The following is a 71,511-nucleotide window of genomic DNA, read 5'->3' as shown; positions in this document are numbered from 1 at the left end:
GGCACCTGTGGGTGACCCACAGGATGTAGCCAAGGCTCCCCAGGCTGTCAGGTGCCCAGGGCAGGGCATGCAAAGCAGAGGGGCTAGGCATAGCTTCCTGTGGGCATACCCGCACATGCATGGATGCTGATCCTTACTTCCCAGCCTCCTGGCACTGCCTGGAGGAGGGCGGTTCAGAGAGGATCAGATCCTATGCCAGGGGTCGGGGATGACAGGAAACCTGCTGGGGACTCCCGGTCTTCAGAGATCCCTGGAGCAGAGGCCCCTGACCCTGACCCCAGCCTGGCTCATCAGTGGGTGTGTCTGTGGGGGTTAGTCCTTCGGGCACTGGGACCCAGCGGCCTCTGCTGGCCACTTAAGGAATTTACACAGCTTGACCTCTCGCCCACACTCCCTGGAGAACAGTCAACTCTGTGAACAGTGCTCCACCAGTCAGCTGGGGTGTGATAGGTAGGCCCTGAGAAGCCAAAGTCAGGATGTGGGCTATCTGGATAGGGAGCGACAGCCTCACGATGGGTTTAAGCTGGGGAGGTACCATGCATTTCAGGGAGATTGCATTGGCTACCGAGTGGAGACTGGATGGCCATGGTGGGTGAGAGGTTGGCTGGGAGCAGGGAGGCCAGCAGGGTGGTGATGGGAGACACACTCAGGAGCAGTGTAGTCAAGATGGCTTTGAGGGGAAGGCCTGGGTAGATGCAGTCTGGATTGGGGGACATGCGGCCAGAAGTTGCCCGGGAGGGTAGGCAGAGGCCTGAGATAGAGCCCTCGAGTCCCCCCCAAAAATGCCCACCCTCAGTCAAGTACCAGTCTAGCAAAGACACACAGGTGCTCTTTGCTGCTGGCATCCATGGGCACAGGACACTGGGCTATACCCTCCCACCCTGCTCACCTTCCTCACCTCACAGCGTTCCAGCCTCTGTGCTGCCTGCCCCTCGCTCTCCTCTCTTGAGCCACTGTTGGGACGCCCGCTGCACAACCTCCCAGCCAACGTGGCAGCTGGAAGGGAAGGACAAAATGTCAGGTGAGTGGCCGGGAGGTGCTGTGGGTAGCCTGTGGCAGGGCACAGGGCGGGGCCAGAGCAGGGCACATACCCTCAATCTCCTGGGCCCTTATGCGGCGGATGGCAGCTCGGATCAGCTTGCGTTCTTCATACTCACCGGCACCTCGCAGCTGTGGATGAGAAACAGGCCACCGGTGCTGGACTGTGGCGTCCGGCTCTTCACCTGCCCTGCCCCATCCCCTGGCCTGGCCTGGGCCTCACCAGTGCAGTCAGCTCTTCCACATCATTCATGGACTCCAGCCGCCCCGCCAGCCGCGCCAGAGCTGCTCGCTGCTCTGCCTCTTGCTGCTGAGAGCTGCAGGGACAGCATGACTATAACCCCCACTGCCATTGCCAAGTCATGGAGGGTGTGAGCTGAGGGGAGGGGCCAGGACGGGGCACCCAGAACCTTGGCAGAGGGGCGGGTAGTGGTGCACACCCTCTGGCTCCACGCTGGCACACGCATGCCCACGTGCGTGAGCACTAGAACCACAGGCTCGGACGTGCTATCAACATGCGTGTGTCTGGGACTCCAGGCCCGGCAAGTGGTCCGGACCCACAGACATGCCGGTGTATTCCAAATGCCTGCCTGTGCTGCCGTTTGCACACCCAGATAGGCAGCAAGCACACCTGTGCTCACGCCTGCCTGCACAACAGCAGCCGAGCCCTGGCACGTCTTCCTCCCACCTGCATGACCAACCCCCTGGCCACTCACTGCAGCCAGTTCTCCTTGTTGTCCTGCCGCTCAGCACGGAAGCGCTTGGATGCCAGGGCCTCCTCCTCACGCTGCAGCTCCTGCCGCTGCAGCTCCCGGATGGCGGAGCGGATGCGCCGCCGCTCTGCCAGATCCGCTGTGACCTCCAACTGTGGGGCAGGCGGGGGTGAGGGGCAAGGCATTTCAGCTGCCGGGGCAGAGGGCGGGTACCAGCTGCCCACAGCTTGGCCTGGGCCACAATGAGTGGTCTGTCTCTACTCTCTCTGCCACATGCCTGTCACGAGCCTGCCCTCCCACCCACCCAGGGTCTCAGAGAGACCGGCCCATGGAACCAGAGCTCCTGGACAGCCCACTGTGCACTATGGTTTACAGAATGGGTGGCCAGCAACTGCCCACCTCGGCCAGTTGCGGGGCCAGGCACTGCTTTCTGAGATTTGACTCCTGTCTCAGGGTCCTTCGTCAAACCCCCAAGAGCCTGGGAGCCAGGAGGAGGGAGGCCACCCCACGGGCTCCTAACAGGGTCCCCGAAAGGGTGATTAGGGCAGCTGGAGTCCACCCTGTGAGCAAGGAAGATTCCCATGTTCTTATCCCAAAGCACTACAGCCTTGCTAGGGGGTGGCAGCCCCATCCACACTGGACTCATGGGAAAACTGAGGCAGGGACAGGTGCTCAGGAGTTCTAGTTTCTTGCCTGGCTGGGGGCTATTTTTTTCTCCTGTACTGACCCAGTCCTAACCACCATCAAAGGGGCCAGGGCCCAGAGTAGGAGGGTTAGTTCCCCAGATAGATAATGCAGCTGCACGAGGGTCTACCCAGGGCCCTAGAGAGGGTATCAAAGGGGGGGACAGGTGCTCCCACCTGCTTCTGAGCCCCTCAACCCCTGGGAAATTAGGGGTGGCTGGTCTAACGAGGTTCAGGAAAGAGTCAGCCAATTGCGATGCCTCCCCCACACCTCTCCTGCCTACAGCCTCTGTGGCTCAAGAGAGAGAGGACTGGTCTGGGGAAATCATTCAGGGGTAGGGTCAAGGAACCCTCTACCTCTTTCCTCTATAGCCTTCCTCCCCCATCATTCCTTCCTACTCCAGGATAGGGGGCCAGTGGTGGTGGGGATAGGTTTCAGCAAGGTGTATGGGCTGGCCCACGTCTGCCATCAGGTCACTTGTCCTAGTCTGAAAAGAGTAGGGAGAGGTCTGGGGCACAGATCCCTCCATGGTTCCTTCAGTCTCCACATTTCTGAGGAGCAATGGGAAGGTCCCCTGAGGCTCAGGCCAGAACCCCAGCTTGTTCCAGCCTCAGTCTACACCTGGCTGGGTGGTCGGGAACATATCCTTAAGTTCTCTGTTTCTTGGTTTTCTCATTTGCCAAACAATGGCTTCCACCTCAGGGCAGTGGGTGGGGATGGGGGAGGTGACTTGTGGTCCCCCTGCATAGCTGTGCATGCAGTAAACATCACCCCCTCCTTGGTTCCAGCCACTTAGGAGGAGAGAAAGGCAAATGAGTACATGATACGAGGCATCAGTAACATTTATCGAGAACCTATATGACAGATCCTGCACTGAGAACCCAGTTTGTTCTAATCTCACAGAAACCCAGTCACTTTATTACTCCTATTTGACAGATGAGGAAACTGTGGTTCAAGGGGGAGAAGTCATTTGTTCACAGCCAAATGACCTGAGCCAGGTTTGAACCCATGTCTCTCTGACTCCAGGGTCGGTCTTGAGCTGAAGATAGCTCTGTTGCTGGGGTCTGTCTGCCATGGTGGGTACCTCAAGGACCTTGGCACCACTGTGGAAGGAACCCTCTCTAGCCTGGACTAGAGTGAACTATAAAGGCCAAAGGGGGCCTATTATAGCAGAGGGAGGGAGAATGAGGCTCACCTTCCCACCCTGCAGTCCTGGCCTCAGAACTAGAACCTTCTGTGGTACACTTGGAGATTGTGGGCCTGAGGGGTCAATTGGTTCAGTCCCCCTGTACAGAGGGTAGAGACCAAGAGATGCGATGACCAGCCCTCTGTCTCCTGGGTACCCATTCTGAATGCCCTGGGTTCCACAGATGGGGTTCTTATCTCTGAAAACAGCCTGATGTAGAACCTTGGCTACCTCTGTGTTCCCTAGAAGCCTCACTGTCCCCATCTGGAAAATAGGATCCTCCATCTGATCCCCCCACCAAATGAGTGTGGTGGGGCTGGGGGAAGGACAACCTCATTCCACTGGTCATCCCCCAGCATGACCCTAACCTTTGGGCCTAGATACTGTTTGCCCACAGTACCCCTGCTGTGTGGCCTATGTTCCCCGCCCTCTCAGGCCCCACCGTTTTGTGTGGAGGGGACTGTGGGAGGGAGGGAAGGAAGTACAAAGCGCCATTGTCCACCAGAAGGAAGGGGAAGGGGATAGGGCGGTTTCCGAAACTGCCCAGTGAAATTCTCCCGGGAGGAAAGAGGGCACTTCCTCCTCCTGGGGGGCCGGGTCTCCCGGCCTTTCTGTCCTCGCTAGTGGGGAGTGGGGGGTGGGGTCTGACAGGCCCCGGCGTCTTTCTGGGACTCAGCACCCCCACCCGCACAACACAGAAGACTTTCCAAGCATTTTCTCAGTCCCAGCTCCTCCAGCCACCCTGGGAGACGGGCCGGCAGCGGGGCGAGGCCTCGCCAGGGGGCGCTGAAGGCCCGCAGGCTCCGGAACCGCCCGCCCGCCCAGGGCACCGCCCACGCCTCTCCCGGGCCGCCCCGAACTGGGCGCCCGGTGGGGAGCCAGACAGGAAGCCCCCCGCCACCGCCTGCTTTAATGTCTCCGGCTACCGAGAGGAAATCAAAGTTCACAGCACTTAAGCAGCTTCCCTAGGTCACCCAGCTAGTGAGCGTCGGAGCTTGAACTCGAACCCCGGACCGAGGCGGAGGGCGTCTGGGTATATGGCGGAGGGACACGCGGCGTGCCTGTCCCCAAGTGCCCCCATCCCGCGCAGGCACCCCACCCCCGTCCTCAGGAATGTGCGGGAGCATAGGCCGGAAGCGGCTGCCCGGGTCCCCGAATCGGCCCGAAGCTGGGGCGCGGGCCAGCTTTCCCTTATAAGGCCCGGCCCCGCAGGGAGGAGCCCGGCTTGGGACGCCCCCGTTCTTGCCACGAGGCCGGCGGGAGCCAGGCGGGCGCTCGGGGCGGGGACCCTCGGCAGCGCCGGGGCGAAGTAATGGCGGGCGCCGGCCGTGGAGGAACCGGTCTGGGGGTGGGAAAGACCTTGGGCGGCTTCGCGGTCCCGAGACGAGGGGCAGCGTCTAGTGAGTCCTTTCCCAGGGAGGGGGCGGGGCTGGGGCGACAGCAGCCGCAGCTTTGGCTGCTTCTCTGAAATCCCACATGGGGGTGGGAGTTGGCGACTGGAGAACCCTGAGCCTCCGAGTGGACCCCTAGAGACGGAGATGCGCGGGGACCTGGCTTTCTTTCTGGCATGTCCTGACTCTACTACCCCCAGCTGACTTCCTGAGGGGAGGTCGAGCTGACGTGGTGGGAACTTTTGGAAAACCAATCCGGTACATAGCCGGAGAGTCTAGGGGCTGGTTCGAGGGCACACAGGCTGATTGCCTTGGGTAGGTCATGGCAGCACCGGCCACTGCCCAGTGACCCCTGCCTCCAGAAGAGTGGTATGCAGGTAAAGGTAAATCTTTAATCCCCGCCCCTCCACTGCCCACCCTCACCGAGGTTACGGGCTGGATGGGGGCGGGGCTCTGGCCCCTCCTCCAGTTCAGTAGCTCCCTGCCCTTGATAGTGGGCGCATGCCTGCCCTGTTGTGTTGCCCTACAGCGTTTCTGTGCATGGGGGTGGGTGGGCTATGGTTAGATAGAAGCTGGGAAAAGAGTGGGCCTATTCTTCTTCCACTCTAAGATCTGGGCCCATGCCTCATCCTATCCCCATGCCAACTCTAGGACCTAGATATATGTTTGCACAGATCTCTCCCTCCCATTTTACAGGGAAAGAAACTGAGGCTGAGAGAGGGAAAATGACACACTAGAAGTCAGAGCTTAGAAGGGCCCCCAAGGGCCCCCATCCCTCTTTGTGGGCTCTTCTGGCTTTGACTTACCCAAGACTTGGTCCCCCATGGCCCTCTTTGGGGTTTGTTTGGATCCTGGCACACCCTCTTTGTAGCTGGGTGCCCTCGGGGAGGTGATTTCACCTCTCTGAGCCACAGTGCCCTCCTGGCTTTTGGAGCTACTGTGGTCACAGCTTCTGTGAGATGGTCTTGCACCTGGCCTGACCCCTGCTGTGCCCTGGCATTTTTTAAAAGATTTATTTATTTATTTTAGAGAGAGAGTGCGGGAGCAGGGGGAGGGGCAGAGGGAGAGAGAGAATCCTCAAGCAGACATCCTGCTGAGTTGGGGGGGGGCAGATGCTGGGCTCGATCCCAACACCCTGAGATCATGACCTGAGCGGAAACCAGGAGTCTGAGCCACCCAGGAGCCCCTGTGCCCTGGCATTTTTAATCATTGCTGCTACTGTTAACATTGGGCTAGCCTCCAGGGCCAGGCACTGCCCAGGCTGTTGCTTGGGAGAGCAAATCTAGCCTCCCCACACCTGTAGCTGCACATGGGCGAGTCCTCAGCAGTTACTGTTTAAACAGGTGGTGGCAGTGGGGAGCTGGGAGGCACCAGGCCTTAGCACCTGGCATGGACAGGCACATGCTACTGGGTCCTGCATCAGCCATGCATAACAGGCTTAGTCCTGTTCCCCTGAGCCCTCCTCCTGCCCCCTCCTTCCACCCCTCCTCTTGTCAGCTGAGAGGTAGCCTGGACAGGCCCTGCCTCTGACCTGGCTTGCCTGTCATCAGAGCGGGGATGAACGGGCCACTTACCAGCTTTCGCAAGGCTCCCTCGTCCAGCCCGGCTAAGGCCTCATCTGCCATCTCGCTGGCCCCTACCTCTGTCCGTCCCCTCCTAGTGAGGTCTCCAGTGCCTGTGGCACCTGACACCAGCTCACAGAATTCTGCAGGAGACAGACATGAATTAGGCCTGCTGGGGCCTCTAGAAATCACAGGCACTTGGGCTCTGTGCCTCAGTTTCCCTTTCAACCCATGATCATCTGTTAGTGTCTGATCCTTGCTACCTGTGGCTCCCGGCTGGGAGTTCCCTTCTGTCCTAGCTGGTATGTTGAAAACTTAACAAACCAAGGGTGGGAGTCCCTGGTTCCAGCCCAGCTAACTTGATGCCAGCCTGCTCTGTGGCCTAAACTGGGCTCTCACCCCGTTTTAAGCATCGAACAGGGAGTAGAGACCTGGATTAAGAAGGCCAACTACAGCCTGCTCACCACCAGGGGGTGCCCGCCAGACTCCAGTTTCCTGCCCCACCCACCTATCCCCAGGGCCTGCCCAGCCCCCTCCCGGACCAAAAGCTCAGTCTCTGGCTGTGGGCTGTGCGCATATCCAAATCCATGCTGCCGCTGCCCCGCATTTCCCCAGGTGATTTAATCCATTGGCGGAAACATCCTGTCTTCCAGTCCTTGACAGCAGCCTTCTCTCTGTACACACTCCTCTCTTCTCCCCTCCTGCCCTGTCTGATGCCAATTGCCTAGACCTCATGAAGCCAGGTGTCCAGGCACCCAGCTCCTCCTGCCAATTTACACACTTAGAATTGAATTCCCCAGCTAAAATAGCCTTCAGAACCTGATCCGTCCAACCTCTGGATAGGCAAAGTGAGGATTGTCGAGGGCCAGGGATTTGTCACAGGGGGAAGGAGGATCCCAAAGACCCAGAGGGCAGGGATGGATTTAATCAAAACCTTGGCCACCTCTAGCTCCTAAAGCCCCCCCCCCCCCCAAGTGCCCCTAGGGGCTCAGGACACTCCCTCTTGTCCTGTCACTGCCCATCATGGCCCCCTAAATCCTGGCCCAAACTTCCAGTTCCTTCCTTCCTTTCTTCAGCCCTCATGTCTTTGTGGAATTTGAGGGCCCACAGCCTGACACACCATAGGTGCTTAGTTAATGTATGGTGACTGAAATGGCCCCAGGATTGCCCCCACCCCACGTTGATTCATCCCTCAGTCATGCCTTCCCCCTCCCCAGAACAGTCACTTGTCGAGTCACCCCATCCGGTGAAGGGGTCTGGTGGGGGGGGGGGGTCCTAATCCACACAGTTGGGGTTCTTCGGGCCCTGCCTATACAAGTGGCTGCTTGCCTTTCCCATCCCCTTAGGCTTGGATGGGTGTCAACCACCCATCTTCCCTCTGTTGGGGTTCTTACCTCTTATCCACTTACTTTGGGGGTAATCCCCCCAAAGTGCCACTCAGCAATCACCAGACTTAGGCTCTGTGGACACTCTGAGTTCCCCCATGTCTCCTGAGGAGCAGGGGTCCCTGATGCGTAAGCCATGACACCCAGGGGACTATAGGAAGTGTCTTTCTCCTTAGGGACTCCCGCCTCTGCCCCACTTCAGTTCCAGGGCTCCCTGTCACACACACACAATCTTCAGTCCCCGGGGATTGAGAAAAGCCTTAGAGTAATGTGGGACCTTCCCCAAGGTGTCTGTCCCCACAGACCAGGGTCCCTCAGGGTCGTGGAGCCTCCTGGAGGTCCGTGGGTGGTATCCTCTTTCCCGCAGTCTAGAACCTTATCCCATGGCTAAGAGCCCCCGTGGATGGTTGGGAGCACCCAGGTCTGGGAGTCCCAGAACCCCTGTCTAGATATCCGGGTTCCACCCCCAGGACCCGTCGGGGGTCCCGGTGCCTCCTAGAGGCCTGCACACCCACCTCTCAGTCCGGCCCACCCGTTCGGCGCGGGCTCAGGTTAGGTCGCTCGGGATCCGACAGAGACTAGGAACGGTCAGGGGGAAGGCGCCGCGACCGGGATCCCAGTCCCCCTCAGCAACCGTCCCCGAGCTTCTGGAAGCGCCGCCCGTCCAGCCGCGCCAGCAGCCCTGCCAGCCCCGCCCCGAGCCACCGCGCCAGCCAATCATTGGGAGGGTTCCGCCCATTCTCTTGCCCCATTGGGGAAATTCAATTTGGAGGCCGCGCCCCCAGGGCAGGTCCCGCCCCATGCGGTCCGGGTTGTAGGGGATTGTAGTCTTGGGGCCACTGCCGCCGCGACCTTGGCTGGTTGGGCAGGGGACAGCAGGAGGACAGAGCTTCGCACCAAAGTCGCGAAGGGTTGTGGATGAAGCCAGGGTAAGTGGCCCGGGCTCGTCCGACTCGTGGAGTCTTCAGAACAACCCCTCTCCGCCCTCCTCTTTGTTCGTGAAACCTTGTCCCTTCCCCCGACTCCGCCCCCTTCTCGCGTTAGCGTTTGGGCTTGGCTGCCGCCCAGGCTGCTTTTGGGACACCTGGTCCCGGCCACCTCCGAGCGGGGACTGTGACCGGCAGCACGTCGACCCTACGTTGGTGCATCTCACGGAGCATCTCAGGTGGAGCAGGATCAATCACAACAACCCTTCCCCAGTCGACACACCTTTGGACAGAGGTTGCCTTCGTCTATCATGCTTTTCCCTGCCGAGCCCCCTCAGGGTCCGCCTAAGGTTGCGCTCATTCGATAAATGGGGAAAAGCCCAGAGAGAGAGCCAACATGCCCAAGACAACACCAGGAATCAGCCAGGGGACCCAAGAGCTCAGATCCACTGGAGAGGGCGGCCCCCAGTATCTCGAGATGGATGCCCAGGACCCTCCCCCGACCCACACATCCAGAGTCATTGGACCCTACCTGTTACAGGAGCCTGGGAGGTGGGGTCTGGAGTCCTGTCTGTCAAATAAAAACGATACCAACTCTATATTGAACTTGCCGTGTGCCAGGTATATAATCCCTATAACGACCGTTTGAGCCCAGGGTTACGGTCCCATTTTACAGTCGAGGACAACAGCTGATAGGTAGTGGAACTGTGATTCATCCCAGCACCTTTTGAGCCCAGAATTTGCTTTTACTGACTGTGATGTGGGGTTTTGGGGAAGTGGTTTCAGCCTATTGCCCCAGCAGAGCCCCACACCCCGCCGTCCAGATCATCTGTGACCACCCACCCACCCCACCTCTCCCCCATCTAGGGAGAGGGCCAGTACACTCCCAGGCTCTTTTAAAAGGTGTCATCTTATTTCACCCCCACATCCCTGAGGAGTGGTTCCACTTTACACAGGAGAAAACCAAGGCACAGAGAGGGAACAGACTTGTGAAGGTCACACAGGAGGAGGAGCAAACAGAGCCCAATTTGGAGGCCATGGTTCGAAGTCCCCTTCTTCTAGGCGGGCCCCATCTAGGCCCTCTCTACTTGACCTAGATGCCATCTTATTCACCAGAACGAGGGGCAGCGCCCTCCAAGGCTAACTTGGTCCTACTTCAAAGCTCCTGCGGCCCTGGGAAGGTCGATTGGCGTGGGGCACGCCTGGGTTACCTGGGATTCTCTGGGCCTGCCTGTGTGGCGGCTGGCGGCTCCAATAAATGGCTTGCTTCGTGCTAGCCCCGCCCCCCCTCCCGTCCCGCAGGCTGGGAGGAACCACACAGGTGTGCTGTGCCTGCGGATTTAATTTGTCGCGCACGCGCTCCCCAGGTCTTGGCAGTACGGAAAAGGTGCTTGGGTCTCTCCCCACCGTCAAACGCTCGGGGCTGGGGTCCTCCTCCAGACCTACCGGCCTGACTCTTTCCTCCTCCCTGCAGAGGGTGGGGCGGGATGACGGTGGTGGCAAAACAAGGATCAAAGCATAGCCGGTATAGTGCCGGGAAGCTTTCAGCCACAGCCCAGGAAGAAGTAAACATCCCACAAGGAGGGCCTGCCATTAACTGAGCACCCGTTGCATGTCAGACACAGGGTTTGACCTATTGCAAGTTGAGCACTGTGCAAGATAAGTATTACCTGATTTTACAGAGGAGGAAGTTTAGGGAAGTGAAGGCACCTTGGGCTGGTAATGGCATTCAAACTTGAGTGGAATTCTGCCCGATGCCTAAGGCCCTTTCCTCCATTTTGCTGCCTCTAGGATGGGGGAATCCTGGAAGACTTTTCAGAGGAGGTGATTTGCAAAGGAAGGGTGCCAAGAAATCCATCACACAGAGGAGATGGGGAAAGGCATGGAAGGGTATTTGTGGCAGGGGAATAGTGTGAGTTAAGGCTGGGAGGTTTGTTAAGTAGGAAAAAGAGGAGAGATGGGTTGTGGATGAAGCAGGAAATGGAGATGGGGGTGGGCCCTGAATCCTAGGTGAGCAAAATGCACATATCTTGGAGGCACTGGGGAGGCCAAGCCTCGGTATCCAACTGTAAAATGAGAGGAATTTACTGGCATGCCTCAGGCCTTCCCGACGCAAGGGGCTGTAACAGAAAGGGTCCAGATTCCTCCAGGTCCAGTCCCGGACTGGCAGAGCCGGGGAGTGGCTGGAGCAGTTCAGGGGCCAAGGGTAATATTTTGCTCCAGTGCCTGCGTCTGAGAATAAATATTTTACCAAGCTGGAAGGGCCAAATCCCTGAATCACCCTGGCTTCCCCTACCCCCAGCTAGGGTCCTGCAGAAGGCAAGAGAGGTGATGGGTCTTAGCACTGGCTCTGCCCCAAGCAAACTTTTGGTCCCTCCAAAGCCTCAGTTTCCTTATCTGCACAATGGAGGAATTATGACCTGAGCTCCATAAGCCCTTTCCTCCTAGACTACACAATATAAAATCCCAAGACTTTCAGGGAGAACCCACCTTGGGATATGCTCGCAAGTGGCTGTGAGGCCAGCCAAGGCCAGAACCTTGGGTCTATGGGGACTTCAGGGGCTGCTGGACACGAGGCAGAATGGAGGGTTAGACATGGGTTGGAGTTGGGCCTGCTGTTGGGGTCTCACATCCTAGTCAGAGTAGGCAGAGACACAGTATCTGGACTCTAAAAGTTGTACAGAACGAAGCCCTCATTTGCTGTTTGGCATGCTGAGGGGTTGGGAAAGGGCAATCTGGAGAAGGGAACAGCATCGACAAAGGAGGGGTGGTAAGACTGTGAGGATTTTGTTGGGAAAAAGTCAAGCAGGTGAAGCTGGAGCATGAGGTCGTTGATGAGAACTGGTCCTTACTGGGGTTGGTGGGATCCAGGGCTGTAGCCTTCTTCCTCATGGGTAGAACTGGAGGCTCCCATGGCCATGGCCAGCAGCCCCAGGAATAGGATTGGGGACCTGTTTGGCAAACCAGTTTGGCAAGGCCGTTTCCTCTGTGATGTCATCCAGCTGCTGTGTTCTCTGAGTGACAGTGCCAGATAAACTTCCGGCCTTGGAGGAGAAGGGGGCCCGGCCTTAAGTGCTGAAGGATGGGAAAGGAGTGACTCTTCCTTGGAAGCTTGGAGGCAAGTGGGCTCTGGAAAGGAGAAAGGGGCCTGAGATGCCCAGGAACGCTAACAACCCAGCCTCATGGAAGAAGGAGAGGATTCGGGATGGGCTAGCCTGGACCTCTTGTGACTTCTGGGGGGTTCCCTGATGGCTGACATCCATCGAAGTTCATGACAGGGGCCCTGTGGAATTACTGCTCAATGAGTTGGAGCCAGGCTCCAGATCACCCTTATAATACATGAGTGGCAGTTTTGTTATTACCAAGACCCTCACAGCTCTCTAGCCCTGTGAGGTAGGACCATCATTACACAGAAGAGGAGACAGGCTCAGTGAGGCCAGGCCATGCCCACACCTCACACAGGCTTTGAACCTAGAATCCTTATTCTTTTTTTTTTTTAAGATTTTATTTATTTATTCGACAGAGACAGAGACAGCCAGCGAGAGAGGGAACACAAGCAGGGGGAGTGGGAGAGGAAGAAGCAGGCTCCCAGTGGAGGAGCCTGATGTGGGGCTCGATCCCAGGACTTTGGGATCATGCCCTGAGCCGAAGGCAGACGCTTAACGACTGAGCCACCCCGGTGCCCGTCGAATCCTTATTCTTAACCACAGTACCCTGCCGTCTGCCATTTGGGATCTGTCATGTGCCTATATGGGCTCTTGTCCTACTTCTTAACTGTTGCTGAATCTGGGCATCGTAGAGTTCTGGATGCTCACCTTGTGATCCCAGTAGGTAATCTGAGTCCCAGAGAGGGCAAGGAGCGGGCTTCAGGTCATGCGGCAACTTGGAGGTGGAGCCACTCTGCACCCCAGAACCCCAGCCTCCCGAATCCCTTGTTTCCCCCTTGGCCTGGCACACCCAGGCATGAAATAGCACTTGGCACTTACTGAGTGCCCATTATGTGCCAGTCACTCATTTAATCCTCACCACAGCCCTGTGAGGTAGATGCTCAGATTATGTCCACTTGATAGATAAGACGCTGAAGCTCAGAGAGGGAATGTCACTGAGTCGAGTTGACACAGCATGTTGGTGGTACGACTGGGATCTGAACCCAGGTGTGTGGCCCTTTCCCCTTGGGGGACCCAATAGCCCTCATGGGAGGCCCGGAAGACCTCTAGGCAGGAGGGGAGATGGCCCCTTTGCAGGCTCCAGAGGCAAGCAGGGTCCAGGTGGTAGTTTCCACGCAGTCCTGGCCTCTCCGGGCCGGGTAGAAAAGTGCTGAGGCTGTGGAAATGCTCTGAACCTTCCCAGAGGAGGCGGCCACGGTGGGAGGGAGTGCTCGGTGCAGACCTCAGAGCCAAGCGGAGACGTGGCGGCTGGACCCGCTGCAGGCGAGGGAGGGCAGGCGGGGTGGGGCCCAAACCCAAACCGGCCTCCGGAGCAGCTTTCCCAGCCGTCCGCCCACCAGGCCCGGCCCTGCCCGCCCTTCTAGCTCCCCATCTGGATTTGAGATGAGGACTCTGGGCCTAATAATAGCTGAGTGGCAGCAAAGGCAATGGCTGGAGCTGCAGCCCGTGGAGGGCTGGGGTCCCCCATTGTCTCGTGCTGGCCTGGAACAGGTTTCAGAACTTTAAAAATAATAGCAAGTATTTATGAAGGGTGTGCAGGTGCCAAGCTTTGTGCTAAGGCTTAGCCCACAGTAACTCATTTATTCCTCACAGCCACCCCAATGAGATAAGACTGTTATTGGCCCTATTTGAGGGATAGAGAAACTGAGGCACAGAGAGTTAAGCAACTTGCTTCTGATGATTAGGGCAGCCTCCAACTGCTGAGCACATACCTGTCCATCCCAGACGCTGTGCTAAGCACTTTCGTGTATTTTCCCATTTGAGGAAACTACATGAGGCGCTATGGGCAGATTGTCATTTACTGAGATGAGGAAATAAAGACCCAGAAAGAAAAGGGACTTGCCCAGGGTCACATGGCTCAAGAGACAGAGTTGAGACTCAAACCCAGGACTCCCCTCCCAAACTCTAGGGAAGTTAGGAGCTTGGCCTCTGGAATCAGACAAACCTGAGTAAGTGGGGACATCACTGCTCCTTAGCTGTGTGGCCTCAGCAAATTGCATCACCTGCCCAAGCCTCTGTTTTCTCCTCTTAAAATGGGGTTTTGGCTAAGATGACACTATACCACTTGCCGGATGGTAAGCCCACCCCGGGGGTAGTAGGTCGTTTATATTGTGCATTTACATGATGCATTCACTCATTCAATTCTCACAACAGCCCCCAAGGTGGGGACCCCTCTCGTACCCGTTTTACAGAAGAGAGAAATAGGGAGCTTGGAGAGGGAAAGGGCACGTGAGTCAGGATTGGAACCCAGTGCTGTGATTCCAGAGGCTGAGCTCTTATCTCTTTACACTTTGCCCTCTGACAGCAAGGCACAGAGGGGCTGTGGGCTACGCCTGGGTCACACAGCAAGGTAGGTCTTTAGGGACATCTGATGTGCGAAGACCAGGAGGGGAACACCTGTCAGCCCGCCCCGTTCACTGAAGTCACAGCTTCTTCAGGTTTGGAGCTCAGGATGTTCCCTAGCCTCAAATTTCTGTGAAGATGCCTGTTCTTCCAAAGGCTAGAGCAAGATCCAGATTTGGGGGCCTCTTCCCCAGGAGGCTAGGGTGCTGGATTGTGGGTTCGGCTAGCAGAGGTGGAGAGGTTCCTTCTAACCAAAGAGGACTGGTCCTCAGAGTCACCAGTGAAGCTTATGGCATGAAGAGAACTTCGGGTTTTGCTTAAATCCTGAATCTTCCATTTACTCTCTACTTTAATCTTCCTGGGCCTCAGTTTCCTCGTTTTTCAGATGGGGGCCACTAATACCTCCTGTGGTGGACTGTTTGCAAAAATAACTGCAATGCTGTGCTCCCTGTAAGCAAGACCCTTAGCAATGGGACATTGAAACCCCTCCCATCAGGAGATAGAATCCGTTTCCTCACCCTCTGAATCAGCGCTCAGCCATGTGACTTATTTTGGCCAACAAAATGCAGGGGAGGTGACACTGCCAGTTCTGAGCCTGGACCTTAAGAGATCTTTAGCTTCTGGTTTGTTCTCTTGGAAGCTTCTCAGCGGGCACGTGAACAAACCTGGGTCTCCTCCATGAGGATGACAGACCACCGGAACAGGAACGAGTTGTCCTAGCGGAGGCTGTCCTCATCAGTCACCAGCTGATCCCACAGCTGACCACAGATGAATGCCTAAGCCCTACTGAGACCAGAAGAACCTCTCGCTGAGCCCAGCCCAAATTGCCCATCTGTGAAGTCATGAGCTAAATAAATGGTTGCCGTTTTGAGGCACTAAGTTTGGGGTGATCTGTTATGCAGCATTGCTGTGGCAATTAATAACTGGTATACAGGGTTTTTAAAATTTTTTTTTTCGTTTATTTAAGTAACCTCTACACCCAACGTGGGGCTTGAACTCATGACCCCGAGATCAAGAGTCACATGCTTTTCCAACTGAGTCAACCAGGGCACCCCTGGTATACAGCTTTATTTAGTGTCATTAATGTAACAAACCAAAAACCTCAGTGGCTTAACCCAATCGGAATTTAGTTTATTTCTCACTCACACAAAGTCTGATAAAGGGCAGGGCTCTCCTAACCCATCTCTCTTGGAAGGCACCTCTCTTCCAAGCAATGACTCTCTCGGGCCCTCCCTGGAATCCATTTTTGAGTCTTTTGCATGTGTAAAGGGAGCCTAGAAATCAAAAGAGGCTCACCCACTCTTAATTGCTTTGCCCAGGGGTGATGTGTACTTTCTTTTTTTTTTTTTTTTTAAAGATTTTATTTATTTATTTGACAGAGATAGAGACAGCCAGCGAGAGAGGGAACACAGGCAGGGGGAGTGGGAGAGGAAGAAGCAGGCTCATAGCGGAGGAGCCGGACGTGGGGCTCGATCCCAGAACGCCGGGATCACGCCCTGAGCCGAAGGCAGACGCTTAACCACTGTGCCACCCAGGCGCCCCTGATGTGTACTTTCATTGGCCACATGACTCTGCTAACTACAAGTGAGGTTGAGGCTGTGCCCTTCTCGTGTGCCCAGGAAGAGGGAACAGGTTGGAGAACACATAGCATTGTTTCTGCCACATGCTCTCCCTCACCAGGCTGTCACGAGGGGCAAGCAGAGAATTAACATCTATAAAGAACTCGTTCTAGCACCTAGCACAGGGTGGTTTGAATAAGGGACAATTTATAGGTGAAGAATCTAAGGCTCAGAGAGGTCGAGGAATTTGCCTCAAATCACACAACGAGCCAGTTGAGTAGCTGTTTTGTGAAGGGCTCAGGACAGATCTGGAGTTGGACAGGTCTGGGTATATAAGTCTCAACTCTGTCACTTCCTCACTGTGTGACATTAGGCGAGTTACTTAGTTTCTCTGGGCTTCAGTTTCCTCATCCACAAAATGGGGAGAGGAATAGTTCCAAGGTCATAAGGTGGGGTGAGCGTTCAGGACCTCGTGCGTGTCAAGAGCTGAGCTTACATCCTGGTACGTGGGCACTGCTTAGTAAACATGAGCCCCCTGCTCAGATGTGATGCTGTTTCTGATCTTACCTTCCCACGGTCAACAAATTTATTATGTTTTGCGCAAATTCTGTCCCTTCCCTCTACCTCTCGTGGTGTGAATGGTCTTATTTACTTGGTTGAGAGAAGAAAACTTTTCCTCGGTTGGATATTAGTCACTCAACGAACTTTTATAAGCACAAAGCCCCCAAGCACCCATGGCTGTTCTGCAGATAGAGGTCTGAAATGCCCTCATTATTGCTTCCTGTAGACTAAAGCATGGCCCTGGGAAATGCATCCCCTTCCCAATCCACCCCTAGGATGGTCCCATCGCTGAGAAAGGGGCAGGGCGAGAGGGTCTGGAGCTAATGGGCTCCAGCTGGGGAAAGGCCAGAGACAGAGCAGACCCCGCTGAGTGTGTGGTCCGGGCCTTCTGCAAATGTCTGCCCACAGAGGAGGAAAGGTCCAAGATGGGTAAGAAGTGGCTTCCCCTCCTTTTTTCCCCCCACATAAGCCATCTCTGAGCCTCCCTTTGCAGCCTGCCAGACAGAGGTTCATGAACATATGCTGAAACTTGGCAGGTCTCATGGAGCTGACAGTCTGGATGGGGAGACAGACTCGGCAAACAGAGCACCATATAAAGTTATTACAGATTCGGGTGAGCTCGGTGGAGGAGGGGCCACATGACACCATGGGAGCATGTCCTGGGGGCCTACTTTACATGATTTGTAAAGTTGTGTTTTGAATGGATAATCCTAGGAGGTCAGAGAAGGTGTCTCTCAGCAGATAATTATGCTCAGATCTGGAGGATAAGAAGAAATTTGTTGAACAAAGAACTGAGTTGGTGTTGGGGTGAGGGGTGGTGTTCCAGGCAGGGGGAACAGGCTGTGCAAATGCAGGAACAGCCTCCAGGAACTGAAGGAGGCCCCATGTGAGTGCAGTTGGAAGGGTAAGGGAGGAGTGGGGTGGGAATGAAGGGAGGGGGAGCAGGAGCCCAGGCCAAAGGGTCCCTGTAGGTGGTACTGGCTATATAATTTGTGGGATCTGGTGCAAAATGAAAACAGGAAGCCCCTCATTCAAAAATTATTCAGAATTTCAAGATGGTGACTGGAGAGCATTAAACCAAGCATGGTGCCCTGTGGAACTGCACAGATCATACACCTGTGAAGTTGGTCCTGCCTATGGACCATAGTAAGAAGGAAGGACTTCATGGTGAGGGCTGGAGGGAGCCACTGAAGGCTTTTGAGCCAGGGCTGATAAGCTCTGATTTGCATAGGCTTTAGTTGCTCTCTCACTACACCACACCTGGGTGGTATGTGACCCTCTTCTCTGCACAGGTGACCTGATTCCTTTTCCTGAAATACTTAAAAGGTCATTCTCCTGCTCAAGAACCTGCAATGGCTTTCACCCCCCTAATCAGATCCAGCCCAAACTCCCTACACAAACACTCAAGGTCCTTCATAATGTGCCCTCACATGATTTGGTTAACCTGTTGCCAACACAGGCTGTGTGCTGAATCCCAGAGATGATGAACTAACTCGAGGACACAAAGCAATTACAGGAGGGCAAGCCAGGACTAGAACCCAGGTCTCCTGATGTTTTCCCACCCTGCCTTGGAGGAGTGTGAAGCCTCCCAGTGTGCTTTGTACTGCACCCCCCCACCCCCCAGCACAGAACCTTGCACCTAGTAACTGCTCAGTACATGCCTGGAGCACATCTTTGCCAAGGTCATGGTGTTCCAGGGTCCAGGATGCAGTTAGCGTCCTTCCTGACTCCTCCTCTCATCCCCCTACCTCTAGCCATTCACCAAGCCCCACCGCACGCTGGGGTGCCTGATGGGCCAGGTCCTGCCCGCAGACATGTGTCTGGCCCACACAACTTTTTATTTTATTTTATTTTTAAAGATTTTATTTATTTATTTGACACAGAGAGAGAGAGCACAAGCAGGGGGAAGAGCAGAAGGAGAAAGAAAAGCTGGCTCCCCGCTGAGCAAGGAGCCCAATGCAGGCTGGATCCCAGGACCCCGGGATCATGACCTGAGTTGAAGGCAGACCCTTAACCGACTGAGCCACCCAGGTGCCCCGACACAGCTTTTTAAAAGTTTCTTTTTTTAATTTGTCATTGACATTTAAAAAATCAGGAAATTTCACAGGGAAATCTGCATTTCTGTTTCTCTGTAGTCTCCAGCCTGGGTGTGGATTCCCCCAGGGTAGCTGCTCCCTTCTGAAGTGAAGTCAATCCTCCAAAGGGATTCGGCCTTAAGCCCCCACTGGGCCTGTGGAATTTTGGACCTTGAAGAAAGAATGCCCTACTTTCCACCAAGGAGCAATCAGGATTCTGGAATATGACCAATCAGGTGAATAACTTCTCCTTCTGGGGGGCGGGACCAGGAAAGGTAAACCCCGCCTCCACTCTGACTACAGGAAGAGGGAGGGATGCCCATGACCCCGTGTTGCTGGTGTGGGTGAAAGCCCGTACATAATGGGCAAACTGGTTTGCAATTAGGGAGTAATTAGTTACCAGCCAATTGATGCACAATACAGCTGAGGGGCTGGGAGAGCAAGGGACTGAAGCTCTGAAAGGAACCTCAGTTCTCTTTCAGGAAAAAAATTAAGAGAGGGCAATGAGGAATCCCCAGGGTAATGTTTGAAAACCTCTTTTATGTTGCTGAAGGAGATGTTAATGTTCAGAAGCCCCCCCAGCAAAGGATTTGGTCCCTCTGAGAAGCAGGTGGGTCTAACAAGGCTGTGGTGGTTGGGGCTGGAGGGTATGGAGTGGGACTGAGGAAGAATAACCCTTTCTTACTTTGAGGGGCACAATGCTTTTGGGTACTAGGAAAGGTTCTTTGCAAAAGCTAGAAACCTCCCTGGATCACCCTGAGCAAAAGGGGACTCTATTAGAAGGCCATCAGAAGTGGTATTAAGATTATAGAAAAGGTAGAAACAACAAACTCATTGTTTTAGTCCAAATTGTTTTCTGGGTTCCAGACTTCCTTGTGATTAGCCTGTTGGTGAGAAGTACACACTTCTTGCATTTGGGAGCTGTGGTCCGTGGACCAGCCAATTTGGCATCTCCTAGGAACTTGTTAGAAATGCTGAGTCTGGGCCCCCCCAGACCCACTGAACCAGAATCTGTATTTCAACAAGATTTTCAGGGGAATTCATGTGCACATTGTAGTTTGGGTTTGTGGCCACACGAATCAACTGGGTGCTGAGAAGGAGGATGTTTCATAAACCCGAAGCTTCCTAGGCCTTCGAGAAGAGCTGTTGCCTTGGTGGTCTACAGGAGATGAGTGTTTTCCGGGGGCCACTGGGAAGAGGTCAATAAAATAGGCAGATAGTCTTGAGCTACTGCCACCAATTCCTACCCAGGTGCTAGTGGGGCAGGAGTCTGGCCTACAGCAGCTGGCTCCTCAGGAGGGAGATGGGCCGGAGAAACCCAGGCGTGTGACTTGTCAAGGAGGACACTGCTCCGGACCCTGGAGAGAATGCCCTGTATGCTTCTGAGTCTCTACTTAGGGGGCTCTATTTTGAGGCCCTCATCTGCTTGGTTGAAGGAAGGCAGAGGGTGGCCTGGGCTGATGTTGGAGCTGGGGACCTTCAACCTCCCTGCTTTGCTCTGGGCAAGCAGTTCCTAAAAGCTGCTCTTGGGGCACAGAATGGGAGTAACAATATTGACTTGGCTATAGGGAGTTTCAGAGCCCCTTCACCCTTTATCATATTTGATCTTCATAACGATCTCGTACAAAGGACCAAAAAGAAACAGCCAAGCATGGATGGCTTCTGCCTCTAAAAAGGGTTGAATTCAACCCCAGGAGTGACTGTAACAGCTAAGTTTAGTGAGAGCTGCTACTTAACTTGTCCCTCCCTCTTGGTTTGTTAAAGTCTTGTTCTCAAATTAGAAGTGCTGTTGAGTTAGGAGGTTGGGTCAGGGGTGAGCTCATCCTTTCACTTTATGAAGTTGTTCATTTGACGTATGCCCATGTTAGAGCTCTCTGTAAGAGACAAGTATCCATCCAAGCTTGTTCAATACTTGGTGGGGTGTGAGAGTTTCCTTTTCAGAGCCAGCACGTTGTTGGAGGAAGGCAATTCCTACTTCTCCCACTTATTGCTGTCATGGGAGAAAGGATCTCCCACCTGCCACCCACAGGTTCCAGGTGTCACTCAGCAGCTGGAGGCAGCTCCCAAAATTACAGACAGAGAGATTCCAGAAGGAAATTGTCAGTCTCTATGGGGCTCACCTTATGTCTCCAAAACTTATTAAATGACATCACAAGTAAGGCTTGGCAAATAGGATGAGGGAGTCTGGCCGGTGAGGACAGACAGAAGCCCGCGGGCATGGATGTACACGGGAACGGAAATGGAGACCTGACAACAGGTGACGGTGATGACAGAGCTGAGATCCCTGGAAGGAGAATGAACAATCCCAGTTAACATTGCAGAGCACTTCCGCGAGCATGGTCCTCCTTTATCCTTGGCAGCCCTGAGAGGTAAGATAGAATGATACCCATTTTACAGATAAGGATCCTAAGGTCTAACAAGTCACGGAGCAACACATAACTAAGCCAGTGCTTAGTGGGTGCACAGCTGATGTTTGTGGAATACAAGCAGAGAGTGTGCATTTGATAGCACTTTTTAAATGATGAGAAATTTATATTTTTGTGTAGCCTTAAGGATCTCCCCACAAGATGCTTGCTAACTGTTGTAGAGAAACTTGGCTGCAGCCTCCTTAACTAAGTGATCGACATTAACATCACCAGTAATAATCATGTTGACAGAATGTAGCCCCGGAATGATGCAGTAAGAGGGGTACAACATCGCTTGGGGGTATTCTTGCCAAAAATGTATAATCTTGATCTAATCATGAGAGAACATCAGACATCCAAATTGAGAGATGTTTTATAAAATGACTTACCAGCACTCTTCAGTGTCTGGGTTGTACGAGAAAAAAGAGATTGACAACTGTCACAGATTGGAGGGGACTAAGAAGACATAACGAGTAAATGCAGTGTGGGATTCTGGCTTAGATCAAAAGGAAAACTGGCAAAATTCAAACAAGGTCTGTTTTACATTAGTGTTATAGTATATTAGTGTAAGAGTGTAGTATATTAGTGTAATTTCGTGGTTCCGATCATCGTACTATGGTTGTGTAAGATGTTGATATTAGGGGAAGTGAGGTGAAGGGTACAGAGGGTGAAGATTTTAGTAGAACTCTGAACTATTTTTGCAACTTTCTGTAAGTCTAAAATTATTTCATAATAAAACACTTTCTAAATTGGATGATAAATGAATTATATCTCAATTTTTAAAAATAGTAAAAACCTTGACAAAGTAAAGCATTAATATATATATAGCTTCCTCAGATGATAACTTCTCCTCTACCAGTGCTTATTTTTCTCTTCTAATTTGAGATGGCATTTAGAATCTCTGTATGTTCCACATATTCTCAGCTCAAAAGTCCAAGAAGACTTCCAAGAAGGTCTTGATCTCCACAGCTAGAAGTTACGTCTTCTTCCCCCGAACTCCTGTGATACTTTATCTGCACATTTATTAGCACATTTAACATCTCCATAATGGACAATTATGGTACTTTCCACCTAGGCCTTTTGCCTACCTGCTCTTTCCCCTTCCGACTCCAACCACGACTTTCTCACAGGGGCCACCATGTTTTTACAGACCCAGCCCGAGCCACAGGTGATTGGTCCAGGAGTGGACATCTGACTCAGTTGGGCCAATCAGACACCTTCCTGGATCCTTCCCTCCCCTACTGGAACTGAGAAGTTAATTGGTCTGTCTGTGGCGGCCGGTGCGGGGAGTTAGGAAACATGGAAGCTGTTAGCCCTCACCTTCTCTGTTACATGGGGAACCCTGTCTGCCACTAGCATGGGAAGACGGGTAACACAGAGAGAAGCAGAGAGTAGAGCGAGAGAGACCCGATTCTATTTGTGTTTGGAGTTTTCTGCGTTTGCCAGGTGTAGGGTAGTCGGTCGACGCTACTGTCTACTACGTAATCCCCAGAATCCGATCTCCCAATAAAATCTCCTTCCAGTAAATCTTTATTAAGGTAGCCAGGATAGTTTTATGTAGCTCTCAACCCAAAGACACTCAAAGAATATAGCTACTCTGAATTCTTTCCCTAAATGTTTTCTCTCTCCCACTCATCTGGAGATTGCCAAGTGCCCACTGAGATACAGTTTTCCCTGGCCTGTGGCTAGGGAGAAAGCTAGAACAACGTGGGGAGTTTTAAAGGTAATTTTTTTTAATTGCTAAATTCTGAGATTAGTACTTATTAAATTTTATGGTGACGGTAGAAAGCCATGCTTTTTTTTTTTTTTTTTTTTCCTTTTCTTCAGTGTTCTTTGACAAATAGCAAAATGTTGCCCCCATTTGGGGAGAACACTTCCCTGGGACGTAAAAGCACAGAGTCTGGGTAGCACTGGCCAGGTAACGATTCCTCGGGGGCAGAGCCCCCGCCACCTCCCTCTCCTCACAGGCTCCCGATGATGCGTGGTAGGGCAGGAGGTACTTCCGGAAGGAGGGAGACGAGCTAATGGGTTTAGAGAGCTGTTCTGGTCTCCTGCCTGTCACGCGGGGATGATCTGATTCAGAACGGTCATAGCTTGTTCATTCACTTCATTCTTTTATGATTTTCAAATCAGGCCAGGTTTCTTTATCTATTTGCAAAATGTCCCCCTCATCCCGCCTGACCTTTCCTTTCAAGTGGACCTTAGATTAATTTTCTCTTTTATCCTGCATCCAATGAGGGGTGGCTTGATTGCGAGGAGAGATGAAAGCTGTCCTCGCAGGACGTGGAGTGTCGGCTCACCGCGGTGGGGAGAGAGCACCGGAAGGGGAGTCAGAGAGGATTGCAGTCCAACTCTGCTTTCCCCTCTGGCTGGTTGCTCTCGGGCAACTCGCTCTGTTTGTCCAAGCCTCAGTTTTCCCACCTGTAAAATGGGGGTGCTGTCTAGCCTACCTTCTGCATGGAGCTCTTATGAGGGGCTGAGTAAAGGCTTTGGCAGCAATTTGGAAGCAGGGAGGGGGGGCCAGAAGTTGTTTTACAAGGGCAGTTGGGGGTATTTGAGTAGGAAATGATGAAATCCTCGAAATGGGAAAGTAGAGGGGTTACTGAGTACTTCCTAGCTATTCCTGGTTATGTCTCTTACTTGCATGTGACATCCCTTCTCTGTGCCTCAGTTTCCTCATCTGGAGAGAGCCAGGTCCCACTGTCAGGATGTCACACTGGGCACTGAAGCACACAGCGAGCTGGTTAGGGAGAGAGGGGCACTCCAGGTGGAGGGGACTGCAGCAAAGGCTTGGAATTAGGAATTATTGCGGATTGCATGAGAAACACCGGTCTCACCTGATGTGTTGCCTGGGTACAGTGATAATACTTCTCTATCGTGCTGAGAATGAAACGAGATAATGCAGGTAGAGCCCTCAGCAGAGACTGGCACATAGCAAACTCAGTCATGATGCTTGTCCTTACAGCTGGTGTCTTATTTTACCCGTGAAGGAAACAGTCTCTGAGAGGTGAGTGGCTGGCCTAGTTACACAGTTATGGGAGTCAAGCAGGATTTGAATCCACATCTTGACTCTAGAGGCCAGGCTCTAACTGACTGTGTTCCATAGAGCCACCCCTTTGCGGGGCCTCTGCTCCTGACCCCAGCTGTCTGCCTGACTCAGCAACTGTGGGTGGCCTTGTTCCCTTGCGTGGGCAGCAGAGCCAGTAAGAAGCTTCCCAGTTCCTTGAAAACCAAATATGGCCAGACCGGGCCCTCTGAGGCCCGACCCCCAGGCTGGGCTTGCTCCTGCCTGCTCATCTGGGCTGTGGGGCCCTATTCCCTATACGACCTCCTGGCTCTGCCCCAGAGGACTCTGGGAGAGCCTCTGTTCAGATCCCCTTCCTCATGGGATCTTGTTGAGCAAGTTACTGAAAGAGAACATGTGAGACCAGTGTCTCATCCATGCTGCAATAATTCCTAACTCCAAGCCTTTGCTCATGCAGCCCCCTCCACCTGGAGTGCTTCTCTCTCTCTTACCAGCTCTTGTGCATTCTCTGGTGCCCAGTGGGAGGTATCAGGAAGACGTACTTCCTGACTGTGTGACCTGGAGGAAGATACCCATCACCCCATCCATCAATCCGTCCCTCCCTCTGTTCCTTCCCTTCTTTCCTTTCTTCCATCCAGTGGGTACCTACCTGTGCCAGCCACTTTATGTATGGTCTCTCCTTGCAGACTAGAAGCCTCTTGAGGATGGCAGACCAGGTGACAGAAGATAATTATTTCAACCACTATCCATGGCCCAAGGCTTGTCTTCGCTATATTCCTGGTGAAGCTCACCTCTGTCTCTCGTTGGGAAGACTGACCCCTAAGAGAGGGGAAGTCCAGAGGTTGCATAGCAGAGAGGAGCAGAGCTGAGACTTGAACCCCGATCTGTTGGACTCCAGAGACAGTACGGCCCAACTCCTAATAGAGGGACAGACCATGGTGAGGGTCAGGTCCTGGGGCGGGGGGGCGGGGACTGGGACCATTTCTCCTTCAATTCTTTCTTTTAACATTTTTTTTTTTTAATTTATTTATTTGACAGAGAGAACACAAGCAGGGGGAGTGGCAGAGGGAGAGGGAGAAGCAGGCTTCCCACTGAGCAAGGAGGCCAATGCGGGACTCAATCCCACCTGAGCCGAAGGCAGATGCTTAACCGACTGAGCCACCCAGTGTCTCTCTCCTTTCAGTTCTTAGCTTCTGAGTAGTCCCCTTAACCCAGAGCCTTTCCGAGGCAGCTGTCCCTCACTTACTGTCCACACACCAGCCCCTTTGTGACTGGACCTGACACTTGCCAGGGTGGCTAAAGAGGATTAATTCTTTCCCTGGGCTCCCCCTTTCTGAGCCTTGAGAGTGCCCATCCCATCTCATAACCTGCAAAGTCCTTCTCAAGGTCACCAGCATCCTCACCTTAGCCCCGCAGGGAGGATCTTCCCCATGGTTCGAATGCGGGAATGGAGGCCTCTGCACTGGTCATATGCCACATCACGGGGTGGCCTTGCTTCGAGGAGCTGAGCATGGAATTAGCTGCTAGATCTTTCTGGAAGCCATGGTATGAAGTGTTTAGAGTGCAGCAGACCCAGCTCTGCCACTTGTTAGCTGTGCAGCCTTGGGAGAGTCACTTCACCTTTCTGAACCTCGTCTTCTCCTCTGACAAATCGGGACAGTGCTAGGCCCCATTTGAGAGAGGCTGGGAGGGTGAAATAAAATAATGCTTAAGAAGCACTTAGCACAGTGCCTGGAACATAGCGGGTGCTCAGACAATGAGGTTATTATTGTGCTAAGTGCCTAACACAGAACATCAGATCAGGAGGGTTAGCCAAGCCGAGGCTCATTTACTAACATTCCTTTGTCATCGCTACTGTGTGCCAAGCACATCCATCAGGGCACCATCCCTGTAACTCAGTGCCATTTTACAGATGAGGTAACTGAGGCTCAGAGAGAGAAAGTGACTTGCCCTAACTCTCTTTGCAATCAGAGGAAGAGTCTGGGTCTGGACTCAGCTCTGGTCTGCTATGCTGGGTTCTCCAGCCTTGCCATGCCAAGGCCCAGAGAGGAAGAGGGAGTTACTCGGGCTCCACAGCAGCTGGGAGCAAGTCAGACCACACTGCAGAGGCCTCTTCCATCCTGGCAGCTCTGCACAGGTCTGGATAATTCTCCAGTTTTAGGATTAAGACGGGAGCTGACGACACAGTCACAGTCCTCAGAAGGGTCCCGGAGTCTGGGCCACAGTCTCAGGCCAGCCAGCAGATCTCAGCTTCCCCAGACACCCCTCGGCCCCCACTCTACCCCCTGACAACCCCTTCCCCACCTCCAGCTTTCCGCATGCTCCCCCTTGTTTTCAATCAGCCGAACCTTCTGCCAAAGAAAACTCGTCAATGCCCGCAAACCAGCCAGCCAGGGAGGAGGCTAGCCTGGAACGCCGGAGGGGGGTCACCAAGCTGTTTGTGAGCGGGCCAGCAGAGAAATGTGAGCAGCTACCTTTTTTGGGGAAAGTCAGAACTCCTGTGGGAAAGGAGCCAGGCTCGGACCTCAGTTTCCCCACGATCACCACCACAGCATTTATAGAGCTAGGAGTAACTCCGGCTGTTGATTCAGCAGCGCTTGGGTGACTGCTGGGTGCCAGGCACTGAGCTGGCCGCTTGGGACACAGCTGGGACAGAGCTAAGCACTGTCCTCGGGGGCTGACTTTCCAGCAGAAGGCAGTCCCTCCGCAAGTCTCCCGATGGGCGAGAGGCAGCTGCCCCGGCCCACAACCCCTGATCAACACGCTTGGTGCTGGACACATTTCAGAACTCAGAATTTGGGAGGCTTTAAAAGGTGACCCCGTGGGGACTGGGCTCACCCTTCTCCAGTCAAATCTATGAATACTGCTGTAGTGAGACGTGTGAGTATTGAGCCGAAGTGGGATCAGTAGAGGTTCTGCCCAGACCCCAGTCCATCCAGGTCAGGTTTTGCCTTCACATGAGTTTTCTTCAAATACCCAGAAAAGCCCTCGGTTGTCTGGACTTTGTGGGCTGTGAGAGTTGAGGACAAGGAATTGAAGCCCTGATTCATCGCCCCATTTCCTCAGACGAGAGAACTGAGACTCAGGGCGGAGGAGTCACATACCCAAGGCCCCTGGAGCAAGCATATGGCGCTGGTGGGTAGGACCGCACATCCCAGCGACTCCAAATTCAGAGCTTGTCACCGGCAGGGACCCTGGGGGGAGAGAAGCCGGGGCTGAGCAGAGAAGGCTCCCGAGCCAAACCTCGGTGGCCTACCAGCCAGTTCTGCCAGGAAGGAGTTAAAAGCATCCTGGGCCTCCGCTGGGCCTCCTCCAGGCCTCCGCAAGGGGCTCCTCCTCACACGGCCTGCCTGTCTGGGGCCTGTTTACCAGGCGGCGCTTGCATCACCGGCTTCGACGTGCAGTGCAAACACACTCACATTCTTGGGTCATGAGAAATGCACAATCGTGATGACATCATGCCCAGAGAGAAGATTCGCGCCAGCCTCCCTCCTGCCCACAGTCAGGGCTGTTTAATTAGCACTCATAACTGGAACTCTTGTCTTCTTGTAAAAACCAACTGGAGAAACTTATGGGTGGGGGTGACGGGGGTTGGAGTGAGTGTGTGTGTGTGTTTTAAGGGATAAAAATAGCCCATCTGGGACTCCTTTTGGGGTATTTGTGAGTATCAATGCACCACTGTTTATATTAAATCTATGTCACCCTGGACATTTTCGTCTGAATTTGGCTTGGAGATGGGACGAGAGAAACCACCCATGTCTTTTTGTTCCCTGTAGTTTTTCCTTTTGGGAGGGAGACACGTAGGCCAAGTAAAAGGGCCCTTGGAGACGATTTAGACCAACGCTCATTATAAAGCCAAGGAAAGGGAGGCCCAGAGAGGGGAGGGCCTTGCCTGAGGTCACACAGCGAGGCTCCAAGTTCCCACACCACTCACAAGCATTTAGCAGCACTGCCCTCAGCCCCCACTTCGGCTTTGTGAGTTGGTTTTTCAGGGTGTGGGGAAGAGAGGTGCCTCTAGCTAGAGCTTTCTGGATGTCTTTGGAGATCAGAGTGAGGCAGTGGTGGTGGTGGTGGTGGTGGTGGAGGTGGCCCGGGAGCAGAGGAGAGAGATTGGGACCACAGGAGACCTCAACCCCACTCCCCTGCACCCCCCACCCTCCCACCCCCCTGCCAAAGGAACCTACCCTGGGCAATCCCAGGCTTCCTTTAGCTCCCTCTTCCTAAGAAGTGCCACCCCCTCACTGGCCTCCTTCTACGATGATTGAAGACTTGTTTCCCACCAAGGGGTGCTCGATTTTTAACCTATGAAAATAGAAGACACCCCCTTAAATTTGACTTTCACATAAAGAACAAAAAATATTTTAGTATAAATATGTCTCCTGCAATATCAGGACATCTGGCAACCCTAATTCCCTTCATCTTTATTGTCACCTTGTGGCAGATACAGTGCCTCCCCGTCAGCCTTCCCTCTCCTTCCTCATTAATTTTGTCTGGGTGGCATTGTGTCCCAGGTGATGAGTCAATCGTGATTAGTCTAACCTAGTCACAACAGTCCTGTTTTCCCGCGCCTTCCCAGACTCCTTTGCAGTCAGGAGTGATCTGGTGGCTTTAAAATATGTCTGTAAATTTTTTTGACACCCTTCTTTTGAAAATGTGGAAACTCATCCCCACCACCTTGAATGTAGGCTAGACATAGTGACTCATTTCAAAGAGTAGCTTCTGAGGGTGGGTCATAAAAACCAGTGTTGCTTCTCCCTGGCTCTCTTAGATTACTCACTCTGGGGGAAACTAGCAGCCATATTGTGAGGACGCGCAACAAGCCTGTGGAGAGGCCCACATGGGAGGAACTAAGTCCTCCTGCTAGTAGCCAGCACCAACATGCCAGGCATGTGAGTGAGACACCTTGAAAGTGGCTTCAGCCCCAGTCGAGCTTTGAATGACTGCAGGGTGGGCTAACATTTTGACTGCAGCATGAGCCAGACATACCTTTGCATGAATTGTATTTTTTAAGATTTTATTTATTTTTAAGGTTTTATTTTTAAGTAATCTCTACACCCAATGTGGGGCTCGAACTTACAACCCCGACATCAAGAGTTGCATACTCTAGGGGTGCCTGGGTGGCTCAGTCGTTAAGCGTCTGCCTTCGGTTCAGGATGTGATCCCAGGGTCCTAGGATTGAGCCCCCCATCAGGCTCCTCCACTGGGAGCCTGCTTCTTCCTCTCCCACTCCCCCTGCTTCTGTTCCCTCTCTCGCTGGTATCTCTCTCTCTGTCAAATAAATAAACAGTCTTAAAAAAAAAAAAAAGAGTTGCATACTCTACTAACTGAGCCAGCCAGGTGCCCCTGTATTAATCATATTTTGAATTTTCTATATTTTATGATGTTTAAGTATCTTTGGAGAGCCTTGCTGGCTGGGAGAAGACTGCCCCTCACGGTTAGGGCTAGCTAATTCCTAGAGACAGTAAACAACCTGTTGGTGAGCCCACCTTTCACATATAAACCAACTAATCCTGAATCCATACCCCCAGCCACCTTCTTACCTAACTCACACACCAAGCCAATATTTCCCTTGCCCTGGATCATTCTAGGGCCAAGTACTAGACAACCAGGGACAGCCCCTGTGCCCCAACGTCCACTGGAATTATCCAAGCTATCCAAACATTACCCTGCCCTGTCCTGCCCTGCTTTTCCCACAGAAACCCCAATGAAGGTGGTGGCCTTGGCCTTCTCTGACTTCTTCCTGCCTCCTGGCTGACAGTGATGCTTTCTGCATGGCACGCTGTGCCTCTTGTTTCTAGGAGGACTGTGAGTAATGTTAAACTTTGCTTTCGGTGGCATTGAACTTTCCATGTCGTCATGTAGTCATCTTGATAAATTAAGACTCAGACACTAATCACCCCTGAGAGATCCTGATCCAGAGCCACCAACTACTCCATCTCTAGCTGACCCGCAGTAACCGAGAGATGGTAAAATATTTACTGCAGTCTTAAGCAACTAGGTTTTGGGTAATAAGTTTCCCAACAATAGGTAACTAACACCAACGGTCATGCGACCTAGTTCTGACTAGTACAACATAAGGGAAAGTATGCTGGGGTGCTTCTAGGAAACTTTCTTCATAAAAGGATCCGAAGGAAGAGGAGAGCTGAGGGGTGTCACCCTCCTTGAACAAGGGTGATACTTAAAGAAGTGACAGCCATCTGGGGACCACGAGGCACTGAAAATAAGGATACAGGAGTGAAAAGATAGAAAGCACCTGTGTCTTTTATTTATTTTTAAAAAGGATTTATTTATTGGGGCAGCTGGGTGGCTCAGTCAGTTAGGCGTCTACCTTCAGCTCAGGTCATGATCCCAGGGTCCTGGGATTGAGCCCCACATCAGGCTCCTGCTCAGTGGGGGGCCTGTTCCCCCCCCCCCCTGCTGCTCCCCCTGCTTTGCTCTCTCTCTGTCAAATAAATAAATACAATCTTTAAAAATAAGATTATTTATTTTGGAGAGAGAGAGAGAGTGCATGCGTGCACGAGTTGGGGGAGGGCCAGAGGGAGAGAAACCCAAGCAGACTCTGTGCTAAGCACTGAGCCCAACCAGGGGCTTGATTTCAGGACCCTGAGATCATGACCTGAGCAGAAATCAAGAGTCGGCTGCTCAACCGACTGAGCCACCCGGGTGCCCCACACTTGTGTCTTATGACATCATAAGCTGGTGGACTAATTCCGCGACCACCTGCATCCAGTTTTGCAGACAAGCAAACGGTCAATGTGCTTATGGTTTAGGCTACTGTATCCTGCAACTTGCAGCTTAATGCCTTCCGAACCAATACAGTCAGCATGCACAACAGCATCTCACTTACCTGGAGTAACTGGTGCAATGATTTCATTTATCTATAGTCTGAAATGAAGCTAAAAGGCCAACCAACCCCCAAAACCAATACCATAATGTCCATACCTAGCACCTTACTCTTAGGTAAGCAGTCCCTGGCCTTCATTCACAGGCTTTTAACTTTTACTTTAGACGCAATTCTTTTTTTTTTTTTTAAAGATTTTATTTATTTATTTGACAGAGAGGCAGCGAGAGAGGAAACACAAGCAGGGGGAGTGGGAGAGGGAGAAACAGGCTTCCTGCTGAGCAGGGAGCCCAATGTGGGGCTCGATCCCAGAATGCTGGGATCATGACCTGAGCCAAAGGCAGATGCTTAACAACTGAGCCACCCAGATGCCCCACAGACACAATTCTTTTTTTTTTTTTTAAAGATTTTATTTATTTATGTGACAGAGAGACAGCAAGCAAGAGAGGGAACACAGCAGGGGGAGTGGGAGAGGAAGCAGCAGGCTCCCAGCGGAGGAGCCGGATGTGGGACTCGATCCCGGAACGCCGGGATCACGCCCTGAGCCGAAGGCAGACGCTTAACGACTGAGCCACCCAGATGCCCCACAGACACAATTCTAACAAGCATTCCTAAGTATCTTCCCAGGCAGAGTAGCTTAGAAATCAAATTCAGTTCAATAATCAATCATTTGCTCTTGAACAAAGCACTGGGAGGTATCCATAAGTGAGTTGTAAGAGAGCACAACACAATCTGATTGGTCAAGCAACTTGGGCTGTAGAGACCAGAGCAAGCCTGAAAAAAGGAAAAGACAAAAGTTGCTAGTGAATGCCAATTTATTCAGAAAATATATATTTCAAAGTATTTTTTCCATGGAAAATTCCATTAACAGGACAAATCACTCTAACTCTTCTTAATCGTTGCTAGTACTGGTTTCCAAAATACCCAAAATACTTGTATGCTCTAACTTCCTGAATCCCTTAGAAGTTTTCACAAGTAGAATCCTGTGCCAGGCCTGGATCTGAGTTCAGAGGAGATGCAGAAGGAGGCAATTCTATGCACAGTTACTCTGCCTATGTAGACGGGAATCCACAGCCCAGGAATAGCCCAGAGTGACGTAGAAAACTAGTGGCAGAGGGAGGACTAGAACCCAGAACTCTGAATTTTCCTCTCTCCAGGCAGTGAGGGAGGGAGCACCAGTTCCCTCGAACCACCCAGACATTTCCTCTCGTGAGGAGGAGGGTCCTTGCCCCATGCTGCAAGGGTCCCCCACCCTGGGTCAGGAAGCTCTGCCTGCCCAGGATTTCCTGTGTGCGGGAAAGAAACAGAATGGGCAGATAAATCCTCCGACGCTTATTTTCAAGTGCATGAGCCCTCTCCCTGGCCTCGGTGCCCTGGCCAAGAGGACCAATCCATTGACACGTTTTGTGTGTTTCTAAAAGTAATTTAAAAGGATGACTGTGCACCCATGAAGCCCAGGGCTGGACACGAGAGCGGAGGAGAGCATCGGTCATTGTGCCTATGCTTGGGGGGCTGCCTTGGTTTGGGTCGCCCCAGAAGCAAACCCTAAGACAGATATCTAAATGTCAATCATCTGTCTGGGAAGTGGAATCCCTGCCGGAGAGTGGGGAGGTGAGACAGGGAATGGAAGTCAGCCAGTAAGGGAAGCATTATCAAGGTGTTACTGGGGTGGACGGCCAGAGCTCAGCCCTGCTAGGGGCCTCTCAGAGACAGCGTCGGGCCTACCTCAGTCATCCCAACCAAAGGGTTAGGGAGCTGTTGGGTCTATCCACAATTTTCTTTTTTCTTTTTCTTTTCTTTTTTAAAAGATCTTATTTGACAGAGAAAGAGAGAGAGAGCACAAGCAGGGAGAGCAACAGGCAGAGAGGCAAGCAGACTCCCCAGTGAGCAGGGAACTCGACGCGGGGCTCGATCCCGGGACCTTGGGATTGTGACCCACGCTGAAGGCGGACGCTCAACCGACGGAGCCACCCAGGCGCCCCATCCACCAATTTTCCACCCTCTGCTGGTCAAGGGCTCTTCTGGGGCGCCATGCCTTGCCACTTCCAGCTTACCCGCGGGTAAGCACACGGGGGATCCTGAGGCTAGACTCACGCTGTCAGGCAGAGTCCCAGGAGTCCCAGTGAGCCCCTTGTGGTGGGTAGAGGTGATTGTCAGTGGGACATGGGCAGTGTCTGTTCCAGGAGCGGACCACTAATTGGTTTTACATTCGCAGGAAAAGGCGGACACAGGCCCAGGAGATGTGTCTCCCCCTCCCCGGGGGAGGATGTGAAGGGTGTGTGCACCGCAACAGCAGGGGCTTTTCCCTGTCTGGGCCTCTGTCACCCCTTCTTCTCGTGTTGGGGAGCCACTCTTCTGTGACAGCTCGTGTACCCATGTCTTCCCCTTTGACACTCAGCTGGACCACATTTCCCAGCCTCCCTTGTAGTTAGGAGGAGCTGTGTGCAGATCGATGAAATGGGAGCAGAAGGGGTGTGTGCTTCCTCCAGACTTGGGGAAAAAAAACAAAAACCCTCCACGTACTGGGCTTTTTCTTACTTTCGCCGCATGGGCAAAGGCCACGGGCAGGAAAGAGGAACCCAAAGCAAGTTAGTGCGACTGGAGGTAACAAGCGAGGGAGAGTGGCATGAGAGGAAGTTGCATGATCCTGATACAAGATTCATGGGTTCGTGGGAGTATTTGATGCGTTTGGGCCAGACACAGCCTTGGCACCCTCCCCTGTCTACCTGGGGCAAAGCATCAGTTTAAGAAACCAGATTGTAACCAGGAGGGGCTGGACCTAGAGACTCAGAATTTGTGAAGTGTGGCTTGGATAGTCGTGGAGTGCCGTGGGCCCCATGCCTGGAGTCCTCTGTCCCAGAGTCAGGCCCCCCTGCCCCTCCCAGTGGAAGAAGGGCTTTTCTGTGTCCCAGTCACAGCCCAGCCTCACCTCAGAGGATCATTCCCAGGTCACCTTGCCCGAGTTTGGTGAGTCTTGAAATCAGGTGGCCCAGACCCTCTCTTGGGCTGAGTTCCTCTCATCCTACACCAATGGCTCTCCAATATCAGAGCCGCAGGCTCGTCTAGTGGGCTAGCCTGGGAACCTTACCACACTGTTTTGTTAAACCTCAAGGAACTGACCTAACTAATGAAGTGTTGGGGCCAGAGCTGCTTGCCTGACCTCCGGGGCTGCTTTGCGCCTGCCCCACCCCCTCCCCCAGAGCAGTGTCCTCTCGGGAAATGCAGCTGACCCAGCTGCATCCGTGGGAAGGCCTGGCCCCCACACCTCACCCTCCTAGCCCTGCAGAGGCCTCAGGAAATGACCCTCTTAGCAGCCACGAGCTGCGATCCAGAGGACAATGACAGAGGGACGGAAGCCTGTTTGTCTCAGCTAACTTGTCCCCTTGGGTGGATGCCAGCTGCTGGAAACACAAAACTGAAGATTCAGTGGGAAAATATATTTTTTAAGAAAACAAACAACCCTGTGGGCTTTAGCCAACTTCTGAAGCTCCGAGGGGTTTTGTTTTCTTTAATTGTGCGTGTGTGTGAGTTTAAAACATAGATAAGGTCAGAGAATCAAAGAATCTAAGGTTTGGAAGATCCGCTGTCCCACCCAAGCTGCAGGCCCCCCCGTGGCATCTGTCTTTATGTGGCGGGGGCCCCACCTCTCCACACCACTGTTCATCACATCACTTGGCTCTGGCCATTGTCCCCACCCCCCCCTTACCTCCTAGAAGCCCAAGAGCTCTTCTCAAACCCCTTCTGGGGCTCTGCAGGCCAGCCCTGTCCCCGCTCAGATGTCTCCTAGGGGCTTCCTAGCCACCCTCTCTGAAACTCACCTCTCAATTGTTCTCTCTCAAAACACTCATCGTGGCATTTAACCCCTTCTGGACCGATCTGGCTTGTTTACATGTGCCCGGTGCATAGTAGACACTCAGTAAATGTTTGTTGACTGACCGAATGTTTTTCAGTGTAGACGCACTCAGGTCAGAGCTGGCTCAGAGGATCCGGTTTTTACTGAATTGCCACAAACATCATTATTGGCTACAAACCGTGTGCCAGGGCCAGGAGGTAAATCAGCCAGGAACTCCGCTCATTCACTCATTCATTTGGAGGGTAGAATTCTGAGTAGGTAGTGATTCGGTTGGTGGGGGTGGGGGGGGGGTGCGGTGCAGAGAACAGCAAGAAAGCTTCATGGAAGAGAGGATTTGATGTGGGTTTTCCATCAAAAGAGAAGCCAGATGGGATGGAGGACTGTCCAACTTGAAGGAACTGTCTGGCTTGGAAAGTGTGAACAAGAATGTGTTTAGAAAAGGAAGAGAGCCATGGAGTGTGGAATTTAATTTATTCCCACTTTGGACTGCCAGGGAAGGCAGAGACGTGGTGTTATCTGGGGCTGCAGCAGGGGCACTCCACCTTATTTGCTGAAACAATGGAGGGATGAATGTGAAGGGCTGAGGTGGGGTTGGGGTGAAGCTGTCCTGTTGCCTGGAGGCCTTGAAGGGCGTGCTAAGCAGTCTGGGTTTTCTTCTAGAGGCAACAGGGTGAAAGAAAAATGGTGATTTGAGAAGCCTGTTTTAAGATCCTGGATGTCACTGGCCCCGGAATTCCAGGTCTCCTGTGATGCAGACCACCACGAGATGCTTCTGGAAAATACAGCGGCCTGGGACCCATCCTGGGAGAGTCTGGTTTTCTGTAAGTTGGAGTTGGGGCCTGGTTACCTGCATTTTTACAGCTTTTCCAAACGTTCTCATCATTTGCCAGGTTTGGTGATCACGGAGGCTCCGAGAGGCGAAGGCAGCCAGACTGGGGCAGAGGCACAGGGGGGGCATTTGAACCAGGTCCATGTGGCCCTCCGTTTACTCGCTTCATCATCAGCCTCCCACTGGACTAGCTCATTTCTCCAGTTTTCTTTTCCTCTGGATGCAAGCATCTGGGCCAGGGCTGAGGCTGCCGGCCCGGTTCTCCCTTCCCCTCCCCACCCCCAGCCTCAAAGGTCAGGTACCTCCCAGCCTCCCGCGGGCATGTCCATTTATGGCTCTGTTGTTCCAAAATGTGGCCAAATTTATAAACTCCCCCTTCCCGGAGACACGAAACAATTTGCGCAGAGTCCAGCGTGGGGGCAGAGCTGGGAGCTTTGTCCGGGGCCTGGACTCCAGCCCGGGCCCAAGCCCAACGAGCTCTGGCGTTGGACGGGCCCCAGTCCCTCCCTGGGCCTCAGTTTCTCCACCTACAGAGCAAAGGAACTGGACTAGATCATTCCTGAAGTCCTTCTTGAGTTTAGACACATCCAATTTACTGCTTACAGATGCCAATTTCCCTAATCCGTGGGCCCAATCCTTGTAAAAGGGCTGGAGGATGGACTGCAGCCTCTATGCTCTTTTGCGTTGCTTCTTTTCTTTCTTGCTGGCTTGCTTGGTTATTTTAATTTAAAAAATTACCCAAGGAGGGGCTCCTGGGTGGCACAGCGGTTGGGCGTCTGCCTTCGGCTCAGGGCGTGATCCCGGCGTTCCGGGATCGAGCCCCACATCGGGCTCCTCCGCTATGAGCCTGCTTCTTCCTCTCCCACTCCCCCTGCTTGTGTTCCCTCTCTCGCTGGCTGTCTCTATCTCTGTCAAATAAATAAATAAAATCTTTTTATTAAAAAATTACCCAAGGAACCCATTTCCACGGCAAAATAAAAGTCTCCCTCACCCCCCATTCCTATGCTCCTCCTCAGAAATATCAATTGTCAAAAGTTTGGAGTGGTGCTTGGAAGACAGGATTTTCTGCTTTTATTTATACATGTATTCGTGTTCATATGGGAGGGTTTTAATGACATTTATTTCTTGCCTACATGAGAATTGTGCAGTTGGGCATCTCACTCTTTTTTACTTAATGTCTTATATCCCTCTTGCTATATCAACTTCTTTTTAAAAAAAAAAACAGTTTGAGGCATAATTTACATACTATAAAATTCACCTGTTGTGAGAGTATATCAATGACTTTTGCTAATGTCTAAGGCCATGACATTTGGTAATGAGCTCTCTGTCACTGGAGGTACGCAAGTGGAGCCTGGCCAGCCATTTGGCAGGGCCTATAAAGGAGCTCTCAAAATCTGACCGGAAACTGGGCTCTGTGGCTTCTGAGCAGCAGTTTGGCTAAGGCGTTAAGAACATGGGCTTAGCTGGCGGGGGCCACTAGTTCAAACCCCAGCTCTGCCTTTTCTTGGTCTCTTCCTTCCAGGCTCCAGGTAACCAGGATTCTGACTCCTATCATCACAGATGTATCCTGTCCATTCGAGAACTTCATACAAATGTCATCACACAGAACATTTGTATCTGGCTTATTTCATTCAACATTATGTTCAGGAATTCCTGAGTTTTTTTTTTTTTTTTTTTCAATCTCCCTCCATCCAGTAGGAGACATTCACCAACATTCGGTCTTTCATTAATTTCTTCCATCATTGAGTCACTCATTCAACAAATATTTCTTGATCCCTTCCTGTGTGGGGAGGGCTGGCCAAACACAGTAACCCATGGCAAAGACTGGTGAACTCTGAGTCTCCCAGGATGTTCTGATTCCAGACTATTTTGGCTCCAGATTACGATGGTGACAGCCTTCCTCTGAACTACCCCAGTATCAGGTAGAAACCCCAGTAGAGGCCACCCAGCTTGGTGGGGAGGGGCTCAGGCTCTGGCACCATACACGCGTACGTAGTAGGTGCTTAGTACACGGTGGCTATGACTGTTTCCTTGGCACGGAAGCATTGTGAGGAGCAGAGCCTCCCCTTTTGCCAGTCCTTCACTGGCCCTAAAAGGTGGGTACCGTTACCATCTGTATTTTACCAATGAGGAAAGGATGTTCAGAGAGGTGAGGTGACTCTCTTGGGATTGCACAGCTCGTGAGTGGCTGAGCCAGGATTCAAACCCAGACCTGCTGAGTATCTAGTGAGCTTTCACCTCTCCTATGGGGAGTCAGCTGACTCTTCCTCGCCCTTCCTTTAACCCAGAATCGCTCTGGACAAAGGTTGTGCACTTTGCCATTTCTTGTTGTCTTTCTTCCACTTTGGCGGGGGGGGGGGGGCGGTCAACCCAGGCTGTTTTCCTGGCTTTGGATTTTGTCTGTTTCAGCTTAAAAATCATAGTGGAGGGGGTGGGGAGAAGCACACCTCACCAGCACCAAGTCCTGCCCCTGTCCAGTGCCCTGGGCCTGGGTTCTAGATGCTCTCACTGCAGTTTGTCCCCCTTCATCCTGCTTCCTGGGGACTGTCCACCTTAGGGCCCTCCTGGACCTCACTCGAAGGTTCTATCAAGTGATCCCTAATGGCAGCATTTTCCTAAGCGATCAGCACGAGATTATACATCTGGGCTAGTTGTTACCAACGTCCTGACTCACCGGGCTCAGTTTGTTCCTGTGAGTGAATGAGCCTTTCATTTTAACTGCCAGCTGTTAAAGGGCCATGCACCCATTTTTTCCAACCATGTAAAATCTATTAGAGAAGGGAAAATGTGGTTCAAAGAAGTAGTTAAGTTTTCTCCGTGGGAGCACATTTTCCAGGGAAGAAAATATGTCAATCTTATGATATAATCGAGTGGCTTTCAAAAAATATTTTTTCAGCACATGAACCCTTGAGCAGAGGCTACTTAAGTTGAAGCTCGATGTACAAATGCTAAAAATGGAGCTTCTGTGACAGGAGGAGGGAGGGTGGGGTCGCTGAGTGGTGCAGGCTCCCTCTCGCTCCCTAGCCACTCACTCCTCTGTGAAACTTGCCACTGGGTGTGGAACCCAGTTTGAGAACCTCTGAGAGTACCCTGGCCCAGGAGTTGAACCCTGGGTCTGAGCTCCAGGGTCATCCTTTACTAGCGTGTGACCTCAGAAAAGGGAGTGGGCTTCTCTGGACTCAGTTTTCCCGTCTGGGAAATAGCACAGTTGTAACTAAATATAAACTGCTTTCTAGTTCCAAGATTCTGTGTTCCTGGGGAAAATATAGTTGAAGCCGTAAACTGTTGGAATTACAGACTTTTGGAAAAAAGAAACAAAGTGCTCTTGTTCGAGGACATCTGGTAACAAACCAATGGCTATAAAAGTGTTTTCTAAGTAGTACTGTGGGCCTCCTTGCATGAATTGATAGAAAAAGACCAAGACGTTCATTGACTTCATTATTAGAAAGTAGGTTAACTCTCGCTGGCTGTCTCTATCTCTGTCGAATAAATAAATAAAATCTTAAAAAAAAAAAAGTAGGTTAAGTCAAATCATCAGGCTGTACAGCTTAAACTTACACGGCGCTGTATGTCAATTACAACTCCATAAAACTGGAAAAAATGGGGATAATAGTAAAGTGTCAAAAAAAGTACTACCCAGGATAATCACTCCCACAAATCACTGCAAAAAGTCACCCATGTATTACCATATGTGGCAGGGGGAACACTCTAGAAAAAAAAAAAAGAAGAAAGTAGGCTAAAGCGGTCCCCTGTTATCCCATCTGTGTAATTGATTTGTCAGTAACCCTTTCTCTCATGCTCATTATATGAAATGTACTGAATATAATGAAAAGTACTTTGTAATGAAAAGCCAATGACATTACTATAGGCAGTTACTGAACACTAATGCAGACAATTTCAAAAAAATCAAACATTCACATGCAGCTGGGATAACCGACTGTTCCACTTTGCTTGGATGGAGTGGTCTCTTGGGACAGGGCTCTTGGTGCTAACACCAGAAAAATCTCAGGCCAACTGGGGTGAGTTGGTCACCCACCTGGCATAACAGAGCAGTTACCACATGCTAGACGCTGTTCCAGACATTTTTCACATATTAACTTTTTCAGTCTGCATCACAACCCTCTAAGGGAGGTACTATTATGATCTCTATCTTACAGGTCCTCGGGAGGAAACTACAGCTCAAAGAGGTAAGGGGCTTTTCCAAGGCCACACAACTGGTTGGAGGCGGAGCCAGATTGAAAACCCACCCAATATGGCTCTGAGGCCTGTAATTGCTAACATCACATCGTCTTGCTCCTAGAAATTGTGTCTTTGGTGAATCACAGAGCTGTGGCCAGTGTGCGACCAAGGCCAGCCAGGCACTCGGGAGACCCAGGCCTGGCTCTCTGTGTAATTTTTTTCTTTTTTTAGTTTTTTTTGTTTTAGGGTTTTTTTGGTTTTTTTTTTTTTTTTCATTTGAGAGAGAGAGAGAGAGAGCACAAGCAGGCAGAGCAGCAGGCAGAGGGAGAGGGAGAAGCAGGCTCCCCACTGAGCAGAGAGCCCGACGTGGGGCTCCTTCCCAGGAACCCGGGATCATGACCTGAGCCGAAGGCAGACACTTAACCGACTGAGCCACCCAGATGCCCCTCTCTGTGTAATATTGAGGAACTACCAGCTTGTTTGGATCCTGGCTTCCAGCTTGGTGAAATAAGGCGGCTGGTCTGGAACGATTTTTTTAAGCAGTAGAACTTGTCAGACAGTCAGGACCCCAATATATAAAACAGACCGTCGTCACAAAATTTATGTCGTCAGCATTTAGCTAGAAAATCTTCGCGGTGTACAGAATTCCTGAGACTCTGCTCCATAGCCTGAGGCTTCCAGAAGCAGAGTGTGAAAACGTGTGGTTTAATTGCTCTCTAAGGACCTTTGGGGCTTTAAAATTAAATCCAACATTTACAAACATTTCATTTGTTCATCCCACAAAAATGTTTGAACTGCGTAAGATTTGCCAGGCGCTGGTCCAGGCACTGGGGCATCAGAGATGAGCCAGGCCAGGATCTTTCCACCCTGGCACTATTGGTATCTGGGGCCGGCTGATTCTTTGTCTCGTCTTGTGCCTTGCAGAATGTTTAGCAGCGTTCCTGGTATTCACTCGCTAAACGCCAGGAGCTCCTGCCCAGTGTGACAGCTCCGAATGACTTCAGACGTTGCCAAATTGACCGTGGGGGGTAAAAATCAACCCTGGTTAAGAATTACTGAGCTAAACTTATGAATATCTCTCATCTCATGAGCTTATGTTCCCTGGGGAGAGACAGACAACAAACATTTCTTTTTCAAAAATATATGTGATTAAAGGAAAATGGGGTGAAGTGAGACAGCTATTACTGGGGGACAGTTAGGTGGGCAGGGAAGGTGTCTCTGAGAGGATGATATTTGCTCTACAACAGGAATGTCCAGCAGGAAGAGCCAGTCATGCAAAGATCTGAAAAAAGAGTGCTTCGGTCAGAGGAAGCACTGAGAGCAAAGGCTGAGAGACTAGACAAAACTTGGCTTGATTAAGGTACAGAGTGAAGGCCAGTGTGCTAGGAACATCGAGAGGTGAGCTGAGGGGGTGTGGAAGGCAGGTAGAAATGGGAAGGATCAGATCATTGAGGGCCTCATAGGCCAGGGGAAGGAGGCTATTTTTAAATAATTTTTTTAAAAGATTTTATTTATTTATTTGACAGAGAGAGACAGCCAGCGAGAGAAAGAACACAAGCAGGGGGAGTGGGAGAGGAAGATGCAGGATCCTAGCAGAGAAGCCTGATGTGGGGTTCAATCCCATAATGCCGGGATCACGCCCTGAGCCAAAGGCAGACGCTTAACGACTGCGCCACCCAGGCGCCCCAGGAGGCTCTTTTTAATTACGAGCATCTGCTATGTGCTCCTGGGCTAGGTGCTGGGGATACAAATGTGAATAAGATAGTGGGCCCACAGAGGATGATATAGTTAATTCTCTCTGGGGTGAGTCTAGGCAGGCTTCAGGGTGAGATGACATTGGAGTTCATTTGAAGGATGACCAAGAACCCATTATGTGGAGAAAAGGGAGAAGCGGCAATTGTTTCCCACACACTATGCTTGTGATTCTCTCTATGCAAGTAGTTAAATTGCTGACTCCTGGGTCCTATCCCTAGGGATGGTAGGGCCCCAGAATCTGTATTTAACACAGCATTGTCATGATTCTGATACAGGGGGGGACCTCACTTTGCGAATACTGCTCCATGGCTTTCTTGTCACTTTTCTGGTGCTCAGTGGAATATGAATGTCTCGGCAAGTCTTATTCCAGTTGGAAAGCATTGCCTGGCTTGTTGTATTCCAGGACCCAGGGATGGAAGAGAAAGGCAGAAGGAGCTAGTCTCTGCCTCTCTATGTTCCCAGTTCTCCCTTCTCTTGTATGAGGAACTCAGAGGGGATAAATGACGCCCCCCCAAGCTGTACAGCTTAGAAGAGGCCCACCTGGACACTGACTTCAGGCCTATGGGCCCTGAGTCCAGCTCTCTTTCCCCTTCCCAGCTATACTCAGGCTGTTCTTCCCCGGAGATCCCTGCACACGCCATCCAGGAAGCCAGCGTCCACCGATTTGGAGGTCAGCTCTGACTCACCGCAGAGGGAGCCACATGAAGCCGAGCGGGCCAGCTGCCACGAGACTGGGGAGGAAGATGTACACGGCTGCTCCACGCAGAGCTCGGAGCGCGCAAGTGCCCCAAACGCCGGGGTTTTCCTGCCAACGGACACACATGGAGATGGAGGGAAAAAATCCCACAAAAATGTTCAGACCACAGGAAATATGTTGGCAACTCTCAGAGGTATAGACAGGGGTTCTTGCAAGAACAGGCTGGTATGAGGCAGGCGCCAGAGATGAGAGTGGGCCTGACGGCCGGGAGCGTGACTAACAGCCCGCCTTCCCTGAAGTCCAGCCTTCTGTCCGTGCTGAGCTGGGTGTCTATGCAGCCGCCACCGCACCAGAGCTGGAGTTGGAGCTGGAGCTGAAGAAGTGGGTGATAAGCATGTAGCTGTGTAAGCTTGCAGTCACACAAGTGTGTGATTGTGTAAGTGACTAAGCAGGTCAAAGGGCAACCCCGGAGGAGGGCAAGCAGATCAGTGAGTAAGTGTGCAATTGGGTTAGCACACAAGAGTGCAAGCATGTTAGAGGTCCACGTGCAAGGAGACAAGCGTGTGGCACGTAAGGAGGTGAACATGTGAGCTGGGAAGTGGGTAAGAATGTAATCGAGCAGCTAGGTCAGGGAGGAAGCTTATACTTGTGTGGGCAGGAAGTTTGTAAATACGTAAACATGAGCGAGTAGGCAATCTCTTACGTGGATTAGCGTGTACGCGGGTGAATGGGGAAGCACGTGAAATGTGGAAGCTTGCTGCTGGAGGTGAGTCGTGCAGCTTCCACACACTGTACTGATGCATACTGAGCTGTTTTCGGAATTTCAACCAGATCGTGGTTTTGGCCTGTAATATGGTGACATGACAACATCTAAGACCCATTCTAGATTGCTCTCAGCACCAAATAGCCTTGGGTCATTTGGGACATTATTGTTACTTACAACACTGTCAGTGTTGCTGTAGGGCTGGTTCCCCAAAGTGGCCTTAGGTGTCCATGAAGTGATTTCGGGAGGTACAAAGATAAACACTTCTTTCCCTATCAATCATTACATGCATCTTATAGGAAAATTTAAAACTGGCCCTCCGGATGCATGAGATCATCATACCTATTGTTTCTTAGAATGAGTTAAAATTGGTAGTACATGTTGGGCTTTAAAAACTCGAATTGACCTATAGCTGGGGCCCATATAGACACCTTGAGTTGCAGGTAGTAGTAGCAGGAGCCAAGTCCTGGGCCATAATGGCTTCCATTCCACAACCAGGGCATCTTTCCATCATGGCAGCAGCAAAATCCTGTGTGTCCTTGCTTTCCACCCAGTGGCATAGGGAGACCTGGGCCCAGCCGTGTCTGCTCATCCCCACCGCTGCCAGAAGGTCCTCAATGACAGCAGGTGACCCAGAATAGCACTTCTCCTCGACATATGGCAGCAATAGGGATGGAGCGGGAGCCTCAGCATCACCAGGAGAATGAAGCAGTTGATAACAGCTTTGCGAGGGCTCAGAAAATTAAGCTGCCATGAGAACTCAAGCCCAGAGAACCAGGCCAGAACTTACACCTCAACAGGGAGATCGATAAAATACAAGATTTCCGTAGGATCAAGAGCCTCCTAATGTAATTACCAAAATGTTCAGGATGCAATAAAAAAATCATCTGTTACTGAGAACTAGGAAAACCACAATTTGAATGAGAGAAGAAATCATAAGAATGCTTCAACAATAACTACAAATTCTTTTGAAACAATTGTAAAGACAGAAAACCTCCATGAAGAAATCGAAGTTATAAAAAGAACCAAGTGGTGTTTATAGAACTAAAAAGTACAGTAACTGAAGTAAGAACCTTGCTTGATGGGTTCTCATTAGTGGAGTGGAGATGACCGAGAACTGAATTGTGAACTTGAAGACAGGACTATAGAACCACTCAGTCTGCACGACAGAGAGACAAAAGACGGAAAATATGTAAGAGACACATCTGATAAAGGACCCATGCACAATATGCAAAGAGCACTTAAAACTCAACAATAAGAAGATAAAGAACTTGATTAAAAAATGGGCCAAAGATTTAGCAGATACCTCACCGAAGAAGGTAGAAAGATGGCTAATCAGCATGTGAAAAGATGCTCCACATGATAAGTTCACATTTAATGCAAATTAACACAACAATTAGATACCACAACACACCCATCAGAATGTCCAAACAACATCAAATGCTGGTGAGGATGTGGAGCAACAGAAACTTTCATTCATTGCTGATGGGAATGCAAAATGGTACAACCACTTTGGAAGACATCTCAGCAGTTTCTTACAAAACTGAACGTGCTCTTACCATACAATCCAACAATCATGCTTCTAGTTTTACCAAGAGAAGTTGTAAAGTTATGTTCATACAAAAACCTACACATGAATTTTTATAGCAGCTTTATTTATAATTGCCAAAAATTGGAAAGAATCAAAGTATCTTTTGGTGGGGAATGGATAAGTCAACTGTGGTACATCCAGACAAAGAAATATTATTCACCACTAAAAAGAAAGGAGCTATCAAGCCATGAAAAGACATGGAAAAACCTTAAATGCATAGTATTAGGTGAAAGAGGTCAATCTGAAAAGCTTACATACTGTATGATTCCAACTGTAGACATTCTGAAAAAGGCAAAATTTATGCAGTCAGTAAATGATCTGTCATTGCCAGGGGTTGGGGGTAGGGAGGGATGAATATGGAGGGCACAAAGGATACATGTCATTACACATTTGTCTAATCCCATAGAATATATAAAACCCTATATAAATTCTAAGATAACTATGGACTTCAGGTGATAATGGTGTGTCTCTGTAGGGTCATTAGTTATAACAAATGTACCTCTCTGGTGAGGGATGTTGATAATGGGAGAGGCTATGTATGTGTGGGGGCCATGGCATATATAGAAAATCTATGTACCTTTATCTCAGTTTCGCGTTGAACCTAAAACTCCTCTAATTTTTTTAAAGCACTTTTTTTTTTTAAAGATTTTATTTATTTATTCGACAGAGATAGAGACAGCCAGTGAGAGAGGGAACACAAGCAGGGGGAGTGGGAGAGGAAGAAGCAGGCTCATAGCCAAAGAGCCTGATGGGGGGCTCGATCCCAGATCGCTGGGATCATGCCCTGAGCCGAAGGCAGACGCTTAACCGCTGTGCCACCCAGGCACCCCTCTAATTTTTTTTTTAATCTGAACAAATTTGAATGTAGCCTCATGGATCTGTGGGACAATAACAAAGGATCTAACTTTCATACCATGTTCCAGAAGTGGAAAAAGAGTGCGAGGCTAAAAAGGTGTTCAAGGAAAGAATATTTGAAAACTCCTCAAATTTGGTGAAGGACATAAAAATATAGATATATGAAGCTTAGTGAATCCCAAATAGGATAAACTAAAAGAGATCCACATCAAGGCACATCATAATTAAACTTTTAAAAACCAAAGACAAAGAAAAACATATAAACAGCCAAAGAGAAATGACACATTACTTATAAAGGAATTTAATCTTGAATGACAGCAACCTTCTCATCTGAAACCATAGGGTCAGGAGATAAATGGCACATTTTTCAACTGTGAAGAAAATAAAGAACTGTCAACCCCAAATTTAATATCCAGTGAAATTATCCTAAAGGAAGGAGAGGGGAAATAAAGCCATTCTAAATGAATGAAAACTAAGAGAATTTGCTGCTAGCAGACTTGCCACTAAAGAATGCCTAAAGTTTGTTCTCTTGTCAGAAAGAAAATAACAGAAGGTTTAGAAATTATAAAGCAATGGAATGAATATAAATAGAACTAAACTATCCTTCACCTCGTGATTTTTAATTATATTTTACAGTTGAAGCAAAATTTATCATACCATCCATTGTGGTACACAATGTATGTAGAGGAAATACTTAAGACAATTATATTGAAAAAGTGGAAAAATAAAAGGATCTGAATGGAAAATATAGTTTCTACACTTTATTCAATGTGGTAAATATCAACACCAGTGGGCTGTGATTAATTACATAGTTATATGGTAATACCTAGAACAGTTACTAGAAAAACTACAAATATATATTTGTATATGATACATTCTCTACAATAAATTGTACAATTTGTATGTATATTCTGTATATATTCAAAGCAATATGCTCTATTTTTTAAAAGATTTTATTTATTCATTTGAGAGAGAGAGAGAGAGACAGCCAGCGAGAGAGGGAACACAGGCAGTGGGAGTGGGAGAGGAAGAAGCAGGCTCCCAGCGGAGGAGCCTGATGCGGGGCTCGATCCCAGAACGCCAGGATCACGCCCTGAGCCGAAGGCAGACGCTTAACAACTGAGCCACCCAGGCACCCCCAGAGCAATATACTCTAAAACATCATAAATAAATTAAACTGGAACTCTAAAAATGTCACCTAAGTGTTTAACCTATGGGAAGGTAGTAAAAAGCAACAGGATGAAAAACAGGGAAAAAAAAACAGAAAACACATAATAAAATGGCAGACTTAAGCCATAACACATCAATAGTTACTTCAAATGTAAATGCTGTAAAGATACCAATTATAAGACAGATTGGCAAAATAGATAAAAATTATGATCCAACTATATACTGTTTATAAGCAATTCATTTCAAACATAATGATATAGGTAGATTGGAAGTAAAATGATGGTAAAAATTTATATCATTCAAACGTTAATTTTAAAAAGAAGAAATGACTATATTAATAGTCAAAAAATTAAAATTCAGAAAAGGAAAATCACTAGAAACAAAGAAGGACAGTATATAATGATAAAATGATCAATCAGCCAAGAAGATAGAGCAATCCTAAATGTATATGCACCAAACATCAGAGCTTCAATTAGCAATAATCGCGCCTCAGATAAACCTCATTGGCTACGATACTGCCACTGCGCAAAGCTTCAAACATCAGAGCTTCAAAATACAGAAGCAAAAGTGATATAATCAGGAAGAAATAGATAAATCCACAATTATAGTTGGGAATTTTAACTTATAATTCTCAGCAATTATGCTACTATAATTTTCAGCAATTATACTACTATGATAACTACTAGACAAAAAATTAGAAGAGATATAGAAGAATTGAACAACACAATCAACCAAAAGGGTCTAATGGACATATATAGAGCTCTCCACATAACAAAGACAAAATATATATACCTTTCAAGTGACCAGGGAACATTCACCAAGGTGAACTATATCCTGGGTCATAAAACAAACTTAAACAAATTTTTAAAAATTGAAATCATACAGTGATTTCTGTATGTGCTCTGACTATAATGGAATCAAGCTAGAAAACAATAATAGAAAGACAACAGGAAAATCGCCAAACTCTTGGAAATTAAATGACACACTTTAATATAATTCATAGGTTAAAGAAGAACTATCAAAGGAAATTCTTAAAAAATATACAACTGGGGTGCCCAGATGGCTCTGTTGATTAAACATCTACCTTCGGCTCAGGTTGTGATCTCAGGGTGCTGGGATCGAGTCCTGAGTTAGGCTCCCCGCTCAGTGGAGAATCTGCTCCTCCCTCTCCCTCTGCTCCCCTTCATCCCCCATTCATTTTTGCTCTCTCAAATAAATAAATAAATAAAATCTTTAAAAAATATAGAACTGAATGAAAATGAAAATACAACATTTGTGGGATGCAGCTAATGCAGTGCTGAGAGGGAAATTGATAGCACTGAAATCTTTACATTAGAAAATAGTAAAGATATTAAATTAATAATCTAAGTTCCCACCACAAGAAACTAGAAAAAGAAGAGAAAATAAACCCAGAGGGACATGAAATTGAAAACAGAAAAACAATGGAGAAAATTAATAAAACAAAAAGCTATTTCTTTGGGAAAAAAATTAATAAATTGACAAGCCTCTAGCAAGACTGACAAAAAAGAGAAATCAATATCCATATGAAATGGGAGATATCACGACAAATTGTACAGCTATTAAAAGGATAATAAAAGAATATTACAAACAGCTTCACACCATTGGACTTGAAAGAGATGAAACAATTCTTTGAAAACCATAAATTAACAAAGCTCAAAGTGAAATAGATGACTTTAGTAATCTATAATTACTAAAGAAATTTTATTTTATTATATTTTATTTTATTTTTTTGATTTTATTTATTCATTTGGCAGAGATAGAGACAGCCAGCGAGAGAGGGAACACAAGCAGGGGGAGTGGGAGAGGAAGAAGCAGGCTCATAGCGGAGGAGCCTGATGTGGGGCTCGATCCCATAACGCCGGGATCACGCCCTGAGCCGAAGGCAGACGCTTAATGACTGCGCCACCCAGGCGCCCCAAGAAATTGAAATTTTAATTTAAATGTTCTCAAAAGGAAAAAAAAACCCACAACTCTGAGGCCCTGATGGTTTACTGGAGACTGTTACCTAATAGTCAAAGAATTAATGCCAATTTTACATGCTCTCTTCCAGAATATAAAAGAGGAAGGTTCACTTCCTAACTCATTTTCTGAGGCTAGTACTATCCCTGTAACAAACACAAAGCCAGCTCAAAAAGGAAAAAAACCCTACAGATCAGTATCTCTCATAAATTTAGACACAAAAAGTCTCAAAAAAATTTTAGCAAATCAAATCCAACAATGTATAAAAAGAATAATATACTACAACCAGGTGGAATTTATTCAAGGTATGCAAATCTGGTTCATTATTTAAAAATCAATGAATGTAATCCATTATTACATTTAAAAATTATATACTGAAGCATAAGTCTAACAAAATATGAACAGAATCTGTCTGATGAAAATTATAAAATTCTGAAGAAAGAAATCACAGAAGCCCTAAATACCTGGATAAACATACCATGTTCATGAATGAGAAGACTCATTATAATAAAGATGTCAATTCTGCCTACATTCATCTATGGATTTAACAAAATTTCTATCAAAATCTCAGCAAGTTTTTTTTTTTTTTTTTTTTTTTTTTAGACAGAGACAAACTTATTCTGCAATTTCTATGGAAAGGAAAGGGCTCTAGGATAACAAAAACAATTTTTAAAAAGAATTAAGTGGGAGGAATCACTTTTCCCAATGTTAAGGCATACCATATAGCTACAGGACCTGATGGAGGGACAGACACATGGATCAATGGAACAAGATAGAGAATCCAGAAAAAGATTCCCACAAATATTCCCAATTAATTTTTGACAAAGAGCAAAAGCAATCCAATGGAGGAAGGACAGCCTTTTCAATAAATGGTGCCTAAATGGCAAAATTAAAAAAAGAAAAAAAAAAGAAGAAAACCTCACACCTTATAAAACTTAACTCTAAATAAATTACAGACTAAAGTGTAAAACTTTATAAAGCTATAAAACATCTAGGAAAAATAAAATATAGGAGAAAATCTTTGGAACCCAGGACTAGGCAAAAAGTTTTTTAGATTTGATACCAAGGGGCACTGGGTGGCTCAGTCGGTTAAGCATCTGACTCTTGATTTCAGCTCGGGTCATGATCTCAGGGTTGTGAGACTGATCCCAGTGTGGGGTTCCACACTTAACACGGAGTCTGCTTGAGATTCTCTCCCTCTCCCTTACCCCTCCCCCTTTGCTCCTCCCCTCTGCTTGTGCTCTCTCAAATAAATAAATAAATAAATAAAAGCTTAAAAAAAAGATTTGCTACTAAAAGCATGGTCCATATAGTATGTTAAGTGAAATACACCATTCACAGAAAGAAAAAAAAAAAACCTGCATGATCACACTTACATGTGGAATCTAAAAAAGTCAAACTCATAGAAGCAGAGAGTAGAACAATGGTTATTAGGGGTTGGGGTGGCAGGGTGAGTAGGGGGATGGGGAGATATTGGTCAAAGGGTGCAAAGTCGCTGTTATGTAGAATGAATACGTCTAGAGATTTAATGTACAGCATGATGTCTATTATTAATAATACCGTATCAAATACTGCAAATTTGCTAAGAGAGTAAATTTTATGTGCTTCCATCACCAAAGAGGTAGTAACTATATGAGGAGGTGATATTAATTAGCTTTGCTATAATAATTGTTTCACTATATATGTACACCAAAGCATCCTGTTGTATACCTTAAATATATACAATTTTAATTTTTGTCTTATTTTTATTTTTAAAAAATATTTTATTTATTTATTTGACAGAGAGAGAGAGCACAAGCAGGGGGAACAGCAGAGGGGGAGGGAGAAGCAGGCTCTCTGCTGAGCAGGGAGCTCGATGCAGGGCTCGATCCCAGGACCCCAGGATCATGACCTGAGCCAAAGGCAGACGCTTAACCAACTGAGCCACCCAGCCACTGCTATAATTTTTATCTTTAAAAAGCAGGGTCCATAAAGGAAAATTGATAAATTGGAGCTTGTCAACATTAAAAACTTTTGCTCTACAGAAAAGCAGTAAGTTGGGATGAAAAGACAAATGACAGATTGGGCAAAAATGTTTACAAACCACATATCAGACAAAAGAAGAGTATCTTGAATATATAAAGAACTCTCGAAACTGAATATTAAGAAAACCAAACATTCCGATTAGAAAATGGGGAGAGGAGATGTACAGACATTTCACTGAAGAGGATATACACAGATGGCAAAAAGAAAAAGCATATGAAAAGATGTTCAACATCATTAGCCATTAGAGAAATGCAAGTAAAATCACCACACACTTATATGAATAAAATAGTAAATAGTTATAACACTAAATGCTGGCGAGGATGTGGAGAAACTAGATCACTCATATTGCTGGTGGGAATATAAAATGGTACAGTGTCTCTGGAAAACCATTTCTTTTAAAACTAAAAATGGTCTTAGCATATGACCCAACAATGAAAACTTCTTTTCTTACATAAACACATACACAAATATTCATAATAGCTTTGTTCATAATATCCCCCAACCAGAAACTACCGCAGTGTCCTTCAGCGGGTGAATGGCTAAAAAAACTATGCTACGTCCAGTGGCGCCTGGGTGGCTCAGTTGATTAAGCCTCTGACTCTTGATTTTGGCTGTGGTCACCACCTCAGGGTCATGGGATCAGCCCCACGTCAGGATCCGCACTGGGTGTGGAGCCTACTTAAGGTTCTCTCTCTCGCTCTGCCCCTCCCCACTTGCATGCTGCTCTCTTTCTCAAAAAAAAAAAAAAAAAAAAAAAAGAGAAAGAAAAGAAAAAAAGAAAGTGTGCTACATCCATACCACGGAATACTACTCAGCAAAAACAGAAACAAAAACTACCGATACAGGAAATCATTTGGGTAAAAGTATGCTGAATGAAAACAGCCAGCCTCAAAAGGAAGTATACTGCACAATTCTATTTACGTGACATTCATTAAATAACTATAGAGATGGAGCCTAGATTAGCAGTTGCCAGGGGTTAAGAATGGATGGGGAGTGGAGCGGGTGTGGCCACAAAGGACCGCAGGAGGGAGTCTTATGATGGTTCAGCTACACCTGCAATAAAATTACATAGAGCTACACACACACACACTCACAGAAACACAGACACGAGTGCATATCTGAATGTGTTCCATCGATTGTTCCACAGTTTCCTGTTGTTGTTGTTGTTTTTAAGATTCATTTATTTGAGAGAGCGAGAATGAGGGAGCGCATGCGTGTGCACACTTGGAGGCAGGGGAGAAGGGGCAGGGAAAGAAGGAAGCCAGTCTCAAGCAGACTCCCCACTGGGTGCAGAACCCCACGCGGGTTTGACCTCATGACCCTGAGATAATGACCTGAGCTGAAGTCAAGAGTTGGAGGCTTAACCGACTGAGCCACCCAGGCGCCCCAGTTTCCTGGCTTTGATGTCAAAAGCATGGTCCATACATTAAGTTATACAAGGTGTTGCCACTGGGGGTGCCTGGGGGAAGAGCGCATGGGACCTCCCTGTACATTTCTTGTTCCCTCCAGTGAATCTATAATTATTTCAAAATTAAACATCTTAAAGTGAGTTGATTTAAAGAAAAATTTTAAGTAAACAATAAGGATCACAGATATGGCAAAAATCACGAAGGTGATAATGCAAATGTCATCTGGACATTGTGCTGATGGAAGGGGCGTAGGGTTTGGAGATCCTGGGTTCAAATATTTGTCACTTACAAGCCGTGTGACTTCGGAATTAGTCTTTGCTTCAGTTTTCTTATCTGTGAAGTGGGGAGAATCAGGCCCACTTGAGGGGATTGGATGAGGCTCAGAGGCGAGCGGGTGCCCTGGAAGGGCAGGTGGTTTCTAATGTAGGTTTATGGGGTGAAGGAGCAGGAACCATCCTTCTTGGGTGGAATTCTCTGCCTCCCGCATATGCAGGATAAGCCCCCAGATTTGTTTGACTCAGTGAGGGAGCTGGCTCTGAGTGATGGATCTGAGGTAGATGGCAGGTATTCCCAGAGGCTGGGGCTAAGCATGGGGCAGCCTGAGAGAGAAGGGGCAGCATGACTGTCCTGCTCCTGGGTCCAGCACCCCCTCAGGCCATGGTGAGGTAAATGAGAATGAGTTTGTCTGAGTAGGCCCGGGGCAGATGAAGGGAAGGGATAAGCTCCCCCAACCCAGCTAATAACCAGTGACCCTTTGCTAAAGTTTAGGAAACTGGTGAGTCCACAGGCTGGTCTTGCCTTCTGCCCTCATATCTCCAACAAGCCCCAGAAGGGAGGAAAGGGCAGCAGGGGTGGTGGCCCGGCCAGCAGACTCTTCCTGCTCAGTGGAGAATGGCTCTGAAATCCAAGAAGGTTGCAGACCTCCCGTCACACAGGCAGGACAAGAGTGCTTGATCCAGAACCTGCTCAACACTGAGGAACAGGCTGCAGGCCCCGGAGGAAAACTGTACCAGCAAAAGCAGCAGCCTTCTGCTTCTGCAATGGATCCATCAGGAGGACCTGAGACATAACACTGCGAAGTGACATTGACATTCTCAGGCTAGAGAAGAATGGTCACCTTCCTTTCTCAACTGGACACAAGGCTGACTCTTGACGGTGACATGGGTGATGCAAATACCTACAGGTGCATCAGTGAATGAAGCCCAACATCAATGAAAGAAGCCCATTGGCCATAAAAAAAAAGTAAAATAAAAGCCAATAAAAGGACAAAACCCACATGACCATCTTAATAGGTACAGAAAAATCTTCCCACAAAATCCACTACCTAGTAATGATAAAAATTCTCAATACACTTAGAATAGAAGGTTATTTCCTTAATTTGATGAAAAGCCTACGGCTACCATCATTGAGAGAAAGACTGCAATGCCTTTCTGCTAAGATCAGAGCAAGGCAAGGGTGTCCACATTTGCCAACTGTATTCAACATTGTACTGGAGGCTCTAGATATGTAACAAGGCAAAAAAAAAAAAAAAAAAAAAAAAAGAAAAGAAAGAAAGAAATTAAAGGCACCTACTTGGGAGTAAAGAAGTAAAACTGTCTTTATTCAAATATAACATGGTCACGCATATAGAAAATCCCAAGGGGGGGGCACCTGGCTGGCTCAGTCGGTCGGTGGAGGATGTAGTTCTTGATCTCAGGGTCATGAGTTTGAGCTCCATGTTGGGTGTAGAGATTATATAAAATAAACAAATAAAAATTTTAAAAAATAGAAAATCCTAAGGAATCTCTCTCCCATTACACACACATGCTGCGAGAACTAATGAATGAGTTCAGTAAAGTCACAGGATATAAAGTTTAAAAATGGAATTTAAAAAATGGAATTAGAAAAATCATTCCATTCACAGTAGCATCAAAATGAATAAAATACTTAGGAATAAATTTAGTAAAAGGAGTGCAAGACTTATACACCAAAAATCACAAAACATTGCCGAGAGAAATTTAAGAATATCTAAATATACAGAGAGATATTCATGTTCATGACTCATTATTGTTAAGATGGCAGTTTTCCCCAAATTGATCCACACTTTCGATACAATCCTGATAAAAATCCTAGCAGGATTTTTGTAGAAATTGTCAAACTTATCCTAAAATTCATATGGAAATGCAAGGTTCTAAAATAGACAAAGGAATTTGGAAAATAAAGAACAGTGGGAGGACTTACACTACCCAAGTACAAACCCAGCTGGCGAATGGCTAGATATATATCAACAGAACAGAATGAAGAGCCCAGAAATAAACGCTTATGTTTATGGTCAATTGATTTGCCACAAACCGTCAAGGCCATTTGATAAGGAAAAGGTCGTTTTTTCAGCAAATAGTTTTGGTACAACTGGATATCAATATAAAATGATGAATTTACACCCTTTCCTCACACCATACAGAAAAATGAAGTGAAAATGGGTCACAGATGTAAATTTAAGAACTACAGCTATAGGGGCGCCTGGGTGGCATAGGGGTTAAGCGTCTGCCTTCGGCTCAGGGCGTGATCCCGGCGTTCTGGGATCGAGCCCCACATCAGGCTCCTCCGCTAGGAGCCTGCTTCTTCCTCTCCCACTCCCCCTGCTTGTGTTCCCTCTCTCGCTGGCTGTCTCTATCTCAGTCGAATAAATAAATAAAATCTTTAAAAAAACAAAAAAGAAAATCCAAAGGAATACATTAAAAAAGCTAATAGTAGTAGTGAGTTTAGCAAAGTTGCAGGATACAAGATCAAAACGCAAAATTATCAACTGTATTTCTATAAATTTGCGATGAACTATCTTAAAATGAAATTAAGAGAACAATTCTATTTACAATAGCTTAAAAGAGAATAAAATACGTAGGAACCATTTAACAAAAGATGTGTAAAACATACTCTGAAAACAAAACATAGTTGAAAGAAATGGAAGAGAATCTAAATATGTGGGAAAAGATGTCATGTTCTGGACTTGCAATGTCTGCATTGTTAAATGGTAATACTCTTCAAACTGATCCACAGATTCAACACAATCTCTATCAGAATCCCAGATGGCTTCTTTGTAGAAATTGATTGGGGGATTCTAGATTTCACACGGAATTGCAAAGGACCCAGAATACCAAAATAAATTTGAAAAAGAACGAAGTTAGAGGACTCACACTTCCTAAGTTCAAAACTTACTACAAAGGGACAATAAACAAGACAGTGTGTTACCAGCTTAAGGGAGAATGTGTGGATGAATAAAATGGAATTGGGAGTCCAGAAGTAAGCCCAGGTGTCTGTGGTCTACTGATTTTTGACAAGGGTGCCAAAGTCATTTAATGGGAAAATAATAGTCTTCAATAAATAGTGCTGGGACAACTGGAGAGCCAGATGCAAAAGAATGAAGTTTGATTCTTACCTCACATCATATATAAAAATCAGTGAAAAATAGATCAAAGACCTAAATGTAAGAGCTAAAAGTATAAAACTCTTAGAAGAAAATGTAGTTCTGTAGCTCATGACCTCAGATTTGGCGATGGATTCCTAGATATGACGCCAAAAGAAAAAGAGATAGAGAAATTGGACTTCACCAAAATTAAAACATTTTATGCTTCAAAGTGAAACCGCTTAAAAGCATCAGGTTGAACAAAAATCAAACTGGCTGCACTATTGCTTCGGTGAAGCTCGGTTGTTTGTTTTTTAAGATTGATTGATTGATTGATTTTTTTGAGAGCACTCCAGCTTGAGGGGGTGGGGCAGGAGAAGCAGACTCCACACTGAGCAGGGAGCCTGGTGTGGGGCTCGATCCCAGGACCCTGAGATCATGACCTGAGCCAAAGGCAGGCACTTAACCGACTGAACCACCCAGGTGCCCCAAACCTTGATTTTAAAGTAAGCTTTTTCCTCTCTTCCACAAACCTCCCCTCCTCCCTTCTTCGCCTTTTGTTTCAGGAACCCGGTACCACCCTAAGACAGGACAAACAAGTCTGGCAGCAAGTACACAATTCTGTCAAAACCAGCTAGATCCTGTTTTGCCCTATAACCCGCCCCCCCCCAGTCCCTCCTTCTGGGCAGGTTTGCAGTTCTTTGAAGGCCATATCCCGCTGCAGCCTCCTTTGCCTGGCAAAGCGATAAAGCCTTTGATCCTCTTTCTCCCAAACTTTGTCTTCACGTTATATTTTGTCTCTGAAGCACGGAGGTCGGTTTTGGGCAACAGACTGACACTGTCAAAAAAGTGAAATGATGGGGCGCCTGGGTGGCACAGCGGTTAAGCGTCTGCCTTCGGCTCAGGGCGTGATCCCGGCGTTGTGGGATCGAGCCCCACATCAGGCTCCTCCGCTATGAGCCTGCTTCTTCCTCTCCCACTCCCCCTGCTTGTGTTCCCTCTCTCGCTGGCTGTCTCTATCTCTGTCGAATAAATAAATAAAAAAATCTTTAAAAAAAAAAGTGAAATGATAACTCAAAGAATGGGAGAAAGTATTTACAAATCATATATCTGTGAAGGGACTGGTATCTAGAATATATAAACAACTTTTATAACTCAATAATAAAAAGCCCAAGAACTCAATTTAAAAATGAGCAAAACACTTGAATGAGCATTTTCTCCAAAGGAAAGATACCAATAGTCAATACACACGTGAAAAGATCCTCAAATTCATCAGCCATCAGATAAACGCAAATCAAAACCATGAGCTAGCACTTCACACCCACTAGAATGGCTATAATCAGAAAGTCAATAACAACTATCAGTGAGGGGCGCCTGGCTGGCTCAGTCAGTACAGCACGCGACTCTCAATCTCAGGGTCATGAGTTCAAGCCCCACGTTGGGCATGGAGCCTACTTTAAAAACAAACAAACAGGGGCGCCTGGGTGGCACAGCGGTTAAGCGTCTGCCTTCGGCTCAGGGCGTGATCCCGGCGTTATGGGATCGAGCCCCACATCGGGCTCCTCTGCTATGAGCCTGCTTCTTCCTCTCCCACTCCCCCTGCTTGTGTTCCCTCTCTGGCTGGCTGTCTCTATCTCTGTCGAATAAATAAATAAAATCTTTAAAAAATAAAAAATAAAAAAAAATAAAAAAAAAAACAAACAAAAAACCAAGTAATGGTGAGGATGTGAAGAAATCAGATCCTTCAGACGCCAGTGATGGGAATGTTAAAAAATATGCTGCTTTGGAAAACAGTTGCCGCTAAACAGAATTACCACCTGACTCAGCAATTCTACTTCTGGGTATATACCCGAGAGAAATGAAAACACGTCCACGTAAAAACTTGTCCGTGAATGTTCATAGCAGCATCATATGTGATAGCCCCAAACTGGAAACAGTCCAAATGTGCACCAGTTGGTGAATGGATAAACGAAATATGGTAACAATGAAAAATTATTTGGCATAGAATATTATTCAGCAATAAAAAGTAATGAAGTCCTGATATAAGCTACAACATGCATGAGCCTCAAAAACGTTATGCGAAGCGAAATTAGCCAGACACAAATGGTCACACATTACATGATTCCACTTAAATGCCCAGAAGAGACGTATTTGCAGAGCCAGAGAGCAGGCCAATGTTTGCCCAGGGCTGAGGATGGAAGTAGAGATGAGTGCAAACACTCCTGGGGCACCTTGTCAGGGTGCTGCCAATATTCTAAAATAATTGTGGTGATGGTTGTGTAACTTATAAAGTTACTAAAAATTATTGAATTGTACGCTTATCTTTGGTGAATTTTATTGCATAAGGAAGTACCTCCATAAAGCTGGGAAAAATCCGATAACTGGCTGAAGGGAGGTGGTGGGAGGCAGAGATGAAGCAGTGTTTGGCAAGATATAGATCATTATTGAAGCAGGGTGATGGATAAGGGGGAGTTGCAGTGGGTTGAACTGTGTCTCCTAAAAAGGTATGTTAAAGCCCTAACCTCCTGTACTTGTGATTGTGACCTTAATTGGAAATAGGGTCTTTTCAGGTGTTATCAAATTAAAATGCAGTCATACTGGATTAGAGGGGACCCTCAATCCAATGACTGATGTTCTTACAAAGAGAGGGAGATTTGGGGACATATTAACACGCAGGGACAGCAAGACTTGTGAATACAGAGTCAGAGATCGTTGCCGACAAGCCAAGGAACACCGGCGATGGCTGGGAATCATGAGCTAGGAAGAAGCAAAGAAAGTTTTTTTCCCTAGAGCCTTCAGAGGGAGCAGGGCCCTGCTCACATCTTGACTTTGGACTTCTAGCTTCCAGAACTGTAAAAAAAATAAATTCCTAAAAAAAAAACAAAAAACAGAACAAGAAAACAAACAAACCTTAAAAAAATGTATATATTTCTGTTGTTTTAAGCCATCCGCTCCCGTGATTGTGGCGTTCTGGAATGTGCATCTAGCGATGCCAGGGCTTTCAATCTGTCTAAAGAAACTGGGAATCCATATTTTTCTATGTGATCTCCTAAATTTGAAATGTTTGTAACTAATTCAAAATCTTAAAAACGTGTGTGGTTTTTCATAGCAGGACATGGCAACCCTGTGTGTGTGTGTTTTAGTGTTTCAAATCACCTCATAAAAATAAGGGTAGGATAACAAAAGAAACCCTCCCCTACACACACACACACACACACACACACACACACACACACACACAGAGTCCTTGTTTGGGCCAACTTAGATTTCTGCTGGTTGGATCTAATAGTCAATTAACACTGGAAATACGGGTTTCTTAAGTGCCTATTATATGCCAAACACTATGGAGGCATTTTATAGGCTGTATTTCTCTTAATCGTCATGAGGTAGGTAGTATTCATGACGAATTGTTTTTTTTTAAGTAAGCTCTACTCCCCATATGGGGCTTGAACTCATGACCCTGGAATCAAGAGTCACATGCTCTGTCTTCTGAGCCAGCCAGGTGCCCCTCATGAGGAATTTTTTTACGTGAGAGTGTAAAGAGGCAAAGACTTTGCCTGTGCTCTCTCTATTCTGCCATACCCACGAATTGTTTTGAAAGGTCTGGATCAACTGATCTCAGAAGAATGGACCCCGGGATCAGCTAGACCTGGATTCAAGACTCAGCTCCCAAGTTAAAAACTATATGATTGTCGGTGAGATACCAACATCCCAAGCCTCAGTTTCCTCGTGTGTAAAATGGGGATGATATCAGTGCTACTTCATGGGGCTACTGAAGAATGAAATAAGTGTATATTAAATGCCCAGTCTGGTTCCTATAAAGGCAACTGGGAACGAGTACATGTAAGCTATCATTATAATTATTCTAAAATATTATTGTTAGGTGCAAGGATTTGTTTCTTTAACTATAATTCCCCCCCAGCACATTCAAAATTCCTGATGACAAAAATCTGACTAACACCAAACTTTCTAGAAAATCCCTCAGTGAAGAAATCTTTTGGTTTTCTCTTAAAGCAAATGGATTATAATCGTTGTTTGCCGTGTGTACAAAGAGCATATGTTCTCTTTAAAAAGCCGTGTTGCTCTCCTTGCTGGGGAAGCGCCATCGCCAGAGACAGGATTCTTCCCCCTCACCTGGTGAGCAGGGAACTGTCTGTCCAAGAGATTCCTGGTCTCTTGACTGTTGCTCCCTGTCTGCCCAGCAGATGGCCACTGAAGTTTTGTTTTTCTTCCAGTTCAGTGCCGTCGGGCTGACTTTTGAGGGAATAAGCCAGTCCCAGGGCAGAGTCTCATTTGCTCAGCTGGAATTTGATGTCCACCCCTGGGCCAATCAGCTGTGGTCTGAAAGGGTCATCTCAGTAGGGTGCTCTGGAGAACTGACTCTCTGAGAACCAGAGGCATGGGTTCTCCGGCTCATGCAGTCAGACAAGAGCCGTGGAGACATGCGGGTTGATTGTCAGAGATGACAACCACGGTCCCCTGGGACACATCCCTGGGGGAGGTTGTTAATAATTTTCTTTTTTGGATATGCACCAAGTTTATTAACTTATTAATTAACCTCATCTTTTGGGGATTAGGACTTCAGAAGAAAAAGATCTTCACTTTCCATACCTTTGTGTTGTTTAAATTTTTTTCTTTTTAATACACTTTTTTTTAGAACCTTTATATTCATAGAAAAATTGACAAGATAGGAGAGTAACCTGCATCCAATTTCCCTATTATTAACATCTTCCATTAGTATGCATATATTTGCTTATAATTAGCGAATCATATTGATACATTATAATGAACTCAAGTCCATACTTTATTTAGATTTTCTTAGTTTTCACCTAATGTCTTTTTCTGTTTCAGGATTCCTCCAGGATACCACATTACATTTAGCTGTCATCTCTCTTTAGGCTCCTCTCGGCTTTGACAGTTTCGCATATTTCCTGTTGTTGATGACCTTGACAGTTTTGAGAACTACTGGTCAAGTATTTTGTAGGCTGCTCCACTGTTGGATTTGTCTCATGTTTTTCTCATAAGTTTGGATTATTGGGAGGGAGACCGCAGAGGTCTCCATTTTCATTACGTCATATTAAACATATATACTATCGCCATGATTTATGACTGTTGATATTGGCCTCGGTCACCTGGCTGATGTAGTGTTTGTCAGGTTTCTCCACTGTCAAGTTATTCTTTGTTCCTCTTTCTATATTGTACACTTTGGAAGGGAGTCCTTATGCACAGACCATGCCCAATGGGTGAAGATTTATGTTCCCCCTCCTTGAGAGCAGAGTACCTACATAAATTAATTAGAATTCTTTTGTGTATTAGTTTCCAAGAGCTGCCACAACAAGTTAGCACCGACTGGGTGGCTTACAACAACAGAAATGTATTCTCTCAGAGTTCTGGAGTCTAGAAGTCTGAAGTCAGAGTGTGGGCAGGGCCATGTTTCCTCTGAAGGGTCTGAGAAAGAATCCTTCCCTTCCCTTTCCAGCTTCTGATGGCCCCAGGCGTTACTTGGCTTGTGGCAGCTTAACTCCAATCTCTGCCTCTACCTTCACATGGCTTTCTTTGTGTATCTCTGTTCTGAGTCCTCTTCTAAGGGCACCAATCATTGGATGTAGGGTTCACTCTGAATCCGATAGGAAAGCACAAGATCCTTAACTAATTACATTTGCAAATACGCTATTTCCAAATAAAGTCACATTCTGAGGTGGGCATGAGTTTTTGAGGGATACCATTCAGCCCTTTCCAGTCTGCATGGGAGACTTGTCCTCTCTCACCCCTTTCTTAATTTATTCAATCATTTATATCACCATGGACTGATGGATATTTATTTTTTACTTTGGGTCATAATCCAATACTACTTTTTTTTTTTCTTGCTCAAATTATTTCAGCTTTGGCTATTAGGGACTATTTTAGTTGGTTCCTGTGATATATTCTCATTAAAAGATTTTTTAAAAATTTTTTTATTTTTTATTTTTTTAGTATTTCCTTACTCTCTGGCACTACAACATGCTCCAGGATCATCTTGTACGTTTCCTGCACCGGTCCTAGATTCAGCTATTTCTCCGAGGAGATCTGGTTCCTTTTATTGGAGAACGGCATTAGAAACCAAGATCTGGATATTAAATATTCTCCTGGCTATTGGAGTGTCATTTCTTTTAGGGCTTCTCAGCTGACAGAGCAAAAAATATTTGTGTTTAACTAATTAACTAACTAACTTATACACACACACGCCCATACACATCTATGCCTTTTTCTCCATGTAGCTATATAAAGCTGAACATGAGCTCACGTTGATGGCTCCAATATTACATGGGTCATTCTAGCCTTCTACCCTTGGGTATCTGTAAACTATTCCAACACAGAAAATTCCCACCTCCCATTATCTAATACCCATTTACTTAATTATTCTATTCCAGCATTCAGGTATCAGAATTGTTAACCTGTGCCCACATAAGAAACAATGTTATTAACTAAAGTACAGTGCTTATGTGCAGTTTCTTTTGCCTTTAGTCTTATAGACCCGACTTATTCCAAAGATCTGCTTAAATCAGCATCCGCAGCCCCTTCAGTTCTGAAGGTGTTTCATGAACTCACACATCCGTCTAGTTAAATTCTTTTACCACAGGCTGCATTCCTTCCTAGGCTCCCCCAACTTCCTAAATGATATTTTTAAAATTTGCAGACATTAAGATTCACTCTTTGCGTGGTACAGTTCTGAGTTTTGAGAAATGCAATAATGAACTGTATCCACCATTACAATATCACACAGAACTTCATTGATTTAAAATCCCCTTCACTTCATTATTCATCCCTCCCCATGAATGTTTGGTCTGATGTTGTGTGTGTTTTTTCCAACACTGCAGGCAGTTAACTCAAATCTGACACTATCTACCTGGAGATAGCATAAGATCCCACAGGTTATGGTTTCAGACCTACAAGACACAACCTCCCTGACCGAACTCTCCAGAAGCTACTTGCAAGTCCAGGTTGTCACTTGTGCTTCTGGCCAATCTGCTATAGATCGGAGATTCCCATGAACCCATCCTTGGGTTTTATTAATTTGCTAGGGTAGCTCAAAGAACTCAGAGAAACATTTTACTTACCAAATGGCCAGTCTATTATAAAAAGATATAACTCAGGAACAGCCAGATGGGAGAGATGCGTAGGGCAAGGTACGTGGGAAGAGGCCCAGAGTTTCCATGTCTCCTGGGTGTGTCACTCTCCTCACATTTCCATGTGTTCACCAACTCGGAAGCTCTCCAAACCCTGTCCTACTAGGGTTTTGTGGAGGCTTCGTAATGCAGGTATGATTGAACTCCATCTCTAGCCCTTCTCCCCTCCCTGGAGGTGGGGGTGGGACTGAAAGTTCCAACCCTTGAATCCCTTGGCAACCAGCCCCCACCCTTGGGCTACCTAGGGGCTTTCCGAAAGTCACCTTATTCACATAACAAAGACACGTTTTTATCACTTCCAGCGCTTAGAAAATTCCAAGGGTTTTAGGAGTTTTGTGTCAGAACAGGGATGAAGACCAAATACTTAGTTCTTGCTCTAAATCACAATATCAGACCTGGCATCCACTGATTATTTTACTGTCTCTACAGTGTTGTGTCATCTAATTGGAATCATACAAGATACAGCCTTTTCGTACCAGCTTCTTCCACTTTGCAATATGCATTTAAGGTTCTTCCATGTCTTTTCATGACTTACTAGCTCATTTCTTTATATTGCTGAATAATAGTTCACTGTATGAATGTACCATCGTTTATTTATCCATTCATCTGTTGAACGACATCTTGGTTGCTTCCAGTTTGGGACAATTATGAACAAAGCTGCTATAAACATTTCCATGAAGTTTCTTTGTGTGAGATGTTATTGGTAATTCAGGGGGTCTTGGGGACCTGGCTTTGGCCCCCGATGATCCATGTTCTAGCTGTAGTATGAGAAACATCACTCACAGGTTTGCAGCTTTAAGGTGGTGGGTCTGAGGCTCTCAGAGAGCCTATTCCTCTGGCTGAGGGAATCCTTCTCCACTCTCAGCCCATGGCTTTGACTACTCAACACACTGACAACTTGCCTGTTCCTGTTCCAGCCTCTGCCTGGAGTGCTCACTAATGTCTCCCTGCTTCCTACTCCTCCACCTTCAACTCCATGAATCTCAACATGAACTCATTAACTTCTCCCTCAAACCTGCACTAGGTTCTTTATTCAATCACTTGCTGGGGGCGCCACCCCCACCCCCATGCCCTCCTCTGCTTCCCCCCACATCCAGTTATCTAGCCTGAGGATTCACCCTGAAGTCTCTTCCTCCTCTGTTTCATCACCATCAATGCTCCTTAGGGGACATCTTTCTGATCCCCCCTCCCCCACCACGTTTTGAACTTTCAGGAAACCAAGCCGTTTCGTGCCTCTGTACCTTTGCACAAGCCCTTCCCTCTGCCAGGGTATATACCCTTGTCCTCCTTAAATGGCTGTGAAATTCATTTTCATCTTGCAAAATTCTGTTCAGACATCTGGAAAGCTCTGTTTATCTTCTATTTATACTCTTGCTACTGAAAGTAGCAAATGACCACACTCTTGGCATCATCTGAGAACCGGTAGAAATGCCGAAGCTCAGGCTCTATCCCCGGCCTACCGAATCAGGCCTGCCTTTTTCTTTTTTTTTTTAAAGATTTTATTTATTTATTTGACAGAGACAGCCAGCGAGAGAGGGAACACAAGCAGGAGGAGTGGGAGAGGAAGAAGCAGGCTCCTAGCGGAGGAGCCTGATGTGGGACTCGATCCTATAACGCCGGGATCACGCCCTGAGCTGAAGGCAGACGCTTAACAACTGAGCCACCCAAGCGCCCCCAGGTCTGCCTTTTAAATGATCCCTAGGTCATGAGAGTGCATGTTAAGGTTTGAGAAGTGTTCTAAACCACTTCTGATACTGCATTTTCATTTTTGACACGAGTTGCACTGTTTTGTAACAATTCCCGTCAGCTCTCCCCTCAAGACTGTGAGCTCCCTGAGGTCAGGGTCGGGGTCCATGTACTATTCAGCGGCCAGGCCAGGCTGTGGCAACTGAAATGGGGCCCAGGTATTTGTTTAACCTTCAGGGATTTTCAAATCTGGGTACAAGCCCAGTGGCAAGGGGAAAAATTATAGAAGTGAGGTTTTTCTCAAGCATTTATTTTACTTTATCCTCACAAAGATGGTGTTAAACAATGCATATGCCCCTTATTTCCCTCTTAGGATGAATTCATAAAAGAATCAATGGAAAAATAAACAAGAGTTTATGTATGAGAATGTTTATAATTATAAAAAATTAGAAGGCTTAAATGTCCGACTAAATGTAAACATTAAAAATAGTGTTATATGGGGCGCCTGGCTGGCTCAGTCAGTACAGCATGAGACTGTCGATCTTGGGGTCATGAGTTTGAGCCCCACACTGGGTGCAGTGATTATTTCCAATAAAAACTTTAAAAATAGTGTTATATGAAAATATATTAATACAGAAAGATAATACACATTATATAAAGACATAAATATAATTTTTGAAAATGATAAATTATGACTAAATTTAACAACTCCTAACTATATAGAACTCTATGTGGTAAATATGAAAAGTGAGTCTGTCCCCTAGCACCTGCTAACAAAAGGTTTACATCAGTTATCAGATGTTCATTTCTGGTCCGCACATAAAGAGTGAAGTAATGTCCTATGTGGTGTGAAGTGCTGGCTTCTAAAGTCAGCTTATAATGCAAAATTTTATTATTGTCAAAATTACCCTTAAAATATTTCACATTTCATACAGTTCAATATACATGGTCTTAATAATATACTATATCTCCTTCAGTAAGTCCACTGAGTTTTCCTAAGTCAGGAAATAGATCACTTTTTTTTTCACTTGAGTATCAGTTTGCATTTAGGGGTCCAGTTGAAATATACATACACATAAATACGCACACGTACACATGTATCTCTCTCTCTATGTCTCTCTTTTAAATCTCCAAGCCCTTTGAGTTATATTTGGGTAATTTAAATTGAACTCTTTTTACCCCATGTCTCGAGCACACTACAATGCTGCCTACATGAATTGTGTCTTTCTACAATGTCAGCCTTATTCCATCATAAAGCAAGGTTAACATCATTGTTAACCAGCATTCCAAACTCAGTGACATTTCACTAGGCATGTGGCTTCATACACATCACACAAAGCAAAGCACAGTACAAAGTAACACAACAAACAAGATACAATAAGGGGTAAGAAGTTAACGAACCAAGCGCAAAGTCAGTCCATGAGCATGCAGTTGAAATGAGGACTTGGTCTTGTCCGGGTCCATTCTCCGGGCTTACTGCTTATTTATTATGTTCAAACAGTGGAGGATCTCTGTTATGTTCAGAGATCAATCGAGCCTAAGCTTTGAAGGAAGTTACCTTTCAAATGCAGTCAGACATGGAAGGGTCAGCATCTGGAGTGTCTGACGGTTTGCTGCAAAAGTCCCCCCTTCTTAAGGGAGTTTAATCAGTCCCGGGTCTTTGCAGGCCACTTTTGATTCTACTGATTATCAGCTCTTGGTTCTTCTAGGCCCCCGTCGGCTTTGCTGGTTACCAGTTCTGAATGCTGCTGGTTTCAGTGATGTCTGGTCCTACCTGCAACGCCCTTGGCGGCTCGTCCTGCTTAACATGAGTCACTACTTGACACAAGCGGCTCCATCTTGCTCTCTACACCCCACAAAAATGAGAATGTATTTTTGTGCAAGTTGCTTTCCTTAGTATTTTCCCAAGTCCCTTCACGTAAAACTACCTTAGCATTTTCAGTAGCTCTATCATCACTTATGCGGGCACTATAATTTAACCACTCTCTTCCCTCGTTGATGGACCTTTCCACGATTTGCCGTTTTTTGTTATTATGAACGATGTTGTGTGAAAATTAATAAAGGGAAACCACATTTAGAATGAAGTTAGGAGGCTGGCAGGTGGCGCTCTCAAGTCCTAGCATTCCTCAATTGCGGACCCTACAGGAAGAGAGACACACCTTGCATGTGGATATTTCCTTACAATCCCAGCAGGAGGAAGAAAGGCTTTCCTTCTCCCCTGGCAACAGCTTAGCCAATGAGAGGCTGTCACAACTCAGCCAATGAAAAGCCACTATACTTGGAGCTCCCAGTTTACTCCAATGGATTTTTGTTTTTAACAGCCCCTCCCATCTCCCCCTTTCCTCAATAACACAGTATTCCTCTCCTTTGTTCTGTGGACTTGTTTGTATGGTTTTGCCTAAGCTCGCATGTCCCAGCTGCAGTTCTCTGTCTTCCCTGAATAAACCAATTTTTGCTGGTAAAATAAATGGTTTTCTTTTTAAGGGGTTGAAGTTGTTATGAACATTCATTAACATATATATTTGGCTTTCTTTTATAAAAGCACATCTTATGGTTTAAAAATAATACATATTTGTGGTTACATTTTTATTTATTTTTATTTTACTATATTCTTTTTAAAACGGTTTATTTTTAGGGTGGAATGAATGGGTTTTGTTTTTTTTTTTTTTTTTTTGTAAAGTAGGCTCTATGCCCAACATGGGGCTCGAACTCACAACCCCGAGATCAAGCGTTGCATGCCCCACCTACTGATCCAGCTAGGCAACCCTGTAGTTAAACTTTTAAAGAAAATTACAGAAAATATAACACATAAGGATGAAAATAAAAATCATCCTTAATTCCAACACCATGGTATTTTGAGTCTCAGTTTTCAAAATAAAATATTTAATTGATCTTACCAAAATTTAATAGAAGAAAAAGAACTGACGTGAAACCAGTCTCCCTCACCCTCCAAAATCCTTCTATATTTAAAAAGAGTTGTGAAATAGTAAGAGTGGGAACCTTGTGTTTTTGATTAAATTTTGTTTTTCTTAATAGGAATAACTTTAAATTTCCATGTAGTAAAACTTTGTCACCTGCCAAATGAAAATCAGAAGACAACTGTCATTGTTCAGTAGACAATAAACACACACATACACGCTTTAAAAAATTTATTGAACGGGACAAAGATTAAAACCTGAACCCACTAGAAGAAAGTAATTGAGAAAGGCTGATCCAAGAAAAGATCCAGTAAAAGTGACAGATTTCTTGTAGGGGAAAAAACAATAGACATACTGTGAAAACACTTGTTCCTGCTATCTATTTTTATTTACTTTTATTTTTATTTTTATTATTATTATTTTTAAAGATTTTATTTATTTATTTGACAGAGATAGAGACAGCCAGCGAGAGAGGGAACACAAGCAGGGGGAGTGGGAGAGGAAGAAGCAGGCTCCTAGCGGAGGAGCCCGATGTGGGACTCGATCCCTGAACGCTGGGATCACGCCCTGAGCTGAAGGCAGACGCTTAACTGCTGTGCCACCCAGGCGCCCCTCCTGCTATCTATTTTTAAACCAACAAAGTTAGTTGTGGATTCAGAATATTAATCTCACTCCTCTCTCATTTTTTTTTTGTCCTATAAGAGGTGGGCAGTTTCATACTTGTTTAAAAAATACACAACACCTTGCTAAGCCTTGAACACGTACATTCAAGCACCTCTACTCAATGACCTGAGGCCCAGGGGAATCTTGTTTTGATATCTTGGACTTGCTTGAAAGCAGGTTCCTTCTGTCAGGGTCATAGAACTTAATAGTGACCACTTGCAAACACGGTTTGACAATCTGCTTTTTGAGCCACCTAGAGACCATAAATCAGAATCTTGCCTTATTTGAGACACTCTTCCCCCCGCTCTTTATTTATGTGGATATTTGCTCAGAGAGACCTATGGAACTTGCATTTGAGTGACATGACTCTCCTTTGCCAGGAAGGCAATGAAGTCAGCTTTGTTTTAGATGATTTGGTGATTTTAGTTTCTTACTGTTAAATAGCAATCAGTTGTCCAAAATCTCGTGCATTTTAGCTTGACCATGATTTTCCAACATAGCTTGTATCTCCCCCAGATTTTCTAACTGCCCTCTCCCTTTCTGGCAGTCAGAGAGTCTTTTTTTTTCTTTTTAAGATTTTATTTATTTATTTGAGAGAGAGTGAGAGAGAGCACAGGTGGGGAGAGGAGCAGAGGGAGAAGCAGACTCTCTGCTGAGCAGAGAGCCTGATGTGGGGCTTGATCCCAGGACCCTGAGATCACAACCTGAGCTGAAGGCAGATGCCCACCCAACTGAGCCACCCAGGTGCCCCAGTCAGAGAGTCTTTTATCTTCACTTCACTTTTAATGATTTTCAGATTTTTACTTAGTCAATTTGCACAATGACATCTATTTTATCCGTGAGTTTTTGTTCCAGAAACATCTAATATCCAATTGTTGTTTTGACGGATTGTATTGTAGGTCTGCTGAATAGCTATTAGGTTGGAATTTTTTCAAACTTTTTCCTGCTTTAGTTCCACTATTTCTTTTTTTTCCCCTCCCACTAGTCTTTTCCCCGGACTCCTTTATTAGTTTGTTGGAGTACATCCTCAAGTAGTTTTTTTTCAGAGAAGGTGTACAAGAGAGAGTTTTGGAGTCCCAGCCTGTCTTCAGATATCTTCTTTTGTCCTCATATTTGCTTAAGAGTATGACTGGACATGGACTTTTCATTCAAACTAATTTTCTCTATATAGTTTCATGTAACAGAATTTTCGTTGTTTTAACAGTTGGCATCAGAATTCATTTAAGGGAGGGGACTGTTGAAAGGATGGAAAAATATATACTGATAAGTTCTTGTGGGTAGAGGAGAAGGGCAGGAATGTTTGGGAGAAACCAGCGGGAAAAGGAAATCAGCTATACTGCTCATTAGGAGACAAGGCCGGGGACTTGAACTGGTTCCAAGAAAGCAGGGGCTCGGAGAGGGTGTCTAATGCCCAGGATGTAGTAAAATATCTGGCTGTTATGGTGCTTTTGGAGAATTATGTCCACAAATTTTTTAATACTTCTCTCTTCAAGAGATTGAGCTTTGTTCCCTTTCCCTTAAGTGAGGACTAGATTTGGTGATTTGCCTCTAATGAACAGAAAACAAATAGAAGTAATGATGTGTGACTTTGGCATTGTGGCTTCTGTCTTACTGCCATTCAGAGGATCTCCTCGTTCTTGGAATTCTTGCTCCGGAGGAAGCCAGCTACCAAGTAGAAGTGGTGACTATCCTGAGACTGCCATGCTGAGGGGAAGCACAAGCTAGGCATGTGGAAAGGGAGCATTAAGTAAGATGCCCAAACTTCCTCCAGCTATCCGACTGTTCTCAGCTCAGGTATCATGCATAGACATGAGCGAGGCATCTTGGTCGTTCCTGTCCTAGAAGATACATCATGGAGAACAACTGAGGCCCCAGATATATGGCCCTAGATGAGCTGTCCCAGCCATCTGTAGCCATCTCAGGCACTCCAGTTGGTGTCCAGGATATCTAAGCCCAGAAATGAGTCATCCATACTGCGTTCTGCCCAATTCTGACCCTTAAGAATCTTGAGTATATGAAATGGTTGTTATTTTACACTACAAAGTTTTGGTATGTTATTTAATAATAAACAAATGGAAGAATCACAATTTATAAATGTTAAACTCGGGCATTCTTTTTTAAAAAAGATTTATTTATTTATTTTAGAGAGAGAGTAAGCAGGGAGCGGAGGGGCAGAGGAAGAGGGAGAGAGAATCTCATGCAGACTCCCTGCTGAGTGGGGATTCCCAATGAAGGGCTTGATCCTATGACCCAGAGATCATGACCTGAGCCAAAATCAAGAGTAGGATGCTCAACAGACTGAGACACCCAGGCGCCCCTAACTCAGGCATTCTTGAAAAAATCTTCACTAAACATTCTTTTGATTGCAAAAGTAACACCTGTTTGTTGTATCACATTCAAATACAGAAGTATTGTTTAGTGTTGGGACCTTGTGGTACTTACCTCCATGACTTCAGTACCTAGCTCAGGGCCTGGAATTCCAGAAGCTTGATAAAGTTTACTGGATGAATGATTCTTGCCTTCCTTTCCCCATCTCCTTCCTTACCACCTTCCCTCTCACATTTAAAAGAAGGTTAAACCCTAAAAGTTCTAGAAAAGGTGCACCAGGAGTCATTTTAGCTGCTCTGGGGGTCAGGGGATAATCAGGCCTCATAGATGGTAGGCTGGCCAGGTCTCAGGCAGAAGGTTGCTGTCTTCCCCTATTCCAAGCCCATTTGACCACCCCTCTTGATTAGAGGTTAGGTTGTAGCTTACACAACTTAACTCTGCCAATAAATCCAAGGGTAAGAGCTTTGGGGATATAGCAGCTCAACCACAATGTTATGAGGCGTTTTAAGGGGCAGAAATTTCTGGGAGACAGCAAGCTATCTAGCCTTGGGCATGTCATCTATTCTCTGGCCTCATTTTCCTCTTTCTGGGTCCCCTTTGCCAAGGCCCACCCTGGGAAAAACCTGAGGTCATTAAAAGAGGGGTCTGGCAACATCCCCAAATCCCAGGAACAAGTTCACCCCTCTGATGCTTCAAATTCTTTAGAAATCGTGGGCTGACACCGTGGAAAGGACAAGTTACAAAACAGTCCGTACAGAGTGTTCTCTGTTTGTAACTTTATCCAGTCTCTGCATAGAACCTAAGTTGGGGGAGGCGGTTTGCCAATATGTTATCTGTGGTTATCTGAGTGGGTAGGAAGAAATTATTCCTGGTAATTTTTATTTTCTTTTTGGTGTGCCTCCAAATGTTCTACAATGATTATCTGTTACCTTTCATAATAAAAAAATTAAAAAAAAATTTAAATAGGCAGTTTGGCATGTGCTTTTTATCATGCTCAGTAGGTACACAAGTTGCTTTTAGGTAGCAGTGAAAAAGACAATCATACGTGCAGCCTTGTTAGTGGAGATTGTGGGGTTTTCTAATGTATTAGCTTTCCATTGCTGTGTAACAAATGATTTAGGGGCTGAGAGCAGCACATGTTTATTATCGCACATTTTCTGTGGGTTGGGAGTCCAGGCACAGCTTGGCTGACTTCTCTTCTCAAGGACTCACAAAGCTCCAATCAAGGTGTTGGCCAGACTGCACTCTCATCAGGTGGCACAAATGGGGAAGAACCTGTTTCCAAGGTCACTCAGATTGGCAGAATTCAGTGTCTCGTGGCTGTAAGATGGAGGGCCCCAGCTTCTTCCTTTCATTGGAAACCACCCTTCTCTCCTAGAGGCTGCCCGCAGTTTCTTGCCATGT

At 47.4% G+C, this 71,511-nt stretch overlaps 1 protein-coding gene and 1 pseudogene across 8 annotated transcripts in view; both read right to left on the bottom strand.

The window, feature by feature from the left end:
• Positions 1–8,628, bottom strand: part of LOC130541802 (smoothelin) — a 22,337-nt gene extending 13,709 nt beyond the window's left edge. For 4 of the 8 annotated variants that reach the window (XM_057308211.1, XM_057308210.1, XM_057308215.1 and 1 more), the window contains exons 1-7: positions 8,475–8,628; positions 6,587–6,717; positions 1,755–1,903; positions 1,262–1,355; positions 1,092–1,170; positions 890–996; positions 1–5 (exon numbers count right to left, since the gene is read on the bottom strand). The exon at positions 1–5 is cut by the window's left edge and continues 316 nt beyond it. In XM_057308211.1, the coding sequence (XP_057164194.1) occupies positions 1–5; positions 890–996; positions 1,092–1,170; positions 1,262–1,355; positions 1,755–1,903; positions 6,587–6,637 (485 nt within the window). In that variant the 5' untranslated portion in view covers positions 6,638–6,717; positions 8,475–8,628. Of the gene's footprint in view, positions 6–889; positions 997–1,091; positions 1,171–1,261; positions 1,356–1,754; positions 1,904–6,586; positions 6,718–8,474 lie in introns of those variants that run through there. The other 4 variants (XM_057308214.1, XM_057308213.1, XM_057308216.1 and 1 more) reach the window with 2 other exon arrangements.
• Positions 8,629–47,019: 38,391 nt separating this feature from the next.
• On the bottom strand, positions 47,020–47,086 carry LOC130542974 (U4 spliceosomal RNA; annotated as a pseudogene).
• Positions 47,087–71,511: the final 24,425 nt, after the last annotated feature.

This window comes from Ursus arctos, unplaced genomic scaffold (assembly GCF_023065955.2).
Source record: "Ursus arctos isolate Adak ecotype North America unplaced genomic scaffold, UrsArc2.0 scaffold_65, whole genome shotgun sequence".
NCBI classification, from domain to species: Eukaryota; Metazoa; Chordata; class Mammalia; order Carnivora; family Ursidae; genus Ursus; species Ursus arctos.
This window is presented reverse-complemented; position numbering and strand designations above follow the sequence as displayed.